At 34.3% G+C, this 72,089-nt stretch overlaps 2 protein-coding genes across 4 annotated transcripts; both read left to right on the top strand.

The window, feature by feature from the left end:
* The first annotated feature begins 13,854 nt into the window (after nt 1-13,854).
* Nucleotides 13,855-26,326, top strand: LOC108345488 (uncharacterized). The gene is made up of 6 exons (XM_052867839.1): nt 13,855-13,929; nt 14,456-14,476; nt 18,038-18,107; nt 18,221-18,270; nt 25,470-25,574; nt 25,664-26,326. Exons 1-6 carry the CDS (start codon nt 13,855-13,857, stop codon nt 26,183-26,185), a joined length of 843 nt encoding a protein of 280 aa, XP_052723799.1. The 3' UTR covers nt 26,186-26,326.
* A 2,824-nt stretch (nt 26,327-29,150) lies between these two features.
* LOC108346136 (protein SET DOMAIN GROUP 41) lies at nt 29,151-33,583 on the top strand. 3 transcript variants are annotated; one of them, XM_017585140.2, is made up of 6 exons: nt 29,151-29,905; nt 29,994-30,039; nt 30,132-30,232; nt 31,722-31,820; nt 32,020-33,068; nt 33,165-33,583. In XM_017585140.2, exons 1-5 carry the CDS (start codon nt 29,219-29,221, stop codon nt 33,058-33,060), a joined length of 1,974 nt encoding a protein of 657 aa, XP_017440629.1. In that variant the 5' UTR covers nt 29,151-29,218; the 3' UTR covers nt 33,061-33,068; nt 33,165-33,583. The 3 variants fall into 3 exon arrangements, with proteins under 3 accessions (XP_017440629.1, XP_017440630.1, XP_017440628.1); XM_017585141.2 differs by having other exon boundaries at nt 33,169-33,583; XM_017585139.2 differs by having other exon boundaries at nt 32,020-33,583.
* Nucleotides 33,584-72,089: the final 38,506 nt, after the last annotated feature.

The following is a 72,089-nucleotide window of genomic DNA, read 5'->3' on the forward strand; positions in this document are numbered from 1 at the left end:
CATTAGAATTTATATATATGTATATATGTATGTATATATATGTATATATGTATATATACATATATACATATACATATATATATATATATGTATATATATATATATATGTGTATATATATATACATATATGTGTATATATACATATATACACATATATATATATATATATACACATATATATGTATATATATATATATATATATATATATATATATATATATATATATATATATATGTATATATATATATGTTAATTAAATTTTGATATATGAGGATATTTTGATATACTTGTGTTAACTACCTAGTTTAATATATGAGAGTATTTTTGTTAACTAAATTTTGATATACTTTAAAAAGTTACGTAAGTTAACAAACCATATATATATATATATATATATATATATATTAAAACTCTAGAAAAACACTAGGAGAAGGAGTTAAATAGTATTATAAAATTGTTTTCACAAGGTAGTGATTTATGTGTATTATAAAATAAGTTAATCAATAGGGTTTACTTAAACGTTTGTTTCTTGCAAAACTCAGGGAAAAGATATGTTCAATAAAACAGTGTAGTGAGCACAAATAAATGTGTTTCTTGAATCAGCGAGTGGAACGTTATTTATGAAGATCTATTTTGAAGAGTTGTTCAGACGGTATTATGAGAAACTTTTCAACAAAAGATTAGTAAACCGAAACAATGAATAAGGAGTATTTTTATATTACTTCACTCGACCGAGCTACGTTCAGTTCTCCCTCAAGAACTCTTTAGAGGTTCCACTAATCTTTTCGAAGATTACACAAGTATTCTCACCACTGGTGTATAATAAGTATTCTCACCACTTTTGAGTAAAAGAGCATTGAGTGAAAGCAACAAGCAAAAGAAAAATAAAAGAGAAGAAAAGAAAGAAAAGAAAAGGTAAGCTCAATGCAAGTAAAGTTGGGAATAAGTTCAAAAATTGGTTTCTCACATAAAAGGAGAAAGAGAGTTGATTATTAATGAGAATAAATGAAATGTGCACTCTCTTAACTCAAGGATTTTGTTGTCTAGAAAAACCAATTTTCTTCTTAGCCCGGCCTCAATACAAGCCTTGAAAAGCCCTTATGATGATAACTTGCTTGAAAGTGTGTTTGATTTGTGGTTAAATGAAAGGCAAAGTTGATTCATGTGACATTGTGATTAAACTTAGGAATTTCTCTCAGCCCCCAAAACACTCTTATATAACTAGAAAACGTGTTTGAATAGTAAAACACGTTTACTGAGTCAAAACACGTCCAAAACGCGTTCAGCGAGTGAGCCTGATTTTGACAACTTTGTCAGTCCGGTTGAACCCCTTTCAGATGTCGGAATTACGCGTATGAGTACTCGAATCGAAGCTATTCGAGTATACTTTCTAATGGAGAAAGAATTAACTTAATATCTAATTTATAAAAAAAATTATAATCGAAATACTAAACCTTGTCAAAGTTGACAGCATTGTATTTTGTACTATGATTTATACTTTGTTACAACTTGTTACATTTTGAGTTTCTTAGTCTTCTAATGACCCAAAACTTACTTTTTCTTCTAATTTTCAGCGTCTTACATGTGACACCCGGGCAGTGACGAGGGCGGAGAGTGATCGCCAGTGCAAGAGGCATGAGGTGCAAGGGGCACAGACAAGGAGCGGCTCCAGGCAGGCTTCGAGTGGAAGGGACACATGGATGAATCGAACATACACCGGAATGAGAGGGATGTAGAGACTGTATAGGTATGGGACTATGTAGTTGAAGGATAGCTTAAAGTGATTGATTTGGCTACTTATATCACCAAATGCATTTGTTTTTCGGTAGTCTAACTCATAAGAACTCCATGGTTGTTTTTTATCACTTTTCAAAGGGGGCACATTTTGGTACTCTTCCCAATCACTTTACTGCATTTCGAGTTGCCAACTCTTTATGGATATGGTTTGCAAGCACCATCGCAGCCTTGTCTCCAACCGTGACCCCATCTTTATCAACAGGTTCTGGCGCGAGTTGTTTCGTTTATGTGGGACCAAGCTACAAATGAGTACTTCTTATCATCCTGAGACTGACGACAAACTGAGCTGCTTAATCGTACCTTGGAGTAGTACCACCATTCTTTCGTTCACTCTTAGCCTTGCCATTGGGGTCACTATATTTCCCTCGCTGAATTGTCTTATAATACATCCACACATTCGACCACTAGTTTCACCCCATTTTCAAGTCACTTATGGCAAACCTCCTCCTTTTATTCCTTTATACTTGACAGGATCCTCTAGTGTGGAGGTTGTGGATTAACAGACCCTCATGACCATGCTACGTAAGAAATTGGAAAAGGTACAGTTAGCTATGAAAACATCAGTTGATCGTCATCAAAGGGATATGGTGTATCAGATGGGTGATTGGGTGTACGTTCATCTCCGTCCTTATAGACAGTGTTCACTCCATTCTCCTTCTTTTCATAAACTTGCCAAGCGTATTTATGGTCCTTTCCGTATCACAACTCGTATAGGCCCTATTGCCTATAAACTTGATCTTCCTCCGAATTCACGCATCCATCTTGTGTTCCATTGTGCTCTTTTGAAGCTGCATAAAGGCTCATTTCTATTAGTTCCAGCTGAACTTCCCCCTCTTGCACAAGACAACAAGCCTACCACTGAATCACTTGTTATTTTGGACACCAAGACGGATGTTTCCACAATTCCACCAACAAAACTTGCACTGGTACAGTGGAAAAGGTCTTGCTCCTAAAGACACCACATAGGAAATTTGGTTAGAGTTCGTTTCTGATTTTCACCTTGAGGATGAGGCGCCTTCCATAGCTGTGGGTATTGATAGAAACATCCTTATCGATACAGGGCCAATTGTTGAACAGTTGGTTGGGTCAAGGGTTGACAATAGAGAAGATATCATGGAAAGGCCTAAAAGGTGTAGCAAGTTGCCAAACTATCTCAAGGACTATGTCATCAATTAAAATAACTCCATTTTATTAAGTAGTTTATATTTTGCTGAGTTGTACTTTCTATTTGATTTAGAATATATATTTTGTAATCTTTTCCGTTATCGCTATTCACGGACAACCAATTGGTTACGAGAAGGGTATTAAAATCAAAAGGAAAGGAATGAAAAAGGGAGAGGAATGTTCAATCACCTTTCTCCATTGTTTTTAGGAGGTTCTTGATCCTCAAAATCAAGACATTTTATCTTCTAACAGTTTAACTATCGGAATACAATATTTATAGCATGCATGAGCTGCCATTAACATAACCACATGCTTAAGGCCCTACACTTTTAACTATAACGAAATGGGAAATGCACGGCAGAAGCGAGTGTTCCTAGTTTTATTATTAAAATAAGAAAGTGGAAGACAACTCTAATTCCTCGTGTCTTTTGCAACGAAAGTGAACAACAAAGTTTGTGTGTTCCCTCCTTCATTGTTTAATAAACTAAGAAGCCACATTTGTGAAGAAAGAAGTGAAGTGTTGTGTGTATTGATTGTGTCCAGCATATAAGTGAAGGAAATAAAGAGTGTGGGTATTATAAGGATCTATTATGTGATTTTGCAGTGTTGTGAGTGAAGAGTGTTGTATTTGTATCCCAATAATTGTGTGTTATTTTCAATAAAAGAAATATTTTCTATACCACCAATTTGCGGCAACACTATTAATGCACCTAGACTTTCCATAATGGGAAAGCTAATAGGAGCCTTCATGTGGATCAAGAGTATGATTTGTGTGCATTACAATCTTTGAGTAAGGCAACAAAATGTGCTTGCGGGTTATTGAGGGTTGTGATGACATCACCGTTAATGAGAGACCACGAGTAAGAAGAAAAAGAGAAAGTGCTTTGAAACATTGTTTCAAGTGTTGGAACCATGGCAATGTTGTACAAAAGACACATAAGGCGTATTGGTTCTTGGTATGGAAGCTACAAAAGTCTTCCATGGTGGTACGCTGCTAGGTACTGCTATAATATGCACTTAACAGAAGAAGTTTCATGCTAGGTTACCCATGAACAAAATAAAACCCAAAAAAAGAGTTAAAAATATTAACCTATTACCTTTGAACTTCACTACTAACAATAATCTGGATTCCAAAATCCGACACTAGAGTCCTTAAAAGAATTAACTGGTTCGATTAATTGTCTCCCATTTTGTTATTACTAGATGGTAAAATAGAAAAAAAAAAGTTTGTAGGTATAGAAAAAAAACATGGAATGCAAGACGAAACACCCTTTATGAGTTCCTAATAAAAGAAAGAGTTGTTAAAGTTTTGGGTCCTATTCACACTACCCAATTTTCATACATTGATCTTAATCGAACCCATATTTTTATTATCCACACCTTCTTCTTTTTCTTCTTACATCCTAATGGCTAACAAGTTCAAGAAGTTACCTACACCACCTTGTATTTCACCCTCCACGCCTCACACATAGTAGCCACTAAAGATGGCAACGGGTCGGGTCGGACACGGATAGTGCCTACCTGCAACTCGACCTAAAAAAAAATTGTCCGCTACCTATTCACTACCTGCATAGATACCCGTTTAAAAATACCCGAAAATATTTTAAAACCCGTGAATAACCGTGCGTACCCAAGGATACTCGTAAATATTTAAAAAATATATATATAAAATATAATGTAAATTAAATTAAATATAAATTAAAATTTAATTTTAAATAAATTTAACCTTATAAAATATAAATTAATTTTAATTTTAATTAAATTTAACTTAATAAAATATAAATTAAATTTTTATTTTTATATTTTGCAGATAACAGATATCCATGGATAAGAATAATATAATACTCACACGAGTATTAAAATATCCGATATCCGCAATTCACAAGTAATAAATATCGGCATATATCAATTATTCGTTGTAGATTTTATTCGCAAATATTTTGGCTAGCGACTCCTCATCTTCATCTTCTTCCTATTCTCCACAAACACTCCATCATCACCCACGCCATTACAAATCTTCATCCCCTTCATGCTTCCCATTCCCTCTTCAATAGGTTTTCACAATCATTGACACACAGCTAACAATTCTCCATTACTATCATCATCAACCTACTAGCCTCCATGAATTCTATTCTGTCTCATCCATCAATTCCAACCCTATCATACACAGATACACAACCAATGACATTCACGTTTTCAGAAGAAAGAAAGCGTGAACGAAAAGCCCAATGGTTTTTCTCGGAATTCAATTAATAGGGAACAATGAGTGGGATTTATCATTTTATGAAAATGGCAGGGACTTCTTTTTATAAAAACTATGTTGTTACACTGATATTGCAAAATATCTAGTGTTGGTTTTTGACTGTGCATGTTCCGCAAGACTTGGTGGAATGATGCAGCTTCAAGTCTCGTGCTTCCATCAAATGCGGAATAATCTTTCTGAGCTTGGACCGAAAGTTTCTTGCTTCCAATATTAACTTCCCGCAAGACACGCTGCAACGTTAAAATTTTGCTTCAACGTTCTTTATTTTATTAAAAATCATTTTTTTAATAGAAGATATTTTAGGTGTTTTGGATAGTGGGCCTGATCCATGAACTCTATAAATATAGCACTTTCATCCATTCCAAACACATAAACTTACACATTCTCCTTCTCTCAATCTCTTATTATTCTTTCTCTTCTTTCTTTTATCTCTCCAAATTATTTTGGGTTTATTTTTATTCTCTTTTTAAGAAATCCTTGCTAGTTCTGAGATTCTCAGAAATTCTGAGAAGTTCCTATTGTATCTTAGGGGACTTGCACAATACACCGCGGATAAGTCCTTAAGGACAGTGATCTACACGCCTCAAGAAGTCTTTTGTTTGTGATCTTTATTCTATTATCGTCAGCTTCTACAACAATCTTAAGGACTTATGGCTGACAACAACAACAACTCAATCCCGGAGAACTAGAATATTGTTTCCAGAACTAAGACGGTCTTCGCGAAACCTTTCTCGAATGTATCAAAAATTGAAGTCTTCTCTGGTTAGAATTTCTAGCGCTAGCAAGAACGCGTGTCAACCCTCTTAGACATGTACGAAGTCGCTTTTGCTCTTTCATCTTCAAAACCTGACTCCAGTCTCCCTCCAAATTCAAAACAAGTTGAAGACTGGGTTCATGCAAACAAGGTATGCCGTCATACTTTACTTAGTGTACTCTCTAACGATTTGTCGATGTATACTGTTCCTATAAGGAAGCGAAAGACATTTGAGATTCGTTGATTCTCAAATACACTGCTAAAGATATAGTCAGACAAAGATTCATCATTGGGAATTACTATCGCTGGGAAATGGTTGAAGACAAGGACATAAAATCACAAATTAACGAGTACCACAAGTTACTCGAAGATATCAAAGCGGAGAACGTTCTTCTACCAGATGAGTTTTTTTTCAGAGCTTCTGATCGAGAAACTGCCACCTTCCTGGACTGATTACAAGCAACAAATAAAACACAGGCACAATCAAGTGTCACTTTCAGAGCTGATCACTCACATAATTATTGAACATACCAACAGGAAAGGATGTGTTGTTGTGAGGGCCAAAGCATTGTCTGCAAACGAAAACATGGTAGAAGACAAACCTGCTCCAAAAAGGTACAAATGCAAACCTGATCACAATAAGAAAAATAATTTTCGAAAATATCGCCCCAACACATCTAACCCCACCTTTAAGAAGAAAGGAAATTGCTTCGTATGTGGGAAGCCGGGCCATCATGCACCGTAGTGCAGGCGTAGAGTAAGAAACGAAAATCCTCCTAAGGCCAATATAGTCGAAGGAGATGACATTATTGTTGCAGTCGTTTCTCAAGTAAATCTGATGAAAAATGCGAGCAAGTGGGAGGTAGACTTTGGTGCTACCAGGCATATTTGTGCAAACAGAAGTGCCTTTACCTCTTACACTAGTGTAGGGGATGGAGAAGAACACGTCTACCTCGGTGATTCCAGGACCACTCCTGTTTTGGAAAAAGGGAAAATTCTTCTCAAACTCATATCTGGAAAGACTCTGGCCTTGAGTGATGTGCTACATTTGCCATCAATCAGAGTTAATTTAATCTTTGTAGCACTACTGGGAAAAGGGGGTTAAAGTGTCATTCGAGTATGACAAGATTGTAATGACAAAAAATAATGGTTTTGTGGGGAAGGGATATTGTGATCAGGGTCTCTTTGTACTTAACATTTCTGAAAATATTAATGAATCATCTTCTTCTGCTTATATCATTGACTCATATGATATATGGCATGCTAGATTAGGACATCTGAATTCTTCTAATGTTATGAAATTAAAACAACTAGGATTAATTAATATGCATGATAAACAGAGTAGTAAATGTGATATAGGTGTAGAATCTAAAATAACAAAGAAAACCTGTTTTATTGTAGAACGTCAAACTGAACTGTTAAGGTTAATTGATACTGATCTAGCTAAAATGAAACAAACTATGTCTAGAGAAGGTAAAAATTATTTTATGACCTTTATAGATGATTATTCTAGATACACCAAAGTATACTTAATCAAACACAAAGATGAAGCCTTTGATGTGTTTTTAACCTATAAAGCAGAAGTAGAAAATCAATTGAATAAGAAGATTAAAAGGATTAGATTAGATAGAGGTGGTGAATATGTTTTGTTTAATGAGTTTTGTGTTAAAGAAGGTATCATCCATGAGGTAACTCCACCATATTCACCTGAGTCTAATGGAGTAGCTGAGAGAAAGAATAGAACTCTTAAGGAGATGATGAATGTTATGCCTATTAGTTCTAGTGCACCTGATAACCTTTGGGGAGAAACCTTGCTTACTACGTGTTTTTTACAAAATAGAATACCTCATAAGAAAACTAGTAAAACTCTCTATGAGTTGTGGAGAGGTTATCAACATAACCTTAAATATCTAAGAGTGTGGGGGTGTCTAGCTAAGGTGATGTTACCCGATCCTAAGAAAACGAAAATAGGCTCTAAAACCTCTGATTGTATGTTCTTAGGCTATGCTGAACATAGTGCTGCCTATAGGTTTCTAGTTCTTAAAAGTGATACACTTGAAAGAAATTCTATAATGGAGACGAAAAATGTTGAGTTTTTTTAACATGTTTTTCCTTTAAAGGTTAGTGAGACATCTCAACCTATAGATAATAATAATGGTGATGCCTTGTGTGAGCAATTAAGAAGAAGTAAAAGGCAAAGGAAGGAAACTTCATTTGGTAATGATTTCTATACCAATGTAGTTGATAATGATCCAAGTAACTTTGTAGAAGCCATTAGTGCTCCTAATGCAAAACAGTGGGATAAAGCCATTAAGACTGAAATTGAATCAATTCAAAAAAATAATACTTGGACCTTAGTAGATTTTCCTAAAGGAGCAAAACCCATTGGTTGGAGTGGATCTTTAAGAAAAAGTATCATCTTGATGGATTTATAGAAAAGTATAAGGCAAGATTAGTAGCAAAAGATTTTACTCAAAAACCCAACATAGATTACTTTGATACTTTTGCCCCTGTGACTAGGATTTCCTCTATTCGAGTGTTGTTAGCCTTAACAGCAATCCATAAACTAGTGATACACCAAATGGATGTTAAAACTGCCTTCTTGAATGGTGATTTAGAGGAGGAAATTTATATGACTCAACCTGAAGGGTGTGTTGTACTTGGTTAAGAGAATAAAGTTTGTAAACTTTTAAAATCTTTGTATGGGTTGAAACAAGCACCAAAACAGTGGCATGAAAAACTAGATAATGTATTGCTATGTGATGGTTTTTCACCTACTGATGCTGATAAATGTGTGTACTCTAAATTTGAAAATGGTGATTGTTTCATTATATGTTTGTATGTGGATGACATGTTAATTTTTGGTACATGCAATGAGATTGTTGCTAGAACTAAATTGTTTCTAGGATCGAACTTTGAAATGAAAGACATGGGTAAAGCCAATGTAATTTTAGGTGTTAAAATCATAAGGAAGGGAGATAGTATATTACTATCCCAAGAACAATACATTGAGAAACAACTTAAGAAGTTTGGGTATTATGATTTCAAACCCGTGAGTACCCCTTATGATGCTAAATCTAGATTAATGAAAAATAGAGGAGAATCATTGTCTCAGCCTCAGTATGCCCAGATAATTGGGAGCTTACTACACTTGATGAGCTTTTCTAGACCTGATATTGCTTATGTAGTAGGTAGACTGAGTAGGTACACTCAATGTCCAAATCAAGAACATTGGGATGCACTTTCCAGGCTTATGAGATACTTAAGAGGTTCAATGGATTATGCCATTGAATATAGTGGATTTCCCGCTGTCCTAGAAGGGTATAGTGAGGCTAACTGGATCTCTGATTCAGATGAGACAAAATCCACTAGTGGTTATGTATTCACACTTGGGGGTGGTGCGATTACATGGAGATCAGCCAAACAAACTATTATTGCAAGATCAACAATGGAATCTGAGTTTGTCGCTCTTGAGATGGCTGGTAGTGAAGCTGAGTGGTTGAAAAAATTCTTAGCAAACATTCCACTAGGAATGAAACCAACCCCATCGGTGTCAATACACTGTGATTGCCAATCGGGAATAGCTATAGCTAAAAATAAGAATTACAATGGAAAGAATAGACATATCCAATTGAGACACAATTTGGTGAAGCAGCTGCTAAAGAGTGGAACTATTTCCATTAACTATGTGAAGTCAGAACGGAATCTAGCAGATCCTCTAACAAACCCCTTAGGAAGAAATATGATCTTAGAAACATCAAGGGGATTGGGACTTAAGCCACTGGCAAACAAACAAGTGATGGTAACCCAACCTTTGTGATTGGAGATCCCATGAATAAGATTCATATGGGTAAAAATAAGTCACTTGTTAGTTCTGATAACACTAATTTGATTTTAAATCAAATATGTCCATTCTTATGGTATGTGTGAAAGTGCTAGAGACTGCATTATTGAGAGGTTAAACTTTGTGATTAATCAAAGTTTTAATGATCTTCATATCCCTTACGGGTGGTGTATGACTTGCAGCATACACTTGATGAAATCACCTATATGAGTGTCAAGTGGGGCCGCTTGCATGAGATCTTGGCATGATCTCTAGAGCACTCATGAATATCAGGCACGCACATGGACTAGTAAGCGCATCACAGCGATAACAACAAGGATTGTGAGGGTGTACTGTGATTGATAAACCTCTAACACATTCAAGTGTCTTTGGTTCATATAGCTTGTTATACCAACTACACTGTGTGTTAATTTTCTTGATCTAAGATTGGCTCATATAGCTTGCTATACCAGTTCTTATGCATTACATCTTGTGAAACCCAAAATAATTTATTTTCTCTTTCGTTTGTATATATATATATATATATATATATATATATATATATATATATATATATATATATATATATATTTTTTTTTTATAATATGTGGGGGATTGTTATAAAAACTATGTCGTTACACTGATATTGCAAAATATCTAGTGTTGGTTTTTGACTGTGCATGTTCCGCAAGACTCGGTGGAATGATGCAGCTTCAAGTCTCGTGCTTCCATCAAATGCGGAAGAATCTTTCTGAGCTCTGACCGAAAGCTTCTTGCTTCCAATATTAACTTCCCACAAGACACGCTGCAACATTATAATTTTGCTTCAACGTTCTTTATTTTATTAAAAATCATTTTTTAATAGAAGATATTTTAGGTGTTTTTGGATAATGGGCCTGATCCAAGAACTCTATAAATAGAGCACTTTCATCCATTCCAAACACACAAACTTACACACTTCTCTTTCTCTCAATCTCTTATTATTCTTTCTCTTCTTTCTTTTATCTCTGCAAATTATTTTGGGTTTATTTTTATTCTCTTTTTAAGAGATCATTGCTAATTTTGAGATCCTCAGAAATTTTGAGAAGTTCTTGTTGTATCTTGAGGGGCTTGCACAATACACCGCGGATAAGTCTTTAAGAAAAGTGATCTATTCGTCTCAGGAAGTCTTTTGTTCGTGATCTTTATTCTATTATCACTACAAGAAAATAGCCAGTTATATACGGATAATTATATACGGATTAAATCGGTATGTAATAAACGTATTATATACGGATATTTTATACGGATATTGGGAAACCCGTTATATACGGATAAATCCGTATATAATTGAAGAAATCGTTATATACGGAAAATCCGTATATAAGTGCCGTATGTAATTTTGGCGCTTTTGTGCAGGATGCTTCATAGGGATTGATCCGTATCTAATATGCAAAGTAAGCTGACAAAAATTTACCCACTCTCACTCTCGAAAAAAATACATTCTCGAAAAAAGAATTAAACATTTCTGCACTGAACTTTCATTCCCGAACCTCTCCCTCTTCGCGAACCTTCATTCTCGCACCTCTTCTGCATTGAACTTCTACACTGTCAGTCCTGCACCTCTTCTGTTCTCCCTCTCTGTCTTCGACTCCTTTCTTTCGCATCAGTGTTTGGTCGTGTGTTTTGCCATCGCGAGTTGTGTGGATTCAGATTTCATCTGTCGAACGCGGTGAGTAAGCCAAGCTTTGAGGTTAATTTGTATTTTGATTTTCTCTTTTTGTTGTTACATTGACCTATTTTTTGTCATTACTATTTGGAGGTTTGATATCGCGTCTTCGGAAACCGTAGATTGGTTTCTTCGAACTGGAAGCTCGAGTTGTAGTTGCCTCCTACTCGTTGTAAGTTTGAATCGCTTAGATTTTAGGTTTATTTCAGTTTTCTTTTCTCTGGGTGTTGTTACATTTACCTATTTTCGGTTGTTGTTGTTTGGAGGTTTGAAATCGCAATTTTGGAAACCCTAGGTTGGTTTCTTGGAAGTGGAAGAGATAAGCTCCAGCTGCAATTGCCTTCTGCACTTGGTAAGTCTGAATTTCTTAGATTGCAATTTGTTTTTATTGGCTGTTATTGAAAGGTGATAAAAGGTCATATATACTACTTTAGTATATCTTGAATCAACACTTCCTGTGCTAATTAGTTGTTTTTAGACCATTATTAGTGTAGTGTCTTAAATTGATAGATTTCACTCACTTAGTTTAGTAGTAGTTTAAATTGTTTGGCTTTTCATTCTAAATTTGATTTGAATTTCACCAAAACAAGTACTTCTTAGTTGTGTTAGATGAACATTAAAAACTGTTTTAGACAACTTAGTGGATTTTTAGATTACCCTTAGATAGATTTTGTTGTAGTTAGTGTGCATGTCAGTAGGCTTTAGATATCCTTCATCTTAGGGATATCCTTAACCAAACCCAGAACCCCCACCTCCAGCCCAATGCTTGCAACCTGGTTAGGCTAGTTGAGACTTAGTTGTGGAGCTTCATTTTCCACGCATTATATCACAATGTAATGAGAACATGGACTAACACTAATATGTATATTTTTTTTCCTAAATACCTTAATTTGTGATATCAAAAAACCCTAACATGTATATTTTTTTTCCGGGCACGAAATGGTGTGTGGTTTGGTCGGTCTATGGAACCCTTTGGTGCATTTTTAGAATATCTTCATTCAGCTGGTGTTGTATTGTTTAGTGAAGATCGAGAGGGCTTTAAAGGTATGTTTCCTATGTGTTTTAGTCTTTACTGCTGATTATTCTTTTGCTTTAATAGGAGAGTTAAGTGTGTTTTTGTAATGGTTCATGTATGGTTGACTTCTATTATGTTCTTCTTTCATGAACTTGGTTGAAATTCATAACTTGACTTGCAAATGTGAGGTAGATGATCTGACTGAATGATTTAACTTGATATGTGTATTGTTGATATGAACTTTTAAGAATGTAGATGTTGATCTCCAATACGATGTATGCTATGAGTTTCCCTCTTTATCTGAATCAATGGTTTCAGTATGATAGTTATGTTTAAGAAATAGAATTGAAATAAATTGCTTCTTTATGCTTTATTTCCTTCACTGAAGCTAGTAGTTCACTTGTACACGTTGAGGAAACATTTATTATGTTTTGTTTAATGAGTAAATAGGTATTGTATTTAGTTTAATGGTTTTGATGTGATTACCATTGATGAGGCTGTCGCGGCCCATCAAATTTGATTGCATAAACAAAACATGTGATTTGACACCATTTTGCTTCAACCGTAACCTTCCATCACATGTGCCAAGCTCCTACTGTTCCAGCTCTCTGTTCCAGCCATATCCACTGTCCAGCTGCTGGACTTCTTTCCCCACAGCAGCTCCTCTGAAGGTCTCTCCACTACAACTACACTACACCACTCTATAATTTTTTTAGTGAAAAACTACATTGCAGTACATTGAAATCACACTAAGAGCTACTGGAACTCTACTCATGCTACCCTACACTCCATTTGTCTATGTTCAATCACCATTCTATTCTCACCAAAATTCACTTCTACTTTTCACAAACGTACAAGTCCTTCTCTTCTTCTCAAAACCGATAGTTCTTTCTCAAATTTGACAATTTTTTGGGTTCTTTTCTTTTAAGTGATGGCATCCTACTTCTATATCTTGAACGTGTTACTCTACTTCTAAAATAAAGGCTAGAGGAGATTGTATAAATGTGCAGAAAACTAAATGAAGATGCAGTGGGATTTCAACAAAAGGAATAAACATCAACCAATTTATTCATCATGAAAAACATTTTACAGTTCTCTTGAAGTAAAAACATTCAAAAGTAAAGGAACAAACAAGTGGTGACTGGCTTCCTCTTGGCCGTATGCTTCTCCTTCCAGTCTCCACACCAGTTTGGTTTTCTCCTTCCAGCTCTCTGAAGGTGGTATTTTTCTACTTAGCTTATTACAAATTCAAGAAAAATATTTATCAACACACAGAATAAATAAATAGAGTGCAGGTTCTTCTAACACAGTGTGTGAATGTTTTTCCAAATGTCCCACACTGGCCACCTGCTAGCAGGGTCTAGCTCTGCAACTCCTTTGTCTGCCTCATCAATAAACATCCTTGTCCTCTTTATCTGTCCCTTCATGAATTTACTAGGTTTATCTATAACTTTACCCAGGAAAATGTCATCATCTAAAAGCCTAGCTTTTGCCAATTCATCTTGTCCCTCCTCCTAGTTTACTTCCCCTTTGTTGACAATGGCATAGTACCTTATCTGCTACTCTTCTTTCTCTTAATTACGAATAATCTTCTGCAGATCAAGCTTTGTTTGTCAAATCTGCTTCTACTTCTTTTACTGCATTATTTGTTTAGGTGGATGATATTGTTTTAATTAGCAATGATATGGCAGAAATTAATCATCTTAAGTATTTGTTTGAAATGATTGATCTTTTTATTTATGATTACATCTAGAAGTATTTGTTTTCTACTAGTTTGGATACAAACATAAACTTCTTTCTTACTGTTAGGATGTGTGCACCTGTGGAAGAGATTTATTCACATATTTTCTGAAATTCATGTTTATCCAGCCTCTTCAAACCAAGTTTGAAGTACTAAACTTAGCTGAAGATCTTAGCAGGAGATTGTTAGCTGTATTCGATACTCCTAGAGGTATTACTCAATCTTGTATGTCAATGATGGTTGTGTTTTAGTAACTTATCTCTCATAATCATCTTTCTGAATACAGAAAAGGACTGTATTGCATGTTTTTATAATTTAAGATATATTATCTTGTATGATCTTGTAATATTATGTTTATTTTTCAGTAATAAATTTATGTGTTGTTCTGGTGTTTATAAAATATGGCAGCTCTTGTTTCTTGATTGCCCCAAACCTTACATTATAACCTTGATTCTTTTCCCAATTATATTTACAACCCTTTAGAAATTACACATTTAAAGAGGACCTATCAAATATCCTATACATACACTGTATAAGAAATCAAAGAATGATCTTGTGTTGTATTTTATTGTGTATTGAATAAGGCTATTATAAGTCCTTAGACAAGGGAAAGCCTATAAGAGGGTGGTATAAACCTTAAAGCATTTCAAAATATGAGCTTAATCAGATAAAGGGAGCTATATGTGGATGCATATAAAATTGAATACATATATTGACTGATTAGTTCCAATCATAGGAGAAGAATTTGTCACCATTAGATAATTACCAATTATAGAAAGATTAAACCAGCACTATAGATGTCGAATTTGTCTGGTGAATTCAAGTGTTTAAAACATGAAACCATATTAGGAACCAAAAATCCAACATCATTACATGATAAAGGGAGCTATATGTGGTAATAGTTTGTTTAGATGTATTTAACTTGCCATAAGACTGGGAAAGTGCAGTTGCAACTGGAATTGAGGGTAGTGAAAGAGTTTGTGTGGTCATGATGTATTGGTCTGGTGCAGCATATCTGTATTGGAAGAATTGAACACATCCTATGGTGTTAGAATTTTAATTTTTACTTGATGGGATGTGTACCTCCTTGTATTGTCTCTTAATTTTCTGGAGATAGATGTGGTCTCCCACATATCAGATTCTTTTAGTGGTTTCAGCCACTTCTTCTTCAAGTTCATTGACTTGTGCCTTCTTAGCACACTTATCTCTAGCTTCCTTCCCTCTTGGAAGGCCGTCTGAGCTACAACCTCTGCCTACACACTCCAAAACCACACCAAACAATTCATCAAACACCTTCCGTTAGCCTCCAACTACATCTGCGTTTTCCAATTCTGCTGCCACCTCTGGTCTGAGAAGCTGCTCATTCTTGAAGAGTAAATGCCACCTCTGGTCTGAGAAGCTGCCACCTCTGTTTAGCTGTATTTCTTTTTCTTTTTCGGTTTTGTTGTGCCTTAAGCAGTTGCTAGCTCTCTGATTGATCATATAAAGCAACGACATCATGTCCAGCTTTGATCAGTTGAGCCAATTAGCATTGCACATTTTGGTTCCAGTAGCAAACTGTCCATAAACTGTACTTTCTGGATTGAGTTGTATAATCTGCTTTGGTCCAGTTTTCTGGTGTTTCAAGCTTTGACCAAATCTGCTTTATGAGTCTAAATGTGTTTAAACTGATTGCAAACTCATATTAATCTCAGAAAAGCAAAATGAATGGTTTAATTCCTCACACTATGATTTCAAAAATCTGCATCAATATTCTTCACTGGTTTCAAGTTGGCTCACTGTTGTTGGTCAGATTTTGTGGTTTTGAATCTTGGTACAAGTGTGTTTCCTATTGTTAAACATGTTTCAAGTAGTAGCAACTCTTGTTAATCACTAAAATGCAAAATGCATACCTGAGTTGCCTACTTTCAGTAGCTTGTGTTGTCTTTGTTTCACAATTCTCCAATTCAATTTCTGGTCTGCTTTGGTGAATATTGTTTCTACTCAGTTTTGTTGTGTATAAAGCTTGAGACAAGTTTCTTTTATGATTTTAAGCATGTCTCAAGTGATAGCAACTCCAATCAATCACAGAATTGAAAAATGAATGGTTGAGTTGATTAAATTCTGGATTTCAAAACTGTCACAGTTTTAAGTCAAGTGTTTGCACCGTGCTTGTTGTCTTTGTGTGGTTTTAGGTCACTTTAAATCTTGTAGCTGATATCCTACAGTTAGATGTAGTGTTTAGGCATTCTTTGAGTCTTTATTTGAACCAGCCAGCTTTGAATCTACTGTTTTATTAAATCTGCAAAAGTTTTCAATGCATTTTTCGGCATTTTAAGCAACTGCTGCTGTCATATGAAGCCACTGGCTGTGTCTATGTATTCTAACCAATTGAGCAAGTGTATGTTGTCATTTGAAAGTTGTGTGCAATGTTCAAATGGTCCTTGAGAAGCCTATATGCACAATCAGTTTCTCCTGCAAACCCCTTCCAACATATATTAAAATATTCCAAGGTTGATTTATCATTCACGTAACTCATGCAGAAAATTAATTTGGACTTTCTTATTCAATGTAAACCGTGGCCTCCCAACTACTCATTCTTCAACCGAAAATAATAAAACTTGAAGCATTACATTCAATAAAATAAAAACGTGAAAACCAATCCTAATCCCTGTAAGAAAACCGAAAAGAAGAAACTAGTCTCTCTTCAATTACCCATCAAGTTGCAGCTGGTCTTCCACTAAGAAAGAATAAAAAAAAACAATTTAATCTCTACCCCAAAACCATGGATTACTCTAAGAAAGGGAATAGAAACCATGCAATATTCAAAGCCAAGACCCCACTTCCTTTTCCTTTCCAAAACCGTGACACATACTTCAATTTAGTTTCCACCTTCAATTTTTTTATTCATCACCACATGAGCTATACTTCTAGACAATGCTTTTCAGATTTTTAAAGAATGATGTGCTTTTCATTGCAAAGTGCCGTGACCAATCCTTACACTTCTAGCAAAACCAAAGACTTAGTCTTCCTTAAAGCAATTTGACAAATATTATATTCTTTCCACTCCAGTAATTTTTTTTTAGGATGTAACCGTGCAAAGACAAAGCTCATGGAATAATAAGGATGCAAGGAATAAACTAAACATTAAATGCAATTCAAAGTAGAAATGGCATTGGAAGAAAACGTTAACAGCAATTGAATAAAGTTATCCAACGTGTAGAATAATAATAAGATGAATGTTTTTGTTCAAGCAATTAAAGATACAAACAGAACCTATTCAAGCTAAGCTCCATTCCACATTGTGCTAACATAGAATCCAAACTAGAAGTTCTTGCTTGGTGGCAGCTAACGCATTTCTCCTCTCTTGCTCTCCAACCAGATTGTTTTTCTTCAGAGAACTCCAGCCCCCCAGAGTAGTCTCCAGACTCCAAGTAGCAGCCCTCCAACAAAGACGTTCACAGCCAAAAGTTTCAAAACCAAAAACCCAGAGTGTGTGTAGCCGTGAGTTCTGTAACTAAGAGTAGTGTCCAGAACCTCCAAATGTAACCCCCTTTCTTGTGTGTCTCCTCATTTTTAAAAGGAAAACCAGCCAGCTATGAGCCATCTCTTCCGTTCAATCATGGCCCCCTCTCCATGTCATCATTAGTCATAGTGTTCTATTATAGTTGTGCAGGTCACACTATGGCCCTTATATTAGTTTCTCTCAATCTTTTCCTTAGGCACAATCCATCTTGCAAAGGCTGTTATATTTGGTTTTGTCTTACATTCTTTTTCAATTGTGATTTGAAGGTGGTAGTGTACGAAGGTGTGATTAGGGAAAAGGCAACAAGCAAAGAAGATTGTCCACAATTCCTGAAAGGTATGCTTAATGTTATAGTCCTACCATCTTTGAAGTAATAAATAGTTTTGATGATTATTATTTTAGTCAGTCTCTCCTATTTTTTGTTGACTCTGAAGTATGTTAATTATTAGGTAAAAATTTCCACCAATTTTGTAGCAAAAACAGTGACATCAACACTCAAGTAAGTGGTTCTAACCTTTTATTTGTATTTAGTATGGGGAGATAAATTTGCCTTGTGATTGTTTGATGTTCAATTGCATTGTGTCACTGTCGTTAGTCTCTTAAATTTGGTTATGGATGTAGTAAAGTATGTTAATTTTAACATGTGTTGTTTCTATTTTAGTTTATTTATAGTATGATGTTACACTGTGGGTGTGTTCCCTTTGTGATGAACAAGATATGCATCTTATTCTCATTTTGTCTTCTTTTTTTTGGTTAATTTTTTCATCCTTCTTAGTCCATTGTTCTATTCTGTTCTTCCTGCCACCCACAAAGGTTACTTCTCTTTTGTCCTTTATGCTTTCTTCTGTTATATACAGTGTTGCTCCAAACAATCCAAATACAAATGAAACTTACTTAGTAAAGTACTTCTCTTTTTGTTCTCCTTCTCAACCCCTACTCACTAAAGCCTCACTTTCCCTCCTGCCATAGTTAAAACTAGCTCTTTTCTCTTCAAACAATGGAAGAGAATACTCCAAACCCTCTTACCCGTACTCTTGGACAACATAACCACAATATACATGATTTTAAAGTGCATCCATGACACTTTAACGTACACAAACAACACCCCAGAGTATCCAACCATGTGTACTCATTATAACATAACTAAGTACTTACATAACATGAGTAAGTACTTACTTAACATTACCACCTCCTATAGGGGTCTATAGTGATGGAAATTCAATTACTGATTGTTTAGTGTTGAACTTTCTTAATAGTTTTCCTTGAAGGAAAACTTGTAATACATAATTAATATAGCCTTGTATTAACTAGTGGCTAATTTGTCGTTAATTGGTATGTATACAGAACATGGATCAAGTTCCACCAAATCGTTCATGGATGTACGATAGGTGTTATAGAGGAAGAGGTGCGTTGAAAGAGTCATTTGTATTGGGTGTTGAAGAGTTTATAATTAAAGCTTGTGAACAAGACCGTTATCAAAGAGATGGGGGGCTTCGATGTCCATGTTTAAAGTGCGATTGTACAAAGATTTTGAACGAAAGAGTTGTGAAGGTTCACCTATATAAAAACGGTTTCAAGCCTAATTATTTCATTTGGGAGGATCATGGGGAAACTATGCAAGAACCTGATTTAGTTAATGATGTCACTTTTAGGGGTGTGGAGACAGAAGATGAACCAACTGAACAAGTTATGACGATGGAAGACATGGTGCATGATGCTCTTATGAAAAGACAACCATTCCAAGCATCAAATTCTTCTAACATAGAAGAGGCTCCAAATGAAGAAACTCAAAGGTTTTATAACCTTTTGTTGGAGGCAAATACGCCTTTGTATGAAGGAGCATCAGACTCCAAATTATCAATGTGTGTGAGGCTTTTAGCTTGCAAGTCGAATTGGAATATTCCTAACCAATGCATAGATTTTTTTGCAAAAATGCTTTTGGATGTAACACCACACAAATGTGGTTTACCGAAAACTTACTACGATGCAAAAAAGATAGTGTCAAAGCTGGGATTACAGTCACAGAGGATTGATTGTTGTGTGGATGGTTGCATGCTATTCTATGATAATGAATATGGTAAGAATGACGGAGCGTTACTTGAATGCAAATTTTGTGGGAAGCCAAGGTATGAACAACACAAGACAGGAGCAAGTTCTAAAAAAAAAGTGCCCGTTAAGTCCATGTTCTATTTGCCAATAATTCCAAGACTTCAAAGAATGTATGCCTCAAAAGAAACTGCAACAGAAATGACATGGCACCATCACAACAGGTCGTCAAATGGTGTTTTGCGTCATCCATGTGATGGAGAGGCGTGGAAGCACTTTGATAGAGTACATCGTGATTTTTCCATTGAGCCACGCAATGTTCGACTAGGTTTATGCTCGGATGGTTTTAATCCATATGTGCAGGCGTCAAATATACCATATTCGTGTTGGCCAGTAATTGTCACGCCGTACAACCTTCCTCCAGAAATGTGCATGTCTAAACCCTACATGTTTTTGACATGTCTCATTCCGGGGCCATTCAATCCTAAAGTACGCATTGATGTATACCTAGAGCCCTTGATAGATGACTTGAAAAAGTTGTGGAGTGGTGTCATAACATACGATATTTCAAGGCGACAAAACTTTGTCATGAGAGCGATGCTAATGTGGACAATTAATGATTTTCCTGCTTATGGTATGTTGTCTGGATGGAGCACCCATGGTAAATTGGCATGTCCACATTGCATGGAGCATTCAAAGGCTTTTAGATTATATAATGGGCGAAAAAATTCGTGGTTTGACTCCCATCGGAGGTTTTTACCAAATGAACATGCCTTTAGGAGAAATAGGAATGCTTTCAAAAAGGGGGAAGTGGACATGGAAGATGCGCCACCATATTTGACGGGAACAGAAGTTTGGAATAGAGTTAATGGTTATCCTAAAGTAACTGAAAATGGTGCACCAAGAATAGATGGATACGGTGAGTGGCATAATTGGACGAAAAAAAACATCTTTTGGGATCTACCATATTGGAAGGATAATTTGTTAAGGCATAATCTTGATTTCATGCATATTGAGAAGAATTTCTTTGACAACATTTTTAATACTGTCATGAATGTCAGTGGGAAGTCAAAAGACAATGAAAAGGCCCGAATGGATTTAGGCTTGTATTGTAAACGAAAAGACTTGGAGCTCAAAACTCATACTAATGGAAAGATGTACAAGCCAAAAGCTAATTATACACTTTCAGTAGACCAATCAAAACAGGTCTGCCAGTGGTTAAAAGATCTTAGGATGCCTAACGGATATTCTTCTAACTTGTCAAGGTGTGTTGATGTGAATAGGGGAAAGGTCATTGGGATGAAAAGCCATGACTGCCATGTGTTTATGGAATGCTTACTTCCTATAGCGTTTAGTTCTTTACCGACTCATGTTCTCAATCCCATTACAGAAGTAAGTCATTTCTTTAGAGATTTATGTTCTACAACATTGAATGAGGTCGACCTTCGGAAGATGGAAGAAAACATTCCGCTCATTCTTTGCAAGATGGAGAGAATATTCCCTCCCTCATTCTTTGATTGTATGGAACATCTCCCTGTACATCTTCCATATGAGGCAAGACTTGGTGGACCGGTCCAATATAGGTGGATGTACCCATTTGAAAGGTGACAATATCTCATTCAACTGTTGTATTTAGATGTCACACATATTGAAAGTAACATACCACTTTCTTAAATTGTAGGTTCATGGGATATGCTAAACGTTCAGTTAAGAATAAAGCTAGGGTTGAAGGATCAATAGTGGCATCATATTTGCACAGAGAAACAACTCATTTTTGTTCACACTACTTCAAGAACTTTATGTTAACACCACAAAGCAATAGAAATGAAGTAGACACTGAAATTGAAAGGACAACGTTATCAGTGTTTGACGAAGGTGGTCGTCATTCCGGGAGGGAATCAACTCATTGGCTAAGTGACGAAGAATTGAGATCAGCTCATGTTCATCTCTTGATCAATTGCAATGAAGTTCAACCTTATCTTGAGTAAGGCTCCAAATAAATTGCTTTTTTGTATGGATTTTGTTTTTATGTATTAAATTGATATTGACCGAATATTGTCATACCTATGGACAGCTCATTCTTACATACCTATCAACTTTCAGAGTCAAACAGTTCAACACATATACATGCAAATTTCCCATTGTGGTTCAGGGATCAAGTACAATGCGCCACCAAATTCTTCCACATAAATTTGTTATTCACATATTTATTCATTTTTAATTATATTGAATAGGTTCATATATTTTGTGGTTGTAGGTTCATAACGATCCTTTAAGTGTCAGAAACCAACATCTTAGAGATTTATCACTTGGTCCTTTAAGATGTGTAAAGGAATGGCATACCTACTTTGTCAATGGATATAAATTTCATACCCATGCATGGAGCCAGGGCAAGACGACTATAAATAGTGGGGTTCATGTTAAAGGCCTTACAGAAGGGGGTGAAGATGATTTCTATGGTGTCATTAAGCACATATATGAGCTCGAGTACAATACCTCAACCATTGAAAAGAAGGTTGTATTATTTTATTGTGATTGGTTTGATCCATCAAGAATAGGGACAAGAGTGGATTCAAAGTATGGCATTGTGGATATTCGAATGGATAAAAGATATGTCTTGTTTGATCCTTTTATAATTGTACATAATGTAGAACAAGTGTATTATGTACCATATCCTGCATCGCACACCGACAAACGGGGTTGGTGTGTTGCAATAAAGACCAAACCTAGAGGTCGTATAGATTCCAATGACGTAGATGCCATTGAGCCATACCAAGTGGAGGAAATGTCACATGTTAATGACATCATTCAAGTTGAAGAAGTTATCCGATTGCAAGATATAGAAGCCGGTCTTGAAGAAGTGGACCCCAACAATGTACCATCAGTTGAAGGCTATATGGATGAAGAAACAAGTGAATCGGAAGAACAATGCAGCGAAGAAGGACAAAGTCAAGATGAGGATGAAGATTCATTTCACAGTTCTAGTAGTGAATAGAGTTACGATGTGGTGGTGTACCCATGGGGGATCATAAACCCATACTTTTAGAGGGGAGAAAGAAGAAGTGATGTAATCATTTATGTAAATTTTAAAGACTGTAAAAACCAAATGGTAAAAGATGTTGAAAACAGAACAGTAAAGATGTTTAAAGACTGTAAATTTTAACTGAAAATGAAATTTATCAGAGATTCAACATTAAAATAAAATCACTGACTAAAAATCAAACCGATCAAACTGCGCCAATTTGCTGTGACAAATTACATGCTTTCAGAAATAAAACACTACATTATTTTACTGTTTTAAAATGGGAAACAAAGAGGAAGAGGCGTTTTTGTCTCAATAGCTAGCTTTGAAGACTTTCTTCCATTCCTTGGACGTAGGAAAATAGGTGGGGCCCTAACTTGTCTTCTTCTTCAATTTGTTTGCACTCTTCTTACTCTTCTGAATTTTGCTTCAACCGTGCCTTCTCCTTTCCATTCATCCATGGCTTCTCTTTTCTTCCAATGGTTGGACACTCTCTTAATGGATGCTTCACCTTGTTCTTGCTACAACCATCATTCCATTTCCTTGGATATTAGCTACTGTCATTCTTCAAAAAATAATCTTGAGCTTCCAATAAGTAGTGGCTGGAACACAACACCGTTCTCCTAAGCCATCCCCATTGAATTAGCGCCTCCTTTCTTGGTAAAGAATAAAATGACAGCAGCGTAATGGATGCCCATTTTTAAAACGAAAATCTGAATGAAAGGTGCTTCCAAGTTCTCCCTCTGTCCGTGTGCTCTTCAAAATGAATAATATATATGTGTAAAACGTGAGTGGCAGCTGCTGTACGTCCCCCTCTAAAAAGCCAAAACTGAATTAAATTTTCTCCAAACTGGAAACCACGTTCCAGCCAAGGTTGTGCCAACTTAGATGTTTCGAAAATGAAGTTTTCCATGGTCACTAGGCCATCAGGTTTTGATAGAATGAAAAAGATTACTTTTGATAGTGGATGGTCCCCATGCAGTGACAAATTCTTAGAAGTTATAGCTCCACCTTTTGTCTTTTATTTCACCATGTAAAACACTTTTCCAAACACTTTTATTTCATTTGGAGCTTCTCTTACGTGAACAACATGGTGGTCCCTTTCTTCCACTTCCCTTAAATTTGCCAAATTGAATTGTTGATTGCACAGAAAACCGTGACCACCATTTGGAATGTGGTCCCCTCAATTGGTTCAAATGCTTTTTACAAAATTCTGAAAGAAAGAAAGGAGTTGCATGAAACCCTTTCCATGAGCTTTAGTGGTAGTCCCTTGTGACATGTTAGACACCAAAACAATGCTTCCATTATTCTTTGCAGAATGCGTGACATGGCAAGGGGAATAACTTCCCAACGTGTATTTTCAATAAGTGTGTAAGAGTTCCAAATCAAATTTTCCATTTCAACACAGTGCAGCTCCTTCCAAGTAAATAACACAGTGTGCAAACAAGAACATCATCATCATGTTGTTTTCTTACTTTTCCTTTCCATTCAATTGTAAAAATATATTGACCCAACAATTTTGTTTTTTGTTCAAGAATATGGCATCAGATGGTTGTGACCCTCCTATTCCACCTTTAGCAAAATCAGATAAGGAGAAGGGCAAGAAGAAATCTTATATGGTGAAGTTGTTAAATCGTTTCAATAATGTAAATGCTTCAAGTAGTCAACCATCTACACCTACCTCTACCTCCACTGCTAGATTTATTCCACCACCATTACAAGTTCCTGGTTTGACACCTACTGCACCATCAATTCCACCTTCGTTGGAAGTTCCTGCCTTCACACCTAGTCCACAACAATTTGCTGCTGATCAATGGAGATCACCCTCCCCCCATGTTGGTTCTAACCCAACAACTCCCACAAATATGCCATCACCACCTCCTATAGGGGATAACCCTCCACATTCAAGTTCAGCAGCCAATGACTTTGAAGATGTTTCCAACAATCGTCCAATCATTACACCTATTGGAGGAGGGTAAGAAAACATCAATTTTATGTTCCAAGCATATAGTGTATTATTCTAATATTTGACTTTTATTTTGGTATAGGTTTTATCCAACAAAAACAGCATCCAAAGCAATCACAGCCACCATCAAGCAACAGTTTGATGAGCCATGGGTGACATGGGGAAATATACCTCAGACACAAAGAGATGTTTTGTTTGAGCGTTTTAGGGTACACTTTTGTTTATTTACATTATGTTATCCAATATTAGGGTACACTTGTCCTCAATTATCTTATCCAATATTAATCTTTGTTGTCAACAGAGGAAGGTTTCATGGAGGTCTAACCATGAAGAAAAGGTGAAAAAAAATTTCCACACCAAAGCATCTCATAGATTATCTGAGATGTTTAAAAAGGCTCGAACAGAAGGAAAAAAACCTAATTGGATGGGGGATATTGTTTGGAATGGTCTTTTGGAGAAGTGGAACATGCCACTTTATAGACAAAAATGTGAAACGGCCAAAAAGAATAGGACATCTGATAAGGGTGGTTGTTTGCACACTGGGGGATCCATTAGCGTGCATGAGCATGCAATTCGTCTGGTACATATAAATTTATTTTTACATTTCTAGTCATAAACTTTACAAATATTTCATGTTAAAAACTTACATCTTCTTTGCTTTCAGTCACAGGAGCTTGGTCGGTCAGTGCATGTTGATGAAATATTTCAGCAAACACATATTCGAGCATCAACAGGACAATTTGTAGATGAAAGGTCTAGGCGGACACATGTTAGTTTCTACTAACTCCATTATATTCTTTATTAGGTTGTAATTCTTAGGTCTATCTATTTAACGATAATCATGTATTCATTTAACAGGAAGAGTTTGAAGCAAAATTTTCTCAAATAAGATCTGAGACAGCATCTGTTGGTGCTTCAGCATGTTCTCCCCTAGACCCTGCAGATGAGGAAAGATTGAGGAACCAATGTTGGTTGGACGTTGCTGGTGGAAGGTACAAGGGACGCGTATACGACATCGGAAATGTCAGTGCTCAAGATGACTGTGTTGATAGTTACATACAACAGACACAGGCATCTTCTTCTCAGCAACCGATGGCAGACGACATTTCTAACCTCCACACACGAGTATCAACCCATGATGACCAACTTCGACAGATGAACTCTCAATTGCAAGGCTTTATTGGCGTCATAATGCAGTACCTTCCGCCTCCTGCAGTCGCAATTGCACAACAATTTTTTCAATCCCAAAATCAGCCACAACCTAATGTTCAACCACAGCAACCACATCAACCACAACAAGCACAGCAACCACAGCAAGCACAGCAAGCACAGCAACCAACAGATCAACCACAAGATGATAATGTTTATGGAGATTATTAGTTATGTTCTTAGAAGTAGGGCATCTATGACTCAAACTTATTCCCTCAAGAACTTATTTCATCTTATTTGAACTTATTATAATTCACAATTATGTAAACATTCTTATTAGGATTATTAATGTGAAACGCTTGTTTGTCGGCTTTTTAAGACTTAATTTATTTATCAAATTTGTGAATGGATATAATGTGCAGGTCTTGTGAATTGTCTGTGTGGTATGGGCAGGTCTTGTAAATTGTTTGTTTAGATGAGCAGGTATGCTATTCAAATTGATCTGTTTAACCGTATATAAGTTATATACGGAATATCCGTATATAAGTTATATACGGAATATCCGTATATAATTTATATACGGATTATCCGTATATAACTTATATACGGATTATCCGTATATAACTTATATACGGATTATCCGTATATAACTTATATACGGATTATCCGTATATAACTTATATACGGATTATCCGTATATAACTTATATACGGATTATCCGTATATAAGTTATATACGGATTATCCGTATATAACTTATATACGGATTATCCGTATGTAATGTTATCTACGCCCTTTTTATATACGGATTTTTGATCGTATATAATCCGTATATAACACCACTTTTTATACGGATTTTTGATGTTATATACGGATTTCGGCCGTATATAAATGCGATTTTTCTTGTAGTGTATCGTCAGCTTCTACAACACTTCTTGTATTAACAAACTTTTGACCTACAATGGAAATAGAAGAAGTCTCCTCCCACTACGTGACTGAAGAAGAAAAGGATGTTTCGGCCTCGACGGCTTATGCTTCTCGTACCTCCGGTTTTTGCCTCATACGCATCCCTTTTTACTTTTAGTTTTGGGTTGTTTACTCCATGAACCCCATATTTTTAACCACTAACCTTGTGTGTTTTACTTTTGTTTTTGGACCTAGTTTTATATTTTACTCACTGGATCACCATATTGATTGTTGGCACCGCGTATTAATTGCTAACTGCAGCACTTCTTTTACTATTCTTGCAAGCTCTTTGTTTTGTTTTCGCGTAGTTTCCTCGTCGCATCCCTATGATGAGGGTTACTCCCTACACCACCCCACTTTCCTCCCTCCACCATCACATTTTTTTAAAATTTCAAAACTATCCTTTATATTTTAAAATATCCTACACCCCACCTCTTTTCTTCAACGGATGTCAACATCCGTTGAAGAAAAAATGCTTCCACGGACGTGCCACATCCGTTAACGGATGTGGCGACATCCGTTGCCTTTTTTGTTTTTTAGCTTTTAGTTTTTTTATTTTTTTTGTTTTAAATTAATATATAAATATTATTTAATTATTTTAAAATTATTACTTAATTATTTATAAATTAATTTTATTTTATTTAATAAAATAATAATTATTAATTTTAATTTATGTATTATTATTTAAATAATAATTAAAAAATTTATTATAAATATATTAAAACGGATGTGGCGACATCCGTTGCATTTTTGTTTTTTAGTTTAGCTTTTTTATCTTTTTTGTTTTAAATTAATATATAAATATAATTTAACTATTTTAAAATTATTACTTAATTATTTATAAATTAATTTTATTTTATTTAATAAAATAATTATTATTAATTTTAATTTATGTATTATTATTTAAATAATAATTAAATTTATTTTTATAAATATATGAAAACGGATGTGTCACATCCGTTAACGGATGTGGCGACATCCGTTGCCTTTTATGTTTTTTAGTTTTTAGTTTTTTAATTTTTTATATTTTAAATTAATATATAAATATTATTTAATTTTTTTAAAATTATTATTTAATTATTTATAAATTAATTTTGTTTTATTTAATAAAATAATTATTATTATTTTAATTTATATATTATTATTTAAATAATAAATAAAAAACTTTTTAAAAATCTATTAAACGGATGTGGCACATCCGTTAACGAATGTGGCCACATCCGTTGAAGTTTTATTTTTTTAAATAAAAATAATAAACTAAAATATAGAATATGTAAATAGATGTTACGGATGTCAAATATCCGTTGAAGGTGAAACGGATGTTGACATCCGCTTTATAGAAGGACAAACAAGGTATGAGGAGGTGCAGGGAGTGGTTGGTGGTGGTGGAGGGAGCAACTCTCCCCTATGATTTACAAGTTGCACCCTCACGTTATTGTCACTAGGTTTGCCTCTTGCACCCATTTATTTACTCCCGCACCTCTATTCCTTTTTAGGTCATTTTTAAACCTTTACTTTTACACCCCATATTTTACAAATATACCAAATTTATTTTCTTACTTTTTGAAAGTTTTGGATTTCTCTTCTATTTTTTGCAACATTTGTTTTAATTTTTTATACCTCCTCCCTTTTATTATTTGGCATCCTACTTTTTCATATATACATAATTTTTTTAAATAATAATAAATATATAAAACAACAATGAAAATTTTCCTTTTTTCTTTTACGTTTTCTTTTGTCCGTTTGACCATTCTTGTCTTCTTGTATTTTTTCCAAATAATTCAAAAATACAATAAATAAAATATGAATTTTCGAAACTAAAAATTAAATGTCAAACAATCTTTTTCTTTATTACTTGAATCCTGAATTACCATTATAAATAAAAAATACATTATTTTTTATTTTATTCGGGTTGCAATACCTTGTATTAGTTATGATTCCTTCGATTAGAGTATTCATGATTTGTTTTTTCTTTATTCGGCTTTTATTTATAATCGATTATTCCTTTCAAATTTATAATTAAGTTTCCTAAAAGAGGTATGCGATTCCAATATTTTATCAATTATTTTTGTTGATTTTTTTGATTATTACTGTGAATTGGTCACCCTTAAAAGTTTAGGATTTTGATTTGAAGATACTATCTTGTTATTTTATGAGTTTCTTCATAGTTCATGGTAAACAATAGATCTTCAAATTATTTTATACTTTTTAGTTTAATAGAAATATATTCTTCCAGAGCAAGAAAAGAATGTCTTGTAAAAAAGAGAAGTTTGAGAAATGAGGAGAAGGAGAAAGAAAGATGGAGATGAAAAGCAGTGAAGAGATTGAGATTGGAAGAGACGTAACTCCAACTCTCACTCCTCTCTCTTTCTCTCTCCACAATTCCAATCTCACCACTCACTGCTCCGCCTGTTTCTCTCCTCTTTCCAGCCCTTTTCCATCTATTCCCACTCCCTTCTACTACTGTTCCCCTTCCTGCTCCGCCGCCCTTTCCCCTCTCCACCACTCCTCCGCCGAGATCCACCTCCCTCCCTCCGCCCATTCCTCCCACCTCCGCGCCGCCCTACGCCTCCTCTGCTCCCACCGCCCCTCCTCCTCCCTCCGCCTCGCCGGCCTCCTCTCCAATCGCCCCATCCTCACTTCTCCTCAAACCCCTTCCCTCTCCCATCACGACGACCATGTGTCGGAGGAAATCAAGCTCGGCGCCGCCGCCATGGCCGAAGCCATCTCCGAGCAGCGCGCCGTTCCGAACGACGACGTGGTTTTGGAGGAGGCTACGATTGCGTTATGCGCGGTGCTGACGAACGCCGTAGAGGTGCACGACAACGAAGGGCGCGCCCTCGGAATCGCTGTTTTTGATCCCACCTTCTCTTGGATCAACCACAGCTGTTCCCCCAACGCATGCTACCGTTTCGTCCTCTCTTCTCCTCCTTCCTCTTCTCTTTCCGATGAACCTGAACTTCTTCGCATTGCTCCGCATCCAAAAGTGAACTACTCTTTCTTCTTCCACTTCGTTATGTTACTTGTTTTGCTTCTCTTAGTCCTCTGTTTAGACTGTACTTGGTGTTTTGCAGATGGGTAGTGGTGGGGTTTGTGTTAGCAGTAATGAATTTGCCAAAGGTGGTCATTGTCTTTAGTCAGTTCATTGTTTAATATGCTTTAACGTTTCAAAAATTGAAACTAATGAATTGATTTTGTTCATGAAAATGTAGAGGTGCTGGGTTATGGCCCTAGATTGGTTGTGAGGAGTATCAAGAAAATCAAAAAGGGAGAAGAGGTCACTGTAGCCTATACGGATATCTTACAGCCCAAGGTATGGTTCAGATTAGTTTTATTATTTATCCGCTGTTAATTAAAATAATTCTATACTCTCAATCAATTAAAAATCACCCTGAAGTCAATAACCAATTAAAATTACACTCTTAATACTTTACAAAAAATTAACAATCGTATTACAAAACTCAACAATCTTACATATATGAGATGGTATAATATAAGAAATAGCTTTGCAGTATATTTATATTGAATTTTGTTATTCTGGGAAAAGGAGGCTATATGTTCCTTCACTTTGTAGGAAATGAGAGATCGAGGTTAAATAGAAAATGAGAGACTACGGTCATTTTGAGTTTTGATTTTATATGTAGATATTAAGGTGATTTTTTCATATCCAGTTAAAACATTACATTGTTGTAGATTTTTTTATAATATTAATTGAGGAGTAAAAAATAGTCCAAACAGTATGGAGAACAAATCAAAAGTGCGCATTACCGGTATAATTGTTATAGATATACATCATGGATTATTCATATGAGATTGGTCCTGTGCTGCTGAGTTAAGACCTTTTACGAGCATTCTTATTATTTTATTGTAATTATATTCTTTAACTTCTCTTTGATTGACGTTGACAAATAATGAAATATGGTGCACTTGTGAAGTATGGTGTTTGAACACTAGAATATAAGAGGGTGCAGGTTTGTGCTGGATTTGGACACTCCTGTCTGTCTGTCGCAACAATAGAAAATAGAAGCTTGAAATCTTAATGTAACACTTAATATTGTTGTCACAATGTAACTGTCCACGTAATCAATTCAATTGGTTGTAGCAATGACGGTGAAAATGTGACAATGTGCTTCTGTTTTACTGCTTTGTCGTACATCACTTTTATTAGCCTGACCTGCACGAGTGACTTGAATCATTTCTTCAGACTTTAGAAAGAGTTACTGTTGCTACTATCTAGCACTGGTGGGTGGTGATTTTATGTTATACTACTGCCGTTAATGCAGATCCTCGTGGGAGGGGATTGCTATTATTTTTATCTTGGTTTACTTCTATGGATGAATTACATCTTCTTTGTTGACAGACACACTATAGTTTGTCTCATTTTTTTTACATGAATACAATTTTATGTTGTTTTCATTTTTAGTAGTGACAAATAACTGCATATGTTGTATTTATCCTTTTTCATCGTTTAATATCTCCCCTTGGACTTTTATATATAAAATATGTTCCCTCCCCGGCTGGCATATATGAGCTATTTATTTTATTTCTATTAATTGTTGTATTATTTATCATAAGAATATAGCAATTTGGAAATTGTCACTTAAAAGCTAAGTTGTCTGGTAAATAATAAATGTAAGCGTGTTTCTCATTATAATTAGTTGAAGTTTTACTTTACTTTTCTCTTTGAAAGCTTTTATTTTTTTCTTATGGTTGTCTTCAATTTTTCTTCGCCCTTTATTGAATTCGTTCAATTCCTTTATTAATCAATTCTATTGATCTCAACTTGTATTTTTCTTGTCTAGGCAACGAGACAGTGGGAGCTATGGTCAAAGTATAGGTTTGTTTGTTGTTGCAAACGATGTAGAGCTCTTCCTTTTTCATACGTGGATCATGCATTGCAAGTAAGTCTTTGAAATTAATATTCTACTCTTTCTTAAGCCTGCCTTTACCAAACATTTTGTGCTGTTCACTCAACTACAGTTTTATTTGCCTTTTGGGTCTGCAATTTTCTACTACTAAACTTGGGATGGAAAGTGCCACGACATACTGGTATTATTATTGGACACCGGACACTAACATCATGGTCAATTTATTTTTTAGGAAATTTCAGCTTTCAGTTATGATTCAATGGATTCATATTCCAAGTTCCTCAAAGACATGGCTGATAGCAAATTGAGTGAGTGCATTGATGATGTCATATCAGAGTATCTTTCGGTTGGTGATCCTGAGTCTTGTCGTGACAAACTTGAGAAGATACTCATGCAAGGTTTAAATGAGCAGCTAGAAGACGTTAAAGGAAAATCAGATTCTAAGTTCATGCTGCATCCCCTCAACCACCATTCTTTAAAAGCGTACACAACACTGGCTTCAGCGTATAAAGTTTGTGCCAGTGATTTATTGTCTGTAGATTCTGAAATAGATACAAATCAGTTAAAGGCTTTTGACATGAGCAGGACCAGTGCTGCATATTCGCTGTTACTTGCTGGTGCAACTCATCATCTCTTCAATTCTGAATCCTCACTGATTGTTTCTGTTGCAAATTTTTGGATAGGAGCTGGTGAATCCTTGTTATTCCTAAGCAGAAGTTCTGGATGGGGTACGTGTGATAATTTGGGTCTGATTGTTCCAAACCATACTTCAGCCATTAAATTGAAATGGTCGAAGTGTTCATTAGTTGATAGGATTAGAACCTGTGTAGCAAATGGTCAAATTAACAGTGCAGATTTTGAGAATGTATCTAATGAATTTATTTGTTGTGTCTCTGATATTACACAGAAAGTATGGGGTTTTCTTATCTCTGATTGCCCTTTTTTGAGATCCTGTAAAGATCCTATTAATTTCAGTAGGCTAATGTCTACCAAAAGCTCCAATAGAATGGATTTTGAGGTTTGCGTTGACAAAAGTTACAAAACTGAGATCAGTTACACCCACGAACCTGAAAACAGCATCTATATTTGTGAAGAACCAACCTCCACTGATGATGTAGTAGCATGCCTTTTACAGCTTGGTTTACACTGCTTAGCTTATGGGGGATTGTTGGGCAGTATTTGTTATGGTTCCCAGTCTCATGTGGTTTGTCATGTTCAAAACGTTCTAGACCGTGAAAAGAATATTGTTTTATATTCTCGAGAAGAATCTTGAAAGTTCATGTAGGCAACCTTGTCAGATATCCTGTCAATACGAATTTTTGGGTTTATCTTAGCTTGATAACTGATAATGGATGCTTTGGGTTTTGTTTTTGGTAGCCAGAAGCTTGATGCATGACAGTTTTGGGAATGCATCGGAGAAGAGATAGACGTACGGTTCATTTCCAGCATCAAAGGGAGTAAAATGGAAGACGGAAGCTTATATGACCATTGAAGAAGAACTGGTATTCTGCTAGCTCCACTGAATGGTTCTTCACCTTTCAATTTTAAGAAATGGCATTATTTTGCGACAGGATTAGGGCAGTAATGATATTTATGGAAGAACTTAGGAGTGTTATACTTGGTTCAATTATGTATTTTAGCAGTTAATTTGTAGGTCTGGTGGTAGACCATTGGTAGTCTTTTGGGAGCAATTATTATGTCCCCTTTCTCTTGAGTTCGTGTATATGAAACGTGGTTTAAAAAAACACTTCAACCATAAAGTTAATTAATATACGAGTAACATAATTAAAAAACCCATATCTTAAGTTTTGTACTTATTTATTTAGTATAATACTTTCTTTACCTTTTATATTAATGTTTAGATCAAGATTAATTATTGATTACTCATTAATCATACATAGCTTAAGAATGATTGAGTATTATCTTTTAAACATGAGAAGAACTTGAAAGAGAATATTTACAATTCAAAATATCTATGATAAGGTTAAAAATTAAAACACATTTTAAATTTTATAATGTTCATAAATGAAAGAATTTAAAAAAAATTAAGATCATGAATACAATTGAAGAATAATTTAAAAAATTATAATTTTATTTTAATTTTACAAAATGGTGAACTAGTTTGTGTTTATAAAGCGTAGGCGGGTGGATCTTCTCAGCTTCATTGACTTCCTAATATTCAAATGAGGATGACAAAATGAAGGCTGCAATTGATAAAATTTTATGTTTAAGATTGACATTACCAAAAAATTTAGTCCACATTTTGTTTGCGTGTGACTTAAGATATAGAGTGAATGCTTTGTAGTGGGTAGGTACGACGTGGTTGATGTTATAAAATGATTTGGAACACTTTACAGTTTTGGTTATAGGCAACTTGAAGGAAAGAAAAAGAGATGGAATGAATCTTTTTTATAGAAACACATTTGTGCTATTCTTATATTTATCTTTAAAGTATCATGAAACTTTAACGAATTTATTTCCACACCTCAATGAGCTCAACTTAGTTGCAGTTACACGGACACACCTCAAAATATCCAAAGAACATTTATACAATTAAAAAGTTATTTTTAGCATATTTTTGTATTCCATGTTAAATAAATCAAATTATAACAAATCCTAGTTAAAGTACAAAAATCAATTAAGAATCAAATATTAAAAGCTAAACGAGGATATAAATATGCATTCATCACACGAATCATAAATTCATCAATATATTATGGTTAAAGAAAAATCAACAAGAAGACGGAGCTTGGAAAATATAGATTATTTGGTCATATTCTTCGTAGCGAGCCTTCTTTTGATGTATACTTACTTGCTTAGGGTGCATGGAGTATAATTTATAACGCAGTAGTGTATATGCACATGATGTCAAAGGTTAAGCAAAGTCATAGATTCAGTTGGTGCATGAAATGTATTTTTGGATCATGATTTTTCATTCGGGTGTAGTAATTTATTTCAGTTGCTACTTTGATGGCTTTTTAAGACTACAAGATGAAGACGAGGAATGAAATGGTTGATTATGCATACTATACGATTATGGCTATTGTATTGCTATCAATTAAATTGTAATCTTTGCCAATATTTTCATTGAACGGAAGAATTTGAAATGGTTAAGTTAGGTTTTGAAAAAAAAATGTTGGAAGTCTTATATTGACTAGAGATAAGATTGATAACTTTTTGACAAGTAAACCAAATCGTTACAAGTAGTAAATGTAAGTTCTAAATATCGTTTTTCCAAAAGACTTGTGTTTTGTTTGTCTAATCTTAATTATTTATCAAATTCAACTTAGATACTATGATGATTGAATGCATAACGATGAGATTAAATTGTAATAACAAGAATTTAAAGATTATGATTGAAATTGGAAAAGGAGCTTAATTGGAACTGAGTTTCATGAATCACATGAGAATAAAATTATGTACAACATATCATATATATATATATATAGTCATTCACATTAAGGTATACTTGGTTTAATTCCTTAAATTCGAGTTCTAAATATATATATATATATATATATATATATATATATTAATTATTAATTCTTTAATCTATTTAACATATAATTTGCATTAAAATCATGATAAAGAATGACGTAGAAGAATTGACATCATTCTTAGTATATCTCTTTTTGGTTGCTCTATCTTATGTCCACGTTTAAGTTTACTTTCCAGTACTCATAAACATTTAAATTACATTATATTTTCATATAATGAAAGTCAAATTACGAAAGAGCATATGAACCAAATAGATATATTGCACAGGAAAGTTATACCATAGTGAGTTCATTACATCCAATTCCAACGAAAGATAAAATTAGCTACTCTTAGTCATTTAAAACATACACGTTTAACGAAATTTGGTGAAGAACGAGGTCTTGATGTCTTGAAGTAGCCTGTCCAGTTCTTGGAATTTTTTCATGTTTTGCTAACCATAACTCCCTGATTTTCTTTCTTTCACGACTTAATAACCACTTCAGAAATGCATAATTCGCTCAGTGAGCAGGTATGCATTTGCTGAGAAAAAACTCAATTGATCATTTGTTAACTGATCCCACTCAGTTGAGTGAGTTATGAGTGACTTAGCGAGGAATTGCTGACAGATCTTCAATGATCTATCAAGTTCATGTGCAATAAGCTAAGACCAACTTCCTAATAACGATTACATTTTTCTATGAGGAAAACACATAACTCATGAATAATTATAACTTTAAGAGTATTAATAAGCATGAATAAAAAATATTTTTCACACTTATCAAAGATCAATTAAAGTATATATGTAAATGTAAATTTTACTTTACAAACTGGTTTTGTGAGATTGAGTTAGGTTTAAAGTTTACTTTTTAACATGTTATCAGAACAAAGAGTTAGAATATCTTGACATGAGAAAGTGTGTTAAAAGTCCTAATCGAATAAAAATAACGTAAATTTGAAATATATATATATATAATCTTAAAATCCAAACATAGAAAGTTAAATTAGACTTAAAATTTATTGGAGAATTGGAAGAGAAAGTTAATTGAATGAAGTGTTTGTGTTATTGAAACTATAATGGTGCAGTTTTTATATACAAAGTATGCGAGATGTATCAAGAAACTGAAAAACTGATAACAACAAATTAACAAACTAATAGTTTGACTTGTTACAACCAATAACTCCAATCTCCTTTCTCAACCATTCAAATCTCTTAATCTTTACTGATTTTGTGAAAACATCTGCTAGTTGTGCTTCAGTGTTGCAGTAAGTCAATGTTGTTCTTCCTTTGTTCACCATATCTCTCAGGAAGTGGTACTTCACCTCTGTGTGCTTGCTTCTACCATGGCTTACGGGATTTTTAGATAGATTTATAGCAAACATGTTATCTATCTTTAGCTGCAATGGTTCCCTCACAGGAATCATCAATTCTCTTAGCACTTCCTCCAGCCAAACCCCTTGACACGCTGCATAACTACCTACTATATATTCAGCTTCACAACTGGACAAAGCCATTATTGGCTGCTTCTTTGAACACCATGAAATAGGTGATCCATTTAGCATGAATATGTAGTCTGACATACTATTCCTTTCAACACAATCACCACCATGGTCTGAGTCCGTGAAACCAACGAGTTCCAAGTCTCCCACATCAGCCTTATGCCTTCCAATTGGAAACAATATTCCAAAATCTGCAGTGCCTTTGACATACCTCAATAACCTCTTGGCTGCAAGCATGTGTGACTTCTTTGGATTGCCCATAAATCTGCTTATCAGCCTCACACTAAATGATAAGTCTGGTCTACTATTGCACAAGAACCGTAGAGAGCCTACAATATGTTTGAACCTGGTTTCTTCAGCATCCTCTTCAGTTTCGTTATAAGCCAACTTTAGATTTACTTCGATTGGAGTCCTTGCTGAGTTGCACACAGTCATACCAAATCTTCCTAGAACTTCCTTAACATATTTACTTTGATGCAAGATTATACAAGTTAGTATAGGTGAACTTCATGCCCAAAAAATAGCTCAACTTGCCCAAATCAATCATCTCAAATTCTGACTACATAACTCTCTTCAACTCCTCTATGTGTTCTAGATTTGATCCAGTAATGAGCATATCATCCACATACAAACAGATGATCAGTAAATCCTCTCCTTCACCCCCTTTTACATATAAATCGTGTTTAAAACCTTGCATTTGGAGGAAGCCCTTTGCAACCAGTCTGGCTTTGTACTTGGAGACTGATCCATCAGGCTTCAACTTGCGTTTAAACACTTACTTCACTCCAATACTCCTCTTCCCAGCTGGAAGATTAACAAGCTGCCAAGTTTCATTTTTTTAATGGATTCGATCTCTTCTCTCATTGCGTTTCTCCACATCGGTTATTTCAAAGCCTCAACTTCGTCTATAGGTTCTACTCCTACCAGCAAAGCCATATGAACCAGATCCCCTTCGTCACCGATTTGTGCATTTGAGTAAACTTCACACTCACCAAATCTTTGTGGCTGCACTTGTTGTCTCTGTGGTCTGCCAACTTCACCATTCTGCACCCCTCTACTCTTTTCAAACGTCATTGCTGATTCTATTGAGATGGAATTATCAACATCCTCCGCTATTTTGGTCTTCACAAGACTAGTGTGCCTCTAGTTCCAATCCTAACTTTCATTTTCTAAAACCATCACATCTCTACTCAAAACAACCTTCTCTTCAATTAGATCAAAGAGTTTGTAAGCACCAGTGGGGTGATAACCAATGAACAACATTGCCTTACTTTTATCCTCCAACTTCGATCTCCTCTGATCAGGAACATGCACAAACGCAAGTGAGCCAAACACCTTCAAGTGGCCAACTATCGGCCTCTCACCTGTCCACGCTTCAAGTGACACTTTTCCATCTAATTTCTTCGTCGGACACCTGTTAAGAAATGGACAACTTTGGATACTGCCTCGCCCCACAAATTTCGTGGTAATGCCTTCTCCTTCAACATGCTTCTATCCATATTGAGAATCATTTTGTTCCTCCTTTCTACAAGCCCGTTATGTTGAGGAGTGTAAGGGGAGGTGACCTCATGAGTGATCCCATGCGTCTGGCAGTGGCTCTCAAAGGCGGTGGACGTATATTCTCCTCCCCCATCTGTTTTGAGAATCTTCACTCGTCTACCGCTTTCCCTTTCAACTTGTACTTTAAATCTTATGAATATTTCCAGCGGATCACTTTTCATTTTAATCACATACACCCAGATCATTCTACTATATTCATCAATGAATGTAATGAAGTACCTATTTCCAGCAACTATAGGCACCTCAATTGGACCGCAAATGTTAGAATGAATCACTCCTAGGTAGTCTTTTTGCTCTCATGCTTAAGTGAGTTTTAAACGATTTCCTTGTCTGTTTTCCAACCATACAAGTTTCGCATACCTTTTCAGGCAATATGATCTCAAGCAAACCAAAAACCATCTCCTTCATACTGAGTTGCTACAAATTCTTGAAGTTCAGATGACCATACCTCAGGTGTCATAGCCAGCTTTCATCACTGAACTTTACTGAAGTCATGCACTCAGAACTTTCAACCGCTTCCAAACTGATCTGGAATGTTTTGTTCTTGGAAATCTTGCTTCTCAAGATTAGGTTCTTGTCAACATCGAATAGCTTGACTTTGTTGTCATCCATCACCACTTTAAACCCCTTTGGATCAACTGGCCAACACTTAGCAAATTGCACTTCATGTCAAGAATGAGTATTACACCAGTGATCATTGCATGCGAACCATTTCTCCTTCGAATCACAACATATACCATGCCTTCCACCTTTAACGTACTGTCATCCGCAAACTTCACCTTACTCTTCTTCGTAGCATCAAAATTGATTAGCCATTTTTTATGGCACGTCATATGGTTTGAACACCCAGAGTCTAGGTACCATAAGTCAGCGTGAGAACTAGAACTTTCAACAGAAGTGGTCACCATCAAGGTTAGTGGCTCTAAATCTGAGTCCTCCTGAGCGACATACGCTTCTCTTCCTTGATGTTTCTTCCCTTATCCGCATAACACTCATATGCGTAATGTCCATATTTGTGACAATTGAAGCATTCAACACTTCTTTTATCCTTCTTCGGATAATTCTTCTCTGCTCTTCCATCTTTCTCCACTGATACAGACTTATCATCATGATCATCCTTAGTCTTATCAACCTTCCAACTCCCTTTTGTGTGTTTCCTTTTCCACATCTCTAGCTTCTTCTTCTCATCATTTCTTGAATGGTGCACTTTCCAGGCCTATTTATCATTCTTGACAGGGTTTCTACCAATCATTCTCATTTCATGGGCTTCTAACGAACTCTAAAGCTCTTCAATCTTCATCCCGGAAAGATCTTTAGACCCTTCTATTGCAACCACTATGTAGTCAAACTTTCGTAGTAATGATCTCATGATTTTCTCCATGACCATAAGATCATTGATAGATTCCCCGCATCCTTTCATTTGATTCGTTATGGCAAGAATTTTATTAAAATACTCACCAAGTCGATCGTTGTCCTCCCTTTGTAGTAACTCATACTGCCTTTTAAGGGTTTGAAGCTTCACTTTCTTGATCTTCTCCCCTCCTACATGACAACGAACCAGTATACTCCGGGCTTCTCTGGCAATAACCGCGTTCTAAGTCTTCTCGAAATAGGCATCGTCAACACATTGATGAATGATGAATAGTGTCTTGTTGTCCTTCTTCTTGATTGCAGCTTTCTGATCTTCTGTAGCACCAAGACCAAGCTCTCGGTAGTCTCCTTCAATAACATCACTCACATCTTGAAACTTGAATATCACTCTCATTTGTGTGCTCCATCTATTCCAGTTTTTCTATGTGAGTATTGGAAGATTAGCCATTGAGATATCGCTCCCCGCCATTCCTTTCTTCTTTTGCTTCGACCACTGACCAGTCGCACTATATTTGTGATTTCTGAAGCACCACAGGTCTCTCTCTACAAGCTCTGATACCAATTCTATTGGAGAATTGGAAGAGAAAGTGAATTGAATGAAGTGTCTATGTTATTGAAATTGTAATGGTGCAGTTTTTATATACAGAATATGCGAGATGTATCAGAAAACTGAAAAACTGATAACAACAAACTAACAAACTAATAGTTTGACTTGTTACAACCAATAAAATTTACTTCTTAATCTAATGACTTTCTATTGAAATTAGATTTTGTGTACCTCTAGTTCTGCACCACCCTCCCACGTCCTTCCCCCTCAACCCCCACCAACAACTTCTTTATATTACTATTACGTTATCTTTCTCTGCTGAACAGGAAAAATTCACCACTACCATATTGGGTTTCATATTAAGCCGTTGTTGAATCATTCCAAAGTGAAGTTCCTCAAGGATGGTGGTTCTTAACTCTTAAAACTTTTACGAAGAAATATGAAGGATGGGGGTTGATTGAAACCGAGGCGTGGAAATTAGCAATGGATGTAAACATGCATGATGACCAAGAATTCAGTTGCACACACTTTTGTGGAAATTAGCAATGGGCTTAATTCTATATTTTGTTCTTTTGCAGCTTTTTATCTTTTTACTTTTAAACATTTAACGGCTTTTACTCATGTTAGATATCACTTCTAATATTAGTGTTTGTTACATGGAAGTGCTCAGGGAAAGACGTTTTGGCTGGATGGTGTGATTCAGGCAGCATATTTATAGCTGATGTAGCGAGTGAAATTGATGAAGTGGTGTCTGTCCAGTAATTTTCCCATCTTTGTAGAAATTGTCACTCCAATGTTATATGTAAGTAACCATGGTTAGTTTCACGATCGAAGGCTAATTTAGTGTGATCAAGCTTCATATGCAGAACATGTCATAATGAATTTCTAACCACAGAATGTGACTTAAGATTTGGGAATGCATTATTTTTGTACACTGTATCAATTCTGTGATGTTCATTTTAAGTTCCTATCTTGAGAAAATAATGATTGAAATATCAAGGCTAATTGTATGGTTTACAAACAAGGTCATAATTGTGTTATATGGCACTGAACAGGAGCATATGATCATTCAATGAGCAGATGGTACTTTTTAAGATTCTTAGTTTTTTTGGCTTTCCCTGGTTGTACTCTTTTAAGCTTTAATAAGTATCATGTCATAACTTTACATCATGATGTTATACTGTTACCGCGTATCATGGAGCTTCTCTTTCTAAATATAGCTTTTTGTTTCCACGAGCTTTAAATTATTCTTGCCAGGGTCGGTGAGATTTCATATTTTAACCTTTCTTTCTACTGTTGTTTGTTATTTTTCTCTTTATAAGCATTACTATACTCGAGCTAGGCCAAAAAATTTATGACCCTATGTGACGAATGTTGTGTGGTCCCAAGTTGAGTGTTTCAACGCCGGGAATCTCTCATAGGTAATGGTCAAGGAGCTTACTGCCATAAGGCTAATAAAACTGAACCATGCTCTCTTGTTGGGGGAACTATATATAGTGATGACTAGTAGTTCTGTGAAAGAAAAATTATCATGCCATAGTTTATTGTTTCAAATTCAATCAATTTCTTTGGAACACATATGAAGCTTTTTATTTGATAAGAAAATATTATTAACACTTAATTATTTGTCATATGAAGATTAATTTACACTATTTAAGTTTAGGGTTATCTGATGATTTATTGGAGAGAAGAGTGTTGTTATTTTAAACCCTTTTGGGAAAAGACCTAACCAGCTACCTATCATGATCCTATCGAAAAGTTTATATAGACTTCAGAAAATCTTATCCAAGCACCGACCCCCCACTTGGCTAAGAAAATACATTAAACAAAAAGTTATGAAGCTAAGATCTGAATTACCACCGACTTTAACTATTTTGGATTGGAGTTTGATGATGCAATTTGGGGGTTGTGCTCTTTTTCTCTACATACTCCTTATTTAGGTGCCTGCACTTTTACATTGGAATTCACCATGAAATTATTGTTTTTGTTGGTAATTCTAATTCATACGTAATCTCTTCAACTCAATTCCTTGGATTTTGTGATAATACAAAAAATGGCACAATAAGTATAGGAAAGATTTATTTACTACCTCCATCCCATAATTATATATGCAGTATTAACCTCTTCATTTTGTCCTGAAATAAGTAATGTTATCTCATTTTGAAATGCACTTACTATCTTTTCTCTAATAAATTAATATGTTAACTATTCAAACACGACCATTATCTTACTATTCATTTAGTATATGACCACTTTAATAAATTTTATAAAATAACGTGCATGCTTTTCTTAATTTATGTGTAATAGAAAATTTTATCTATAGATAAGTCGGGGACAAAACTTATAAATTGTTGAATCTAAGAATTTCACTAAAAAAATACAACAGTAATAAAATTTAAACCTTAACTAACACCATAACATCCCAATTTAGTAATATAAAATCACTAAAATGAAACATTACATTGATAAAGAAAAAACAAAACTATAATTTTATGAAAAACTAAATTCTTCACCTGAATCGAAATACTCCTATATCATTACTTTATCAACAACCTTCTGATAAGCTAACTAAAAAAGTTGTATCCCTAAGCTCACACCATTCACGTGATCATCGCAAAAGAAAAACAAACACACAAAGACAGGTCACAGAAAAACAAGGGTAAGCTAGAGTAATTTAATTGATTACAATAATTATGCAAATTAAACAAATATATAAGCATGTGTCAACTGAGCATTTCAAGCATACAATGACCAACCATACATTACAGGCAATGACCGAACACTTGACTTGACCATCCGGATTGTATGAATATGTAGTTTGAGAGGTCGTTCATGCTGGGTGATGTAGTAATTGGAAAACCATCAGCTGCCACCTAGGGTTAATCCGTTATAACTCACCTAAGACCCTATAGGCTAGGACCTCCTGACATTCTCACACAATGCATTACTCATCTCTACTTGAGAATTGGTAATCATCAGAATTTCAGGATGAACACCATGGATTTCGTTGTCCATATATTCATACTTTACCACCACCTTGATAACAAATCACTGAGACATTCCTCCTTGGAATTCTCTTTCACATCCATATTTCAATTAGCACACCATACTTTCATTTTGACACCATTATGATAATGCATACATAAGCCATCAAAGCAATTGGAACAATTAATTAAAATAACACACTAGAATAAATATAAATATAGGCCGAACAGAAATCACCAACATATATGAACAAGACCGAATACCCTGTGAATGTTGGAGACTGAACGGTCTATCACTACCTAAAGAACAGGACCGAACGGTCAATAATAGGTACAGCTGAAGAGAGGGCCGAGCACAATTAATGACCGACAACTAGATGATTCCGAGTACCACAACAAGACCGAATACTACCACTAGGCCAAGTACTAAGTTTAGACCGAACGCTTATGGCTTAGGCCGAACACCTATAACTTAGGCCGAACACTTACAGTTGATACCGAATACTAATATAAGACTGATTTCTAAAATATCACCAAACGATCATTAAGAGGTAAGGCCCATGCGAGGCCGAACACAGTTAAGACCGAATACAAGTACGAGACCGAACACTAATACAAGATCGAGCGCTACTAAGATACTGAGTGCTAGTACAAGACCGAGCACTATAACATCACCAAACGCTAGTAAGACTTAACGCTAGTGAGACCGAACGCTAGTGTATGACCGAACACTAGAGCGAGACCGAATGCTAGTAAGACCTAACGCTAGTGAGACCGAACCCTAGTGTATGACCGAACACTAGAGCGAGACTGAACGCTAGTAAGACCTAACGCTAGTGAGACCGAACGCTAGTGTATGACCGAACACTAGACCGAGACCGAACGCGTAAGACCTAACGCTAGTGAGACCGAACGCTAGTGTATGATCGAACGCTAGTAAGACCAAACGCTATTGCGAGATTGAGTACTACTGAATCAGGCCGAGCAATCAACAACGAACGCTCGACTTTCTGCAAAATTCTGTAGAACTTCTACATAATGAAAGACACACTAGAATTTACCAAAAATTGAATATTTTTCTCATCCCAGAATTCACTCCCAAGTCTGCATAATCTACAACTCAATAATCACAGCATTTAACATGTCACACAAACAATGTCGAACACCCAAACATTCAATTTTCACCCACATGCAAAACCATCAAACAACTTTTTCATACATTATCAACCAAACAATTAAATTAACTAGCTTCCCTTACCTCTTAACTGAACGGGAATCTTCTACCCTTCCAGAAATTTGCTCACACTTCTAGAAAAATCCCAAGAACACCTATAACTCACTAATTGATGAGAATAAACCACCAAAAGACCAGAAATGTGATCAAAAATGGGAAGAGGAAGCTGATGAACACATGCAACCAGAAACTTGGCTTGCATGTGTCAAAAGGTTGCGAAATATCACAAGAGCTCAAGAAATAGAGACTTATCAGCTCTAAACAAGACTTTGATCGGTGAAAAAGGATGTTTTTTACTCCAAGATTACTTAGGCTCGGTTTGATTGAAAATCAGATGAAGTAAGATGAAAGATTTTTAGAGAGAAGGAAGAGAAAAGAAGAGAGAAGAAGATTTAGAGAAAAATGGTTGTATCAGAAAATGGGACGAACATTTAAAATTTTCCTTTATATAATAATATTATTTTAATATAAATCATTCGGTCACATTATTCCCATACATATTCACTCAAAATTTTTAAAATTTTCGATTCTTACATTCTTTATCTTATTAAATTAATAAAAAAATTATATGTTATTTTACTTACTCATTTTATTTAATATAAAACTAAAATTCACAATTTGATTCTCAACATAGATGTTAACTCAAAAGTTGATTTTGTGATTATTTTTTGTTGATATAAATTAAATGGTTTAATAATATTTTTTATCTTTATTACTAATAAAAGTGTTTATGTAAATCAATCAAAGGTAAAAATGTAAGAGTATAACTGACCAAAAAAAAAAGCATAATGAATGTTATTTTTGCTAAAACTATAATTTAATAGGAAAAAGTATAAACATCCGACTTTTCATGTTCAACTTTTTATTCTTGTTATATATATCATACTGATTTCTGTAATTTTTTATTTTGATCTTTCTAGTATTCTTTCTAAAAAAAGTTGAATGAGTCTTTTTAAAGAACTAAAAGAAAATATATGATCCATTAATATTTTAAATCTCCATTTGGAATTTTATAGAATAGGGTCCCAACAGAATGAAAGATATGGTTCTGTGATAACCCTAATAAATGAAGACAATGACTAACACTGTTGCATGTGAAGAGGTCAATATGGTCTTTTCAAATAGATCTCTTTTTATGAGTTGCGATGGACTAAGCTAAGTAAAACTTTGACTTGACTTCCTTTCACATGTGAATAAGTCCAATTCCAAAACATTATTGCACCACACATTAAAAACTTCAGATATAAATAATTACATAAAAAGTGTTTTGAAATTCAACGTCAATATATTTCTTTTCACTTTGCATATATGACCCTGTCATAGCCATAGATGCACAACTATAAAATACATTTCTTTAACATGCTAAAAGAAAAAACAAGGTCAATCTATTTTTTTTTTAAATTCTTTTACATTATAAGTGTTTATAATATTTCTTGAAGTTTCTGTTTTTCACTTCTCGAAAAACGTGATATAATTTTGTAAGTTATTTTATAGAAAGGAAAATGAAAAGAAAATAGTACAAAATTGAAAATATATATTAATTGGGTAGAAAATAAATTTTATTCATCAATAAATTAAAGTATTTTTTATTTAATGAAATATAAAATCATAAAATATTTTATTAAAAATAGCTACACATTATGCAAATACACAAACGCGGGATTGCAAGTATTCTTGTCGGTATATATAATAGAAGTAAAAATAATATAATTTATAATTAGATATAGATCACCTATTTTGTTCTTTTCATCTGAAATAAGAAAAATATGGTAAATATTATTATGTCTTGCTATTTGTTTATATGTTCTTTCACATTTTAGAAGATTCTAAATGAACGAGTTTTTAATAATCGAATGGCTTGTGTTTATTTTCTTCTTCTTGACTTCTTCTAGTTTTGACATGTTTCAAACAAAGTATAAAAGACATCTTATTACACATGTTTTAGAATTTTCCTTTTTACAAAATTTAGCCTTTTTAACCCTTCCAAAAATTTAAAACTAAGCCTTTTTGGAATTTTATTTATTAAAAGAATATCCAACATTTTTGAAGCATAATTTTTTAATAAAAAAGTTGTTCTTTCTTAGAAAAAGATGAAAACAAATAAAGTAACATTATCCATTCTTCAGCATGATTTGGTAATTTGCTTTAAAATGTGCATAAAAATTTGAAACATTCTTAAAATACACACTTTCTCTTTCTAATTATTTTCACTCTCTCTCAACATCACATATTACACTTATATTTTTATTCTCTTTTTTCTTTTTTTCATTTTTCTTTTGTTTTCATTATACACCATAACAAATTATTTTTCTAAAAAATTCTGAATTTTGTGTATGGATGAAGATAAAGTTGATAGTGTAGTATGATGTTTGATTCAAATAATTGAAGTAATCAAATAATTGATTCAAAATTTTCGTTGAATAATGTGGATGGTTAATCAAAGCTACATCACATATACTTTGCGTTTAGCTCAAAGAATAATGTGTGATGGATCAACACTATATAAACGACTTACATAATGTAAATACTCGGCCTAATAAATATGATGAACAAAGGTCAATAATTATTTAGGTTATTTCACTAATATAATATAGTTAGAAGATATTATAGATGTATTTGTTGGTGTAAATATTTATATATTAATAATATATATAACAAAATTTTGATACTTAATTACGTTATAATATTTCTTAATATCATATATTTTCAGGATATTCAATATATTAGGTGAGATATTATGTTATTATGATTATTTTACTAATCGTCATATATATAGTAAGTTATTACTTTATCGATACTATTTATTTTTATTATATGAGTCATAGGACCTAGAACCCCTATAAATACACATGCTATTTCCCAAGAAATACACAGTCTCTCATACTTATTTTTTCTTACTCAAAAAAATCGAAACTCTTTCACTCACTTGAGCATCAGAGATTCTTTTGCAAATAGATTTTTCCTTGTACTCTAATCTTCAGGAGCCTTTACCAAGAGCTATTAAGCCTCTTAGATCTTGTCATCTATCACAAGGTCCTTGCACTATTGTAAGACACACTTTTGAGTAAAAGCCCATTCATTTGCCTTTTGGGACCTCTTCAAAATGAAGACCCCACTTAAGGAGAACACCACTAGGAACCTTTTCCTCATGGACAGGCTGTCACTCGTTATAGTTGAAACCACTCATCGACATAATTTATGCAAAATGAACAAAAAAAAAGTTAATCGAATCAATGAAGTAGTTATGGAATAACAATCAATCTTAACCTAGAAAAAGCAACAGAATCCTTCGTGTTGGAGATACAAAGCACGTCTTGATAATTGATGGTCAGAAAAGTTGCCCAATGAGTTCAACGACTTTCTCCTCCTTGGTGCTTAGCTAGCCATTCGACACCAAGTTGAACTTTTCAAAGAAGGCTCCGTATAAGGGAAACATTAATGCCCAAATATCAGGAAGCAAAAAGTATTTGAGTTTGGCCTCATGAGAAGAGACCATTATTTTGAAGAATTTAGATTTAAAATTCTTCAATGACTGAGTATCAATAGCGAGTAAGGAATCACAATGAGCACTATTCAAAGATACCTAGTCGACCTTGGTTATGTGCTTCATTTGATAAAAAAACATAAACATACGAGGAGTAAGGGTTAGATCGAGTTGACTACATACGATCTCAAAAGACTTTACAAAAGCCCAATTGTTAGGGTGAAGCTGACTAAGAGCTGCTCAAAGTGCGGATAAGAAACGAATCTCAAAGTTGGACGGAGGAAAGGAAACGTTAATTTCTCAAAAATAATCATAAATATAAATAAAGTTGTCCTCATTCTTGCCACGATGAAGGAACACCTTATCACTAATAGAGCAAAGAGGGCGATAAGCCCATCTAGATAGAATTTGAAGGTTGACATCTATTTGACTACCTTCGCTTCATTCATCGACTAAGAGGCATAAAATGTCACCTCATCCTGAATCCAGTATACTTAGGGTCCCTAATGGGAGGAAACTGGTCGTGCCTTTTTGGTTATTGACATGAATAGTCAACCCTTGTCACAAACGGCGCAACCTTCGTAACCCAAGCTACTTGCTTCCTTTTTCTTCTTCTTCTCTTTCTTAGAGGCCTCAAAGGTGAACCCCAAGAAAATCACTAGAGAAAGAGCAACAAGGAGAAGCTTTAATCAGGAAAATCTCCCATCAAAAGAAGCGAAAGAAGAACTCTAACTCATGAGAGTAATTTCCCTTTCTAGAAAGGAACAACAACAATTGCAGCGAATATCAAGAGAAGAGAAAGAAGACATAATTGTAGCAGTGAGTAGACTCGAACATAAGACAAGGAATGCAAACTCAAACGCCAAAGGAACAAACGGGAAGGAAACAAAGATAAACAAGAGCGAAGAAAGGAGTCGTAAGGGCCAACGAATATAAGGAATTCGAAAAAACGAAACGCATCACCAAGCATCGTTTTGGGCCAAAAAACAGTCATGATGTGGGCAAAAAACAGTCATGTTGTTTTACCATCTAGACTCGAACCACTAAGGGTGGCCACGTCAACCACTACTAGATGTATTTAATGCGACAAGACATTTTGTAAAGCAACGCAATCATTACAACATTTTGGAAGAAACCTTTCATTAATGACTTGTAGTTTTACCTATAAATTTATAACTAGCCTACCTAAACTGACAGCACAAAATAAATTTTGCCTAAGTCGATGACATGGAACAAAGCTTGCTAACACAACAACACAAAACAAAGTTTGTTTAAGTCGGTAATGCAAAGCTTAACAAGCGACATTAGATCCTACCCAAGTCAACAATTTAAAGTACACAAGATAGCGTTCATGGTCAAAGATGACCCACCTACAAAATTCTAAAAGTTAGTCATAGCTATGCTAGAGAGTCTACCATAATCATGACAAGCACATCTCATACGATAATCAAACTCCCAAGATTGGGGCTTATGTACATAACCAACCTAACAGATATGTTGAATAATGTGGCCCAGCAAAGTCTAATATACTTCACTAACCTAACATGGAATATATTTTGAGATATATTTGTTGGTGCAAATATTCATATCTTAACAATATATGTGACAAAATTTCAGTAGTTTGATTACATCGTAATATCCTTCAATATCATATATTCACAATATATTTGATATATCAGGTAAGGTGTTATTTTATTACAATTATTTTCCTAATCATCATATATATGATAAGTTATTATTTTAATGGCACTATTTGTTTTTATCACATAATTCTTATGCCTAGAAATCCAATAAATATATATAATAATTCACAAGAAATGTATACTTTATCATACTTATTTATTCAATCTTTCTTGTTAATTTGAGTGTCAAAATTCAGATATATTTTCTCTTATATTTTAATCTTCAATAACCTTCCTCATAAATTAGTAAGTCTCTCAAATCTTATCTTATATGAAAGATTCACATTTAAGATATAGTAAAAACAACTCATAATTAAATAATCACATAGAACATTTTGACATCAAATTCATTATTTTTTTTTATTATATTGAAAAGATCCTCTAAAATTATCGAAGGATAATTTCTTCAAAAATATAAAAATCTTTTAAATGTGGTCCGTCTTTTGTAATACAGTGCTTTTCATTTACATACTAAAAAATAAATCTCCAATTAAATACCTTAAAATAACATAACTATTACCTACTAATCAATAACACTACAAAGGGTTTATTTTCGATGGTGTTGAAAATATTTTAACATTTTTTTAACATTTATTTTCTAATTAAAGATTAAGTTAAATATCTTTCTTTTCTAAATTATTATAAAAATATATATTTTATCTTTAAATTAAATTATAAAACATGCAGTTTTTATAAATTATTTAGGTGGGACGGGATATATATATATATATATATATGTATATATTATCACTTATAATTTACGGAAAATAAAAAACACGTCATTAATTTGAAGAAGTGAACTATTTTCCTCATTTTAGTGTTGGTGTTGCAATCAAAATCATTTTTATTTAAAATTTACGGTTAAATATGTTTTTAGTCCTTTAATTATCAAGCCATTTTGTTTTTCGTCCCTAGTTCAAACTTTGTACGTTTTGATCCCTCTCCTTAAGGAAATCATAATTTTTGGTCATCCAAAATAAATAGCGTTAAAAATCAGATGAGATGGCTAACGTTTGGTCACGCGCTGGAAACTTTGAAACTCTCTCTCTACAACATTTAATATTTTTTAATATGCAAAGTCAGTGGACACACACGCCAACACACCTCCACTAACTCAGGCTGTCGCCGGTGACGTTTGTTGCCGCCGGGGAAGCCACCAGAGTTTCGTTTCCTTTTCTTCCAAGCATTATGCAAGTATGACCAGTTTTGACATCTACCAAGGTTTTAATGTACGATTACGGGAAATTGCAGACAAAAGCAACAACAATAGTTGGAAGCCTAAGGTTTGTGCCAATGGGAGAATTGAACACACCATTGTTGAGGTCAAGAAAGTGAAGGATGGGTGTCAAAAATAGAGTCTCAAAAAACATTGAAGCTAAGAAGGTGGAAGAGGATGAAGATTTGCTGCAGAAAATGGAGGAACAGAAGGTGATTTCGTATGTTTTCTTGGGAGTTAACAAGAAATGTCATCTTTCTTATGTTTTCTAACATGGATTCCTAATAGGATTTTGCATGATCCAACTTAAATTAATGCATAATCTAATTGGTTCAAAGCAGTCAAAGTATGCATTTTTTTGTGAATCAAGCAATGCTAAAATCTACTTCGCTGCATTTTAGAATCACTTCTATTCTAAAAATCGAATTGTTATTCATACAATTCTGAAAGCCATGATCAAAAGAATAAAGTCTGATATAACTCAAAGGATCCATCATTAAATAGTGATGGGTGGATGGGAGTCTAAAACTTTCTAAGTTATGCCTAGGGTAACAGTACATCAAACATTTTGGCTCTCGAACCAACTGAGATTAAGGAACAGCCAGGGGGCAGAAAAGCTTTGGATGATACCTTCACACTATGTACTTGGTTCTGGAAAATTCTGGAAAACGAAATGATACTCCGATTCAGTGCTCATTTCTCATGACCCCACCCATGATGTCGTGTTTTCCAGAATTCTCCACACCTCCTTCTTCAAAGTTCTATTCTATATATATATTTCACAAAAAACCTTCCTTTCTCCACATTCAAACGCCACACTTCCACCAATTCATTAGATTAATAACCTTAATTTTTCCTCTGTTCTACGGTCTCAATAGAAAGAACACGACACTCTTCACAAATGGCACACACTTTGTACTCTAATCTGGATCTTAACCTTTCCACATCGAGGTATCTTCTTCACTCTAGACCAACCCAATAGAAGCCAGTGAAGTTCATGGTGATGGGAGATGCGAGAGAAAGGCTTGACCGGAAGATTTGACCGTTTTGTGTTTTGGGATTGAAGCTTGAAGTTGCGACGACCGGTGCGGATCGATCGAAGAAGGAGACGCTGGCGTTGACAACACCCCGATGGCTCCATATGCCACCCGCGACGAATTTGGTTGGAGTGGACAGTGATGGTGCCTTTATCGTTCCTGATGAGCGTTGCAGAGATTGCAAAAGAAGGAAGAAACCCTAATGCTAAAAGAAAAGGAAGGGAAACTTCGATGGCTTCCCCGGCGGCAACAAACGTCGCCGGCGATAGCCTAAGTTAGTGGAGGTGTGTTGGCGTTCGTGTGTGACCACTGACTTTGCATTAAAAAATATTAAATGTTGTAGAGAGAGAATTTCAAAGTTTCCAACGTGGCCAAACGTTAGCCATCTCACCTGATTTTTAACACCGTTTATTTTGGAGGACCAAAAATTATGGTTTCCTTAAGGAGAGGGATCAAAACGTACAAAGTTTAAAATAGGGACGAAAAACAAATCGCTTGATAGTTGAGGGACTAAAAACATATTTAACCCTAAAATTTATTATTTTAAGTTAATTTATTAATAATATTATAATTAAAATCAATTACTTGATGCTATAGCTGTCAAAATGGGTCACAACTCGTGAGCCAACCCGGTCCACCACGGGTTTGAGCTGGGTTGGGTTACAAAAAATTGTATTTTTTTATGCAAGCCAGATTTCAACCCGGCTCGTTGCCCACCAATCCACCTACATAATTTTATTTTATTAAAATTTAATTTTAATTTTATAAAAAAATATTTATTGTTTTGTTTTTGCTTGAAAAAGTTATTTAAGTTCCTTATTTTCAAAATTAATTAAACACCCATGTTGAGAGTGAAATTTGGGAATGAAATTTATTTGTTTATAGTTGCATTATAGAAAATTTCTAATTTTTTTAATTTAAAAATATTGTAATTAAGTGAGCCAACCGTGTACCCACCAACCCGTGGTGGGTCGAGCTGACTTCGAATTTTTCTAGTTCGCTAATAAATGAGTCGGGTTGGGTTAGCTCACTAAGTGACCAACCCATGATGGACCAGGTCAGGTCAGGTGGTCCATTTTGACAGTTATACTTGATGCTCTACAATTTTAAATTTAATATTTCATTATGAATTTGTCGATAAAAGATATTTCAAAAGATTAAGATCTCTTATTTATTTATTTTTGTCTAATTCTTACTTATTTGAACATTAAATATTTTTAGATGGATCTCGCATCGTCCTTTTTCCACAATTTCACAATTAATTCTTGAACATTTAAACTCAAATTCTCAAATATCACTAGTAAAAAATATGCTTTTGAACTCGCCTAATAGGCTTTGGTCAAAGAAAAACCGAAACCTATCCGAAAGCGGTGGCAATTTTGTAGTTTGCACAAACTTATATGCACCGGTTTAAGAATATCCGAAGCATATAAAGCATTTTACCTCGGTTCAAATAATAACCGGTGCCTAATACTCTCTGAAAAATTACCTGCGTCTCTGCAAAACCGAGTTTTGGCCTGACACGTGATCTAGTACTTCGGTTCTATACGGAACCGGTGTCCAAAGAGGTTTATGCCTCGATCCCAGTTCATAACCGAGGCCTAAGATGGAGAGAGAGAAAACAAAAAAAAATGGATGAAAGAAGATGAGAGGAGTACGAAAGAGGAAGCAAAGAAGGAGGGCCGATGGAATACATTAATGGCATGGTCCATCACATCCCATCACTGACACTTTCTCATCCCATCACATCCCATAGTCCACCACCTCCAACTTTTCCTTCGTTTTTCCTAACCTAAAAAATAACAAAGGCTACTTCCTCTTTTATTAATTGGACCTCCACCAAGCACGTGCTTCACTCATCCCATCCCATCCCATGGTCGTGCTGTTTACATTCCACCTATCTGTCTCTGTTCACCTTGCAGACTTCGGAACCACAGGGAAACTTGCAGACTTCGGAACTCTGTTCACCTTCGTTGTTGATTCTGCTGGGTCACATATCCACGCTGATGGCCTCTCCTTTTTCATCTCACTATTCGATGCTGAGCCGAGCATTCCCAACAATTCAGCTGGGGAATACCTCGGACTCTTCACTCCCAAAACTGCTTTCAACACCGACAAGAATCAGATTGTGGCCATACTCGGGAGGGATCTAGGGAATACCTCGGACTCTTAATCCACGCTGATGGCCTCTCCTTTTTCATCTCACCATTCGATGATGAGCCGAGCATTCCCAACAATTCATCTGGGGAATACCTCAGACTCTTCACTCCCGAAACTGCTTTCAACACCGACAAGAATCAGATTGCGGCCATACTCGGGAGGGATCTGGCCAGAGAAAAAGTTTTCACCGAGGTGGAGATGACGGAGGAGGGGCATGGCGGCAACGGCGAGGGGGAGGGGACCGGTCATGTTGTTGTTGTAGAGGTCAAGGACTTGGAGATTGGCGAGGTTGGAGGGGAAGGTGGCGTTGAAGGCGTTGTTGGAGAGGTTGAGATGGCGGAGGGCGGAGAGTGCGGAGGGATTGGGCCGGAGAACTGGTTTTCGGCAAGGGAGAGGTAGGAGAGGAAAGTGAGGTTCAGGAGAGGGGGAGAAACGACCTCGGTTCATCAACCGAGCCATAAAGTCCAGAAAAAAAAAATATTTAAAAGAATAAAAAATGTTACTGCTTCGATTAATTTTAAACCGAAGCATAATCTTACCATTTTAGGCCTCGGTTCTAAACCGAGGCATAAAACCTATCACTTTTTACCTCGCCTAAATATGTCTCGGTTCAAAAACCGGTGCCTATCAGCGAAAATAACCGTTGTCGTTTCCCCTTACTGTAATAATGTATATACGTTTTTCGGCTTAAGAGAGATTCTTTTTCGATAACAATAACTATGATTTTTCAATATTGATTTTTTCACTTGACTTATTGAAATGAGATCATATTTTTAATTAAAAATAACAGTAATAAGTGTATAAAATGCAATACCACACATAAGTTTATTATATTTTTATGCTAATTTTTAAAGCTTTTATTTTGTTACCTGTAGAAAATACGTACAAAGTGTATTATATAATTCGTATAGGAATTAAATCACAGTTCCCCAAGAGTGAATTTATAAATTCTAAGAATAAAAACACAAATTATAAGAATCCAGTTTAAAATTTTCAAACCTAGTGAGAGGAATCTAGCACACACGTGAATGTAATTGATTAATAATCTCAATGTTGATTTTCTTATTAAGCAAAATAGAATAAAACAAACAAGTCTTTTCTGAATAATTTTTGTTCAGATATTCTTCTCCACTTCTAGAATCTGTTTCTCCATCAAACTATTGTATTTGTGAGTTTATTATTATTTATTTTATTTCAATGTCTTTTTTTAGTTCTCTATTCACTTTCTCAACAATTAATGATTATGAAGATGAGATGTCAATCATTATAATCTAAAAGTCAGAGTCTCTTTCACAGAATTATATATAATTTAATTGAAATCATAAAAATGAAATGTAATATTCTTTATAAATTATGTATTAAATATTAAGAAAAGTGAGTTAATTAGATGGTATGTTATAATTGAGCTTGGAATATTGATATAAAATTCCTTTCAATTGGGAAAATTGGATTTGCAAACCAGTATTTGGTTGAGGATTTGATCTGAATAAAATTAGAAGATATTTATGCTTTGTTAATACCACATAAAACATCTTTTTAAGATAAATGAAAGTTCATTAAGAAAAAAATAACCAACTAATAGTTATTGCCTAAAACTTGTTTTTCTTTAACATTGGAAGAAGACAAATTAGGTTTGTCGAGAAATAAATTTGTGGACCACATAATACCAATTAGTGTGACAGTAGTGCATGAAGGGGATATGAATACGAATTTAATTTTATATATATATATATATATATATATATATATATATATATATATATATATATATATTAGAACTCTTACATTTTATCATCAAACAATCTAAAATATTAACTCAAGATTTAACAACATTAAATAACACTTGTGAATGATAAGAAATCAAAAAAAGAAATATCAATTGTCAACCAGAAAAATATGAGAGACTTGTAATTAAACGTGTAACCACCACAAGAATAATTGATATTACCGATGATCTTAATTTATCGATAATGTATCAAATCCGTCGATAATTATCGTTTAGCGATTACTTATATAATGCTTGAATGCCTATAAAAAAGCATCTAACAATAACTCCACATAACAAATGGTAAACAAAGACAATAAAAAATAAATTAACGAACAAATAAAAGTTCAAAGATTTTATCCCATAAATTAAAATATAGGCTATGGTTTTCTTATATAACCGTAACATATACCTAATAATTAAATAATAAGATACAGTTACTAGTGAAATAGTAAACTATTCTTTTTTACATACACTAGGTTTATTTCAAAAGAATTGTAACCTATATTCTAATTTATAAAATATAAATTACCGTTAGTTTATAAAAAAAATATAAAAAATTTCATCACGTTTTTATAATCTATTTTTTTTAAATAAAAAATGCAATAATATATGAATCAGAAAACACCTTTGATATACTAATAAAATAAAGGTTGTTAACAAAAGAACCATATTTCCGATGTTTTTATTAAAAATAAACTAAAAAAAGATTAGAAAAGTATTGGATTAATTGTTCACATCAAAACAAAAACAAGACAAAGACATAAAGTATTTCTTCCATGCAGTTGCAGCGCTAAAGTATCAAAATCTTACGAAAAAATTTCAAAATGTCATTTATTCTTCTATCTGTGATAACTATTGGTATTAAATTAAAGCTGATTATAAAAAAATTTAGAAGAAAACAATTGATTAACTAATTTTAGTAATATATATTCTCTATTTTTTTTATTTACAAAATCTTGTTTGAAAATATTAAATATCATTGAAACCAACTATATATATTTCATCTTTCTATCCATTTCATGTGACTAATAAATATATGATTATTAAAAGGTTATTAATTAAAACCTTATTAAAAAAGGGCAGTCTAACTTGTAATTTATTCTTGATTAGAAATTTTGATATTAGAAATAGAAATAGGCATGAGAAAACGAGACGTGTTGATGGCTTGGTGAGCAAGGAATATGAGCATGACACGTCATCATCGTCCTTTTCTAGAAACCTACCCACGCCACGCGAGACCCTGTCGTCGTCCTTGCCACGCACCATGCCAAAGTAGACCCATTCCCGTTCTATTACCTGACAGTGACATTTAACCACGTGACCCACTCTCCACGTGGTGATGCATGCACCCCGGTTCCCCAACTTCTGAACACACAGCCCCATCACCATTATATTTTCGTTCCTGCCACTGTATGAATGAACCTCTCAAGTACAAAATATTTTGCCCATTATTTTTTATCACACGATTTTAATCCATTTTATGTGAATATTAGCTATGTATATGGTAAAAAAATTAACTTTTGATAGATGTATAGTTTAATTATAATTTTAATATTATAATGGCAATTTAGTAAGATGAGATTTTTTGCTAATATATCATAAATTATTTTTGTTTTAAAGAACATTGAACATAAAAATCGAAACATGCTTGATAGAATGTATTAAAATAAGTTTAAAAAATTTAATCTAATATAATTTTTAACAAGTTTATTAATACCTTAGGAACCTTGATAATATTATATTCGGTCTGCACAAATTCTTTTCTTTTTTTCGTTTCTTTTCTTGTTCTTGTTTCAGTTATGGCGGAAGACAGCTTTGTACAAAATTATCTGTACTTACATCCCGGCAAGAATCCAGTCGCTGTCTTTGTTTTATTGATTCTCGACGACACAATTTATCACTCTTGGAGCCGTTCCATGTTAACTACTCTCAACGCCAAAAACAAGATTGAATTCGTTCTTGGCAACGTTCGTCCACCTGAAAAGGACAAGCTGGAGCATGCCGCCTAGAATCGCGGAAACAACATGGTTGTCTCATGGATCGTCCATTCTATTTCCATGTCCATCAAACAAAGCATCATATGGATGAATAAAGCCTCGGAGATCTGGAACGACCTAAAGAACATATTTTCTCAAGGAAGTCTCTCTCGCATTTCTAGCCTTCAACTTGACATTGCTACTCTTCATCAAGGTGACTTTACCATTTCTGAGTATTTCACCTAACTACATATTCTTTGGGATGAGATGGAAAACTTCTTCTCAGAACCTCTTTGTACCTGTAAACTCGATTGTGGTTGTGAAGTTCTTACTGTTGTCAAACAAAGAAGGCAAGAAGACCAAGTCATGCAATTTTTACGGGGATTAAACGATCAATTTACTAACGTTACATCGCATGTGCTTCTACTGGACGCTATTTCGGACATCACCAAAGTTTTTTCACTAGTGGCACAACAAGAAAGGAAATTGTCTAGTGGAAATCTGATTGTTACAGCTAAGACTCGGGACACCGGTACTACTACCGCCTACACCGCTTCCACCTCCTTCACTGTTTGTAATTATTGTGGCAAGAATGGGCATAGTGAAGCTGTCTGCTATCGCAAGAATGGCTTCCCCAATCAAGACAAAAGTTTCAAATGTGCACCGACTGGCAAAAAATATTGCACTCATTGCAACAAAAGTGGTCATACAGTGGATGTTTGCTATAAAAAGCACGGTTATCCTCTAGGACATAAGTTCTATAATAAGCATACCCAGATTCATCACACCTCTGTCCAAGAAGACAATGGGAATGTCAAAGCTACCAATTCGAACAACACTAATCACATCCGCCTCACACCACAACAATTTCAAGTTCTTGCAAAGCTCTTCAAAGACCACAATTTGAATGATGCTTCCACTTCTACTCAAATTCACCATATTGCATCTGCTTCGGCAAACCAACATCCTTCAGGTAATATCTACCCTACTCTTACTTCTAATTACCCTAAGACCAATTGAATTATTGATTCTGGAGCCACTAACCATATAAGTATTTTCTTCGAAACTTTTCATCCTATAAAAGAATCAAACCTATTCAAATTGCCTTACCTAATGGTAGTATTGTTTACTTTGAGTATTCTGGCACTGTTATTCTTAACAGTAAGATCCATCTTTTAAATGTCCTTTTTGTTCCGCAATTCTCTTTTAATCTTATCTCCATATCTCAGTTGATTTCTTTTAATAAATATGAACTATTTATTTCTTTTCATGACTGCACTATATAGGACATTAAACCAAAGAGAAGATTTCTACAACTAACCTCACTAGTGGCTTGTACATCTTAAATTCATCTTTGCTTACTTCTCCTGTAAATTTTGCCAACAATGTTGTAAACAATACTAGCCTATGACATCTTAGATTAAGACATCCTTCCGATATTAGATTGAATAGTTTGAAACTCAAATACCCATTCATTGTGCATAATTCGACATACATATGTGATGCTTGCCATCATGCTAAACAAAGCAAGCTACCTTTCTCTAGTAGTACTTCTAAAACCATGAAAATATTTGATCTTATTCACATTGATATATGGGGTCCTTGTAGTATTCTTTCCATGCGTGGTTTTAAATATTTTCTCACCATTGTGGATGATTTTTCTCGTTATACTTGGCTTATACCTATGCCTAACAAATCTGCTGTTAGAAAAATTATTACTGATTTTATAACAAACATAGAAAACTGTAACACCCAAATAATTTAAGGGTATTACTAGTAGTAAAAACTAAATTAATTCGATATCTAATATAAACAACCAAACTTTATTTCAATTCAACCAAAGTACGGTTCCAAACTTACAAACTTTAAACAATATAGTCTTCACCACTTAACATAAGTTCGAAATTAAACTTACAAGTCTTACACAACATATTTTTCCAATACAAATTTATTCTTTTTACAAAAATCCCTGAAAGTTTTTCCCAGCTTGTCTCTCATCATCTCTAAGCTTTTTCAACCACATCTGCAACATTATCTGCTCACGTATAACATGAGTTATACGATCATAGCACAAACAAATAAGAGTAAGCTAACCATAACATATAATCATTAAACTTATTTATAATATATAATTCAATCATGTATTATTATAATTTATAAACACAATTATCCCGATGTGATTAATTCATTTGTCCTTAACTTCATTTAAAATCATCCTTCTCATTTTCATAAACCTTACAAGTATACTATGCTTACTCACAAAGCCTTATGGTCAGACTGCTCTCTGTCTGCTTCCTTAAGCCTTACCCGTATACTATGTTTTACTTTTCGAAGCCTTATGGTCAGACCGCTCTCTGCCTGCTTCTATAAGACTTATGAGTAATATGTTTATGTCAAAGCCTTATGGATAGACCACTCTTTGCCTGCTTTCATAAACCCCATGCATGGGTTACTCTGCTCATATCAAGGTCTCATGATATAAACCAAATATACTACTCCCGGTAGTAAACATCAACAAATCATATTAATGATTGCTTATATTCACCCCAACATTTCCTAAAATCAACAAATCATATCATCTCAACCACCTAACTCAATCATATTCGTTCTCAAATCATAAATTGATAATAACCCATTTTCGTGTCAATAAAATAAACCTATTGTCAGATATCATACTCTTCTTATAATCTTATATTTCCCATAACAAGTACAAACTCAACACAATTTCACCAATCAAAGGTTATAAATCATCCAATTTTTTTATGACATTACATAAAAATTTGTTCCTAGTACAAGTCCCACATTCAAGATCTAAACTGGTAAATTGAATCATAATTTACCTATAATCTTGGGTAAAAATTTCAGTTCGATCTAATCAATAATAATAAAGTGAAAATTTGAAATTTTGCATCTGTAAATCAAGAACATAAAATTGAGATCCTTAATAAACATCACTTAGTTTAAAAAAATTAAACAGTCAATATATATCAACAGGTTTTAGGAACTACATATCTAAATTTTAGGTTAATCTAACGTGTAACTATGTAGAGATTAAGATTTATAAAACTCGAAAACATTATTAAATTTGGATTTTCGACTCTATAAAAAATGTGGAATTAATTCCTCTAAGTACAATTCTCAAATTAATGATCCTAACGGTCAAAGTTAATTTTTGTCTTATAAACTATATATTAAATTTCCTAGATTGATCTAATGGTAGACTAAGTAGCAATTAGAGTTTTACTAAGGTAGCTTAAAAAAATGGAAAACATGATCAAAATTTTAAATTTCAAATTTGATTGAGTATTTACTCCAATATTTTTATAGTTTACTTATTCAACATAGAAAATGCATTCATCACATATTTCTTACAAAATGAATATATCACAAAATAAATTAACAATAATAAAATATCACTATAATGAGTCACTAGGGAAGAATCAAATGTTTGACGAATCAAACTCAACCTAAACGCCAGTGTTTAAGATTCCTCTATCATACCATCAAAAAAATAACCTTAATATAAACTTCTGGGGAACTAAGAAGGTGAATCTGGCATAGCCGGTTAGACAACTTCTTATCCTTTCAGAAAAATGCAAGAGAAAAAGAAACACAATAAAAGTCCTAGGGAAACAAGAAGTTGAATCTGGCATAGTCAGTTAGACAACATTTTATCCTTCTAGAAAAATGCAAGAGAAAAAGAAACACAATAAAAGTCCTGGGGAAACAAGAAGTTGAATCTGGCATAGCCGGTTAGACAACTTTTTATCCTTCCAGAAAAATGTAAGACAAAAAGAAACACAATAAAAGTCCCGGGGAAACAAGAAGTTGAATCTGGCATAGCCGGTTAGACAACTTCTTATCCTTCCAGAAAAATGCAACAGAAGTAGAATATCATTCTAAATCCATACAAAGAATCAAAATTCTAAACATATTCAAGATTTCATACGATACAAAAACAAAAGACTCAAGGTTAACTTCCCTTACCTGATTCTCGCTCCTTCTTGGATGAAGAACACTTCTTCAGAAGTTCTTGCTACCTTCTCTACAACTCAGATTCTAGTCCTAATATCTCCTTATTTTCGACGAAAGTCTTGCTCAATTTCAATCTCCTTCCCCCAAAACTTCATTTCTCACCCCTATTTATAGTTGAAGTTAGGGTTACTGTAGCAGTACTCTAGCTATACTACATTTTACCGTAGCAGTACTATAGTTGTACAATTCACTGTAGTAGTATTGTAGCTTGTACTACATTTTTCCTGTAGCAGTACTATAGCAACACATGATTCACGAGGTATTCTTACTGTAGCACTGTACATATTTCACTGTAGTACTATATGTATTTTACTGTAGCATTATAATGTAGCATTATACATAAAATTATTTTTTTATTTCAAAAAACTCTAGTATCTTAATGACAACTATTTTCAAGGGTCTTACAAAAACCAGTTTTCTACTACTATCAAAACCATTCACACTAACAATGACATTGAATTTGCTATGCATAAATTTTTCTCTATTAAAGATATTAACCATTAAACCACCTGCAATGAAACCCCTCAACAAAATGGCATAGTTGAGCGTAAACACCAAAATTTGTTAAATGTCACTCACTGCCTCTTGTTTCAAGCTCATTTGCCCACTATTTTTTGGTGCTTTGCTGTTGAACATGCTACTTTACTAATCAATTGCATGCCTACACCTTTACTTGATGATGCTACTCAATATGAAAAATTATATGGGAAATTGTATGATATTTCTGCATTGCGTGTTTTTGGTTGTGTATGCTATATTAGCAGTTTAACTGCTTACAAGAAAAATTTTGATGCACGGGTTGTTCCTGGCATTTTTCTTGGTTTCCAACAGCACATCAAAGGTTATCAATTCCTAAACTTACAAAATCATTTCATTGAAAAATCTCGTCATGTGCTGTTTCATGAAAATTATTTTCCTTACACTTCTCATTCACAAAATGACTCTGATTCTAATTCTTTTTCTTTGCCTACTCCACACAATTATAGTCATAATTATGATGATATTAATTTTCCTAGTAATAGTGTTTTTGTGCTTGCTACCACTGATATTGATATTGTTGTTGCTAGTGATACTGTTACCTGCACAAATGACACCACAAGCATCCTAGACAATGTTGAACCTCCCCTAACTAATGCCTCTCATAATGATGTCCCCAATACAACTCAGCATGCTGACACTATAAGGCTTTCCTTTGATTTCAAGCACACCATCCTCCTCATTTCATCTACCACTAAACCTCACACATATAAGGAAGCATCTAAAATACCTCAGTGGACTCAAGTTATGCAGGATGAACTTTACGCCTTAGCACACAACAACACATGGACCATCACTGACCTTCCCTCGGGCAAAACTGCTATTGGATGCCGCTGGATATACAAAATCAAACACAAGTTCGATGGATCTATTGATCGTTTTAAAGCCCGCCTTGTAGATAAGGGCTACACTCAACTTGAAGGATTAGACTACCTGGAGACTTTCGCCCTTGTTTTCAAAACTTTGCATAACACTGTTGCAAAATCGATTGCATGCGGTATGTATTTGATTAAGTTTGTTACTATTTTGAAATCTGTTAATGCTTGATATAACTGTCACAACGATTATAGTTTTAAATGTGTTGACCAAGCATTAAATGCTATTCGACTGCATTAATTGTGAAGTCAATTAAGTGCTTTGACTGCTACTATCTGTTATAATTGAAAAGTCGATTATGTTGCATCTGATACGAGTTCATCTATATATTGACGCGAATTTGATTTCTGAAAAAGACTTTTGTGATTCTAAAATTTTCATATTCTTTTGCAGAAAAGTGAAAAGTTTACAAAAAGAGAAAAAACTTCAAGAAACTAGTTTGGCCGTGGTGATCAACTAACTGTGATTTCTTGAAGAGCAAGAATTGATGAGTTTTCAAAGTCTGATCTATCTGCACATTTGGGTGTCTACTGCAAGATCAGGTTCTACAATCTGCTGAAGATTGGGTTAAGTTCCTTGTGATTACAGGAAGAAGGACGTGTTGCGTTCTTGTCTTTGAGGGTGCCTCAATGGAGTTGAACTACAGGAGAGGGGATTCTTGTTGGTAGTCTGTTTATATACTGCCTATATTTTGATTAGAGGGTTAGAGAGGTGTTTTATATTTTTGACATGAGGTCTCTATAAAAATCTTGTTGTAAAAACCTTAATCATTATAGTGCATTGGCTTCTTGTGGTTGGGAGGACACTGCATGTAGGCTTGGCCGAACTAGTATAAAAACTCAGCGTTTGATCTTTCTTATCCCTACTTTGTAACATTCAATTGATTATACTTTACAAGCATTCGATTAAATTTCCACTGCATTGAAAATCTTTTAACTTGCGTTTCAAGAAAAGTATAAAGGCATCTCTTTTGGTGAAAAAGATTTTGAAATTTTGAAATTTTATACTTCACCAATTCACTCCCCTCTTGGTGTGAGAAATTGAGCCATTCTATTTAGCAGATGTCAACAACGCTTTTCTTCATGGTGACTTACATGAAGAAGTTTATATGCAACTTCCTCCTGGCTTCAACCATCACAACCCAAATCAAGTGTGCAAACTTCAAAGATCTTTATATGGGCTCAAGCAAGCTAGACGACAATGATATGATAAACTTTCCACTTTTATTTTATCTAATAATTATACTCGCTCTAATGCTGATCTTTCTTTTTTCCTGAACTACAATGGTTGAATTACGTTCTTTTATCTAGCCACCGTCACCTGTGAACTACAATGGTTGAATTACGTTCTTCATGATCTTCGTATTCCCACCATTCAACAGACTATAGTTTACTGCGACAATCGCTCCACTATTCGGATTGCCTCCAATCAAGTCTTCCATGAATGCACCAAACACATTGAAATAGACTGCCATGTTGTCAATGACAAGCTCAATAAAAGCCTCCTCAAGCTGCTTCCTATTTCAACCACTGAACAAGCAGCTAACCTCTTCACTAAACCTCTTGCTCCTGCTGTTTTTAAGTATCTTTATTCCAAGCTTGGAATGACTACCATATACTCCCAGCTTGAGGGGGGTGATAATATTATATGGGGCCTGCACATTGCACCCAGCCCATATTTTCCTTCCCCGTTTTTCCCCCTTTTTATTTCTCTCTTTTGGTTGACTTTGTACACACATTATTACACTTTTCAATACATTACAATTTCTGAATTCTTCTTTGAGACGCATCTTTCTTTTCTTACTTTTCTCTCTGTTACCATTTCACTGTGCTTTGGGTTCTTTCGCTGCTTCTTCTACTTAGGGGTTATTTCGCTGCATCTTCTCTTCAAGGGTTCATTTGTTGCTTCTTCTCTTCAAGGTATGATCTTCACGCTTCTTCCCCCCATGATTTGTGTTGATAAGGGGAGCATAGTGTTAGCAAAACTCAATCCCTGTGATGCTTGTATTTTATGATGACAACACATTGTTAATAAAAATACATGTGCGTGTACTGTGTTATATGTTATATGTGTACATGCTTACTGTGAAATATACACATATTGTGTTTGTCACATTTGTTGAACATATTATATTGATTGGTGCATACTATTGTGTTTATGAAGTGATTATATTTGCGTATGCTCAATGTATGTTACTGTGATATGAAAACCACAAGCATAAAAGCATATCTGCATGACTTAATCGATTATAGTGGAGTGATAATCAATTAAGGTCATAAGACAACTTGAGTTTTAAATTGTGGCAAAACAACCTGTTTTGAATTAATTACATTAGTTGGTGAATTGATTAAAACTCGTGTGTTTGCACATATCTTTTGCAAAATGTGCTGTGATCTGTTTGGAATGAAAAGTTTTCAAAATTCTTCTGAGTGTTAAAGCTTAATCGATTACATGGATTATGTATTCAATTAAGTCTGTTAAGATTTGAAAACTAATTTCATGTGGTCATAACTGCTAACAGTCATATTTTTAAATGTGCTTGACCAAGCATTTAATGAAACTCGATTGTACTAATTGCGTATTCAATTAAGGAGCCAAATTGGTTGTAATTCTGTTACACCTGTTGAATGTAACCGATTACATAAGTTGGTTAATCGATTTCATAGCGTCAAGATTGACATAAACTATATATTGACGTATTGTTTGATTTTATGTAGAATAGAGAAGAATTTTGAGAATTACACTTCCATATCTGATTGATTTTCATCTGAGAAGTTTTACAGATTGATCAAAGGCTCCAAGAATCAAGAACGAATAGTGGTTTACAGATCTTGAAGTATTCTTGAGAAGAAATTGTGACTGGACTGAAAAGGCTGATCGGTTTCTGTACAACTGAAGGTGCATTCTGTTTAATCAGGAGAAGAAGACTTGCAATCTTGGATTTGTTGTTTCCTTGTACGTGTGGTGTCAGGAAGAAGAATGATGCACTCTTGACTTTGAGAGGAGATATCTCAAAGGGGTTGCTGCGATAGGAACGAGGTAGTTCTGTGTTGGCAGGTTTTGTTATTCTATATTTGATTGAGAGTTTGTGAGGTGTTTACATTGAGAGTGGCTCTATAAAACCTTGGTTGTAATACTCTAATCATTATTTTGAATTACTCTCCAATCTAAGGTTGATTGGGAGGGTAACTGGATGTAGGCATTGAGGTCGAACCAGTATAAAAACTGAGTTTGATTTTCTTCTCCCTATCTCTTTACATTTGTGCATACATTCTGTAATTGTTGTACACGCATACTATTTTCATAGCACACCATTTCTTATGGCACAAGAAAGGTTTCAAGAACTATACCATTTGCGAAAAAGACTTAAAAAGGGCTAATTTTTTAAAACACCAATTCACCCCCCCCCCCCCCCCCCCCCCCCCTCCTCTTGGTGTTGAGAAACACAATTCATCAATTCTAACAATTTGTATTAGTAATCTGTTGAATGTTCTTTGCACAATAGATTTTGTTCATTATCTAGATAAACCTATATAGAGAAATTATCGATAAATATGTTTTGATATACAAATGTAATAAACTCAAATTTTAAAATACTATATTCAAGAAATATGTTCTTACATTCACTTGTCAAAACATACATATATAATGGAAATATATTGTGTATAGTCGCTACATAAACACATATTACATTTTTGTTTCTATTGATTAGGAATTGTATCATCCATTATAAGAGTTGATTCGAAACAATATTTCAAAAGGTAAAAAAAAATTGTTGACTCTACAAAATAATTTTCTTATATTTATCTATATTATGTTAGTCTCCAAATGTTCTTTTAGCAACTTTAGTTTTGTTGTTTCCTATCAATCTTTGTATTATTGTCTGTAAATAAACACAATCATCGTTGAAAGATAACAATAACATAACAAACACAAATACAAGGATAAGCTAAAATGATTAAAAGTGATACTAAGAAATTTTAGAGTACGGTCATAATAAAATATTTTACTTATAATTACAACATTACTCAAAATATGAAAATTCACACCAAACAAGAATTACAATGATAAGACATTCATGGCTCTTTCGTACTCATCATGCATCAAACACGACATCTGAATTATTCAATGTATTTTATTAGAATATGAGACCATGCACTTGTTATTGTCACCCATCCTTTCAAGGGTCCTCACCATCCTATAATCAAATCACATACTAACGAGTATAACAAGATAAATCACTCATAAGTATATTTCACTCTCAATGTGAAATCTATTGATGAGGATTTCATTCAACTCTCACTATAAGCAATTTACTCTATATGAGTCAAATTATTTACTAGAGTCATGATAGTCTCACTACAAACTCTAACATCAATACACTCTACATATTAACCAATCATAGTAGAACTTCCCTTTGGAATTTACTACTTTAACATACCTCAATATGCAACATATAAAATCATACAATTACTTCCATTATAAAGCATGTTTACATTTCTTCAAGGCTATATAATCATTCCAAACATAATTTCTCATAGATAATTTATAGATGAAAATATCTATTTCATACATATGACAAACTCGCCCAAGGATTTCACTTACTTGTCGAGTCATCTCTAGAAAGACACTCGTTAAGTGAATAATTGACTCGCTCAATGAATCCATCATTGGAACAAATCGCATAAAAATTTGCCTAGTGAGATCATACTCGCTCAATGATTCCTCATCCCCTTTGCTAAACTTAAATATAGTATTCGCTTAGTGAGACAAAGGCTTGTCCAATGAGTCAACATATCATAAACACCTAAATATGCATTTAGGCAGTACCATCCAAATCAATAATTCATCTTCATCTTCATACAAAATCACCAACACACCAAATTCAATTTGAATCCATTCATATCAACCAAAAATACACACACACAAAATCAATCCAAAAGTCCACATCTCAATATCAAATTTGACAAAATACACATTCAACAATTTCACACATTATTCAGGTAACTCAATCCCAAAAGAATTCTAAATGTTGAACAAAAAATTAAAGTGAACCAACTAACTGAAATTCAATTTAACACACAGACTTTGACAATTAACTTCCCTTACTTGTATGATACTCCTAAATCTTCTAAACGTTTCTCTAACGACTTACTCTTATTGATAACCCTATACACACAAGAACCTCGTATAAACTATATATATATATATATATATATATTTATTGTTAGAATCACCAACATGCAAATAATCAACTCGAGTATAATTAAGTCCCATGTGACTCAATCTTAATTATATACAACACAAGAACACATATTTGACTCTAGAAAAAGATAGACAAAAAACTTACTTTAACTCAAATGTAATCTTTGATAGAAGAACAAAAGAAAAATGAATGAGATATCTTAGATAAAAAACAGAGAGATTGAGCTAAATAAATTTTAGAAAAATAAAAGATTTTATAAAATAAATTCGATAATAGAAAAACTTATTTTATAATTTAGCTTTTTATTAATAAAATATTTGGATATCATTTTATTAAACTCTTTACGCTTAAATATCAATTTCTTTAAATTTTCAATTAGACACATATATTTGTTGTCTTGGATAAGGATAGATTAACATTTTTTTAAATAAAAAATATTTTACTTAATTTGTATAAATACTTGTTTTTGCATGTAAAATATAAAATATGCATTTATTTTATATATTTTCTTCTTTCAACTTTCTTTTTCTCATCTCTTATTATAATGTTTGTTTTTCACTTATAATATCTCATAATTGTTTTATTATATTTAATATATACTATTTTTAAGTACTTTTTTAAGAAAAATTGTAAAGAAATTATAAATTTTAAAATAGACAATAATTCATATTTAGTTGTTAATCTTTTCTTAATATAATACTAATAATGTATGTGAGATAAAAATATATATATTTGAAGACAAATTATTATTTTTTTACCTTGACTTCTACATTATTTAAGAATTAAAAAAAATTATAGTTAAATATATTTTTAGTTATGTGAAATTAGAATTCTTCTTTTTCAGTATATGTTGCTATAAAGTCATTTGTATATTTTATAATGAATGAAATATATCATTTTTATTGAATGAAGTAAAACTTCTTTTTGAGATGTGTAACTACGATATTAAGTTGATTAAAAGGTATGCTTGATGAAATTAAATTTCTTTTCTTTTATGTTTTTTTAAAAAAATTTAATTCCTTTTCCATTTCTTTTACGTTGTCTTCAACCTCAATACTAAGAGTTTCACCACTACACATTCTCCATCCAACTAGATTCACCAACACCGACTACTCCGATAACTATTGGTGCCATTAGTAACTACTAATTAACGTATGTCATGAGTGACCTAAAAGCAATGGTTAAAGAGTTATTGAATAAAATGAATAATCCAAATGTTGTGATAAACAAAAACCAAACAGAATCAGTTAATTTTTTTCATGTATATAAAAGCTGTAAATCATACATTTCAAAATATACAGAAATTATACATTACCTTGTGAGTTTTGTGCGTTCCTTGCTCTCTATGTGTTCATCATCTTCATCATAGTCCAATGTGTGTGTGAGAAGTGTATTGAGTTTCCTCTGGAACCCTAGGTTGAGAGATCTCTTTTCTCTGGCTTCTCTCTAGAATATTCAGGGTGTGTGTGTTTTCTCTCTCTTGTCCCTCGTGGCTTAATATGGTATCAAGAGCATAGGTTCAACATATCCTGGTGTGTGAGTATGGGTGTGATTGAAGACTAGAAGTGTGTCTATCCAGAAAAGAAGGATTCTTTGGAGCGTGTACATCCTTAAAGTTGAATGAGGAAAACAAAGAAACTTCAAGATTCAAGCAAGAAGGAGATGAAAGGTTTTGGAGGGATACAGGGACCTTTACCAATATTTGATGGGAAGTTATTTGATGATTGGCGCATCAAAATGCAAGCCATTTTTGGCTTCCAGGATGTTTCAGAAGTTATAGAAGATGGGTTGCCTAAGTTGAGTGCAAAGGCCACTGAAGAGGAGAAAAGAAATTACAAGATGTAGGTGAAATTGGACAGCAAGGCCAGGTTTCTGCTATATCAGTGTGTCAGTCCAAAGATCTTTAACAAGATCTCCAAGGCTACCACTGCTAAAGAGATTTGGGAAATTCTAGTGAAGACATATGGTGATGGAGACAATAACAAGAAGGTAAAATTGCAGACTTTGAGGAGGCAATTTGAAGTGCTGACCATGAATGAAGGGAAAATTGTGGCAGAGTACTTTGACAAGGTGTAGGAGTTGGTAAATGCAATGCGGGCCAGTAAGGATGGGATTTCTGATCAATATGTTGTTGATAAATTCTAAGAACTCTAACACGTAGGTTTGATCATGTGGTGGTTGCTATTAAAGAAAATCGTGATCTAGAAACTCTGGAAATTGAGGAGCTGCAACACTCATTAGAAGTCCATGAGTATCGCATCAATGAGCGCAAACAGTGCCAAGAACAAGCACTACAGATCAGATCTCAGTTTAAAGGAAAAATGGGGTTCAAGAAAGGCAATAAAGACAATTTTAAGCCTAAAGATCACTCGAACAACAAAGAGAAGAGTCTAGTGAATGAGTAAAAGGCGATAATTAAAAGAGTGCAGATGGAGGATGGAAGTTTGACAAGAAGAAGGTCAAATGTTACAACTGCTAGAAATTTGGTCATTATGCCAAGGAATGCTGGAAGGGATAAGGAGCAAAAAATAAACCCAAGAAGAGGGCTAATCTGGGCCAAGAGGAAGGATCTGACTCTGAAGCAGTGATGTTAATGGCTAGCACTGAGGAAAAACAACCAGAAAGCACAATGTGATATCTCGACTTTGGTTGTTTTACCCACATGACTAAGAGGAAAAATTGGTTTGTGAAAATGCAGGAGGTTATGCAGGGAAAAATAAAGTTTGTAGATGACATGAGTCTTACTGTAGAGGGCTTTGGCAGAGTGGTTGTAAGATATGGAGATGAGAAAGAAATGATATTTGAAGAGGTACTATATGTACCAGGCTTGAAGATAAATCTGCTCAGCTTGGGAAGGCTATGTGATGAAAATGGAGAACAACTGGCTCATCATTTTCAACCAGAATAGGAAGATTGTTGTGCAGGCTCAGTTGTCACAGAATAGAACCTTTAGGGTGGTGATGAATGCAGTAAAACACTGTTTTACTGCAACAAAAAATAGAGAAGAATGGTTGTGGCATCTCAGATTTGAGCACTTCAATTTTAAGGATTTATCCCAGCTAAGTCAAAAGATTATGGTGAGTGTCTTAGAAAAGGTTAAAATAACAGAGATAGTATGCAAAGAATGTGTCCAATGCAAGCAAACCGTGGGCAGTTTCCAGAAGTTCTTACCCCATAAGTTAGAAGAGAAGTTAGGGGTGGTTTATTCAGATGTTTGTGGTCCTATACAAATAGAGACACCTGGGGACAACAATTATTTTCTACTGTTTATTGATGATTGGACTAGGAAATACTGGGTTTACTTGATTAGGAGAAAGGGGGAGGTGCTGCAGGTGTTTCAGAAGTTCAAATGTCTTGTTGAGAGACAATGTGGGAATAAAATTAAAGTGTTGAGAACGGATGGTGGAGGAGAGTATACCTCTACTGAGTTGAACAGTTTTTGTGAAAAGGAGGGGATAATACATGAAGTTACCGCTCCCTATACACCACAACATAATGAGGCAATAAAGAGGAAGAACAAAACCATATTAAATATAGTTAAGTGTATGCTGAAGAGTAAAGGGCTGCCTAATTTCTTATGGGGAGAGGCTATGCTGACAACCACTTACATTCTAAATTTGTCTCCAACAAAGAGACTAGATGGCATCACACCTGA

This window comes from Vigna angularis, chromosome 8, assembly GCF_016808095.1.
Source record: "Vigna angularis cultivar LongXiaoDou No.4 chromosome 8, ASM1680809v1, whole genome shotgun sequence".
Lineage (NCBI taxonomy): Eukaryota > Viridiplantae > Streptophyta > Magnoliopsida > Fabales > Fabaceae > Vigna > Vigna angularis.

Excerpts from the sequence above, each read along its gene's own strand:
- LOC108345488 (XM_052867839.1), top strand. The coding sequence starts at position 13,855 with ATGTCCCACACTGGCCACCTGCTAGCAGGGTCTAGCTCTGCAACTCCT. Across the intron at positions 18,108-18,220 it reads TTGTCCACAATTCCTGAAAG|GTAAAAATTTCCACCAATTT; the intron begins GTATGCTTAATG and ends GTTAATTATTAG. Across the intron at positions 18,271-25,469 it reads ACAGTGACATCAACACTCAA|TCACAGGAGCTTGGTCGGTC; the intron begins GTAAGTGGTTCT and ends CTTTGCTTTCAG.
- LOC108346136 (XM_017585139.2), top strand. The coding sequence starts at position 29,219 with ATGGAGATGAAAAGCAGTGAAGAGATTGAGATTGGAAGAGACGTAACT. Across the intron at positions 29,906-29,993 it reads GCATTGCTCCGCATCCAAAA|ATGGGTAGTGGTGGGGTTTG; the intron begins GTGAACTACTCT and ends GGTGTTTTGCAG. Across the intron at positions 30,040-30,131 it reads CAGTAATGAATTTGCCAAAG|AGGTGCTGGGTTATGGCCCT; the intron begins GTGGTCATTGTC and ends ATGAAAATGTAG.